At 44.2% G+C, this 68,353-nt stretch overlaps 2 protein-coding genes and 1 long non-coding RNA gene across 3 annotated transcripts; 1 reads left to right on the top strand and 2 right to left on the bottom strand.

Moving 5' to 3' along the window:
* The first annotated feature begins 7,641 nt into the window (after positions 1–7,641).
* LOC120441974 lies at positions 7,642–31,600 on the top strand. Its single transcript, XR_005614427.1, has 3 exons — positions 7,642–7,870; positions 16,466–16,469; positions 31,590–31,600. It is a non-coding gene; the product is annotated as an uncharacterized LOC120441974 (long non-coding RNA).
* Positions 12,908–16,154, bottom strand: LOC116319566 (myelin-associated glycoprotein-like). The gene is made up of 7 exons (XM_031738944.2): positions 16,136–16,154; positions 15,894–15,969; positions 15,408–15,791; positions 14,716–15,021; positions 14,364–14,630; positions 13,422–13,512; positions 12,908–13,277 (listed from the first exon to the last, which is right to left on the bottom strand). Exons 2-7 carry the CDS (start codon positions 15,964–15,966, stop codon positions 13,208–13,210), a joined length of 1,191 nt encoding a protein of 396 aa, XP_031594804.2. The 5' UTR covers positions 15,967–15,969; positions 16,136–16,154; the 3' UTR covers positions 12,908–13,207.
* A 13,794-nt stretch (positions 31,601–45,394) lies between the features above and the next one.
* On the bottom strand, positions 45,395–59,622 carry LOC116319565 (vascular cell adhesion protein 1-like). The gene is made up of 5 exons (XM_039617188.1): positions 59,593–59,622; positions 57,230–57,281; positions 56,662–57,045; positions 45,941–46,246; positions 45,395–45,858 (listed from the first exon to the last, which is right to left on the bottom strand). The coding sequence occupies exons 2-5, from the start codon at positions 57,276–57,278 to the stop codon at positions 45,479–45,481; spliced, it is 1,119 nt and encodes a 372-aa protein (XP_039473122.1). The 5' UTR covers positions 57,279–57,281; positions 59,593–59,622; the 3' UTR covers positions 45,395–45,478.
* Positions 59,623–68,353: the final 8,731 nt, after the last annotated feature.

Genomic DNA, 68,353 nt, shown 5'->3' with positions numbered 1-68,353 from the left:
AAGTTATTGAGAAATTTAAAGCAGGCTTAGGCTACAAAAAGATTTCCCAAGCCTTGAACATGCCACGGAGCACTGTTCAAGCGATCATTCAGAAATGGAAAGAGTATGGCACAACTGTAAACCTACCAAGACAAGGCCGTCCACCTAAACTCACAGGCCGAACAAGGAGAGCGCTGATCAGAAATGCAGCCAAGAGGCCCATGGTGACTCTGGACGAGCTGCAGAGATCTACAGCTCAGGTGGGGGAATCTGTCCATAGGACAACTATTAGTCGTGCACTGCACAAAGTTGGCCTTTATGGAAGAGTGGCAAGAAGAAAGCCATTGTTACAGTTTTTTCTGAATGCTTAAACCCTAACTGTGATTCTTATAGCACAATTTCTAAAACTATTAATACTTATAGCAAAACCACTCACTGAGTTCGCAAAACTAAAAGCACAAACACTGCTTTGCACTCAATTTCCAAATGATCAACACACTCCTAGCAAAACTATACACATTTATGGCCATTATTGACACTATTTTATCAACTGTCTGGCACACTGTCACATGTGAAAACTTTTTTAGATAATTAGTTCACTTTGCAATCAGCCTAAGCACTATAATACAGGTAAGCTCTGTGTGTGGAGTACAATGGAGGGAGCAGGAAGAGTGAGAAGTAGAGGAGGCCGAGGAAGAGGACGTGGAGGTGAAGAAGTAGGATGAAGAGGACGACAAGGACAAGGAGGAGCAAGAGGAGGACAAGGAGGGGGGAGAGGAAGACGAGGAGGGGGGAGAGGAAAGGTAAGAAGAGTAAGAAATAGAATTGCTGATGACATCAGAGCTACAATAGTGGACCATGTAATCAACCGTGGAATGACCCTGAGGGAAGCTGGCCAACGGGTTCAGCCTAACTCGAGCCGCTACACTGTAGCAAGCATCATAAGGACATTTTGAAATCAGAATCGGTTAGTACAGTCACTTTGCACTAAGATTTGTAGCACTGCCATATGCCAATGAGAAACACAACAATACCATAGATGTAAAAATACTGAAATTGTTACTTTACAGAATTGCTAGACGACCAGATGCTGGGGGCAGAGGAAGAATGTTCACTGCAGACCAAGAAACCCATATAGTCAATATGGCGATTGCAAATAATCCAATACTTGGAAATAAACACTTGTGTTTGTTTTGATGTGTGTAAATAAACACCAGTACTTGAAGTTTGGATCCCTCTATGCTTACGGATCTATGACAAAAGTATGAGCTCAAACTGACATAGCCTACCTTGTGCACAGAGAAAGCAAAAGCCAGGTGTGTTTTTTATTCATACCATCAGTGTGTAGTTGGTGCATTGTGTGCTTATTACAGTTTTTCTCAAATGCTAAAACACAAAAGCCAATCCTCTAAACCAAATGACCAGTTGTCTAAACACATTTACTAAATCTAGCCATCATTTACCAATATCATAAACACATGTGACATGAAGACACAATTCACAGAACACAATCCTCGGTTGTCACAAATCTAACCACATCTTTCCTTGCTAAGACACAAGTTGCAAAAGAACTCTGCTCATATTCTCAAATGAAAGCTCATGTGATGCAAAATGCTTGCCACAGTCAGCAATATTTGAACACCATGATCATACCTGCCGTCATTCATTACACACAACGACTCAAAATTGAAGACACTTGTTGCTAATGCTGTGAACACATGTATAAAAGCAAGTTCAGAGTGCAGATTCCAAACAAACACAATGGATGAAGGCAGAGTCAGGGGAAGAGGAATTCGATGCAGAGGAGGGAGAAGAGCTGGCCCTGGAAGAAGAGGAGCAGGCCAACGAGGAAGAGGAGTTCAAATCAGTTGTGACTGTATTGTAACACATGTCAATTGACAACACGTTTCTTTCTTTAGAGTCGAAAGAATGCCACATAGCGGTGGGATGGTTGCCATATTTACAGCCGCACAAGAAACCCTCATTGTGGATATGGTTCGTGGGAACAACCTCATCAGACTCCGGGAGATCAGAGACAAAGTCATTGCCGATAATGTCAACTTTGAGAGCACTGACGATGTCAGCTTGGCCACAATAGACCGAGTTCTCCGGCGCCAAAAGACGCGGATGAAACAGGTCTATAGGGTTCCCTTTGATCGCAACTCTGTGCGACACAAAGACCTACGTTACGAGTATGTGCAAGTAAGTATACATCCATGTTCACAGTACAGTTAGTGGATATACTGTGTTGCTCAGTGGCCTACATTACTTCTGGACAATACTGTGCTACCTGATTGACTGTTGTTCTGAACACCTGTGCACTCTACATTTTCACAGAGGATATTACAGTTGGACGCGATGGCCAGACCTCATGAGTACCTCTTCCTGGATGAGGCTTCAACCTGCAGAAACGAAGGCAAAGAGGCCGTAACATCATTGGCCAAAGAGCCATCACTGAGGTCCCTGGCCAACGGGGGGGTAATATCACCCTTTGTGTGGCCATGGGTTCGGAGGGGCTTGTCCACCGGCATGCTGTCCTTGGGTCTTACAACACCCAACGTCTCCTCACCTTCCTAGAGGAGCTAAAAGACATCCTCCTGGACCGCCAACAACACCATCCTGGGCCCGCACATCACATTTATGTGATCATTTGGGACAATGTCCGCTTCCATAGAACAAACCAAATCAGAGAGTGGTTCACCACCAACAGTGACCACTTTTTAAACGTCTGTCTGCCACCCTACTCCCCTTTCCTGAACCCTATAGAGGAGTTCTTCTCATCATGGAGATGGAAGGTTTATGACAGACAACCATACACAAGATAGAACCTCCCAAGGGCAATGGAGCTGGCCTGTGTTGACATCCCAGCGGAGGCCTTCCAAGGATGGATTCGCCATTCCAGGGCGTCTTTCCCGTGGTGCCTGGCAAGAGACAATATAGCCTGCAATGTGGATGAGGTGATGTGGCCCGATGCAGCTCAGCGACACGATGCTGCACAGTGATTTGGTGTGTGTGTGGTGTGAATAACGTAAATAAAAAAACTTCACACCCTGATCATGTTTTCAAGAGTACTGTTGTGTGCAATAGATTCTGTTTTTGCATTGAGTTGTGTTACAGTAGTGTACGTACATGCAGGATTTTCTATAGATTTATACTCATATTGTCACGCCCGGTGTGGCGGGCGTGTGGAGTTTATAAAGAGGACCCAAAAGGCGGCAGCTCTGGTGCAGGTGAGTCTTTATTACACGCGTGGGTACAAACAACAAAGGCAGGTGAACGAGAACTGAAAACCTAAACTGGGTGAAACTAACAAAACAAACCAGAAACACAGATGCAGGAGGTCCGGGGAAATCACACATGGCGAGACGCAGGGAGAGCGAGGGGAAACAACACAGACGAACCAGCGACGAGGACGAGGTAACACACACTATAAATACACACGCCAGGAATCAGGGAAGGGAAACAGGAGGGAACACACCTGGAAGACATCACAGCTGACGAGGTGGAGGAACGTAAACAGGACACACTGACATAAGGCACAGACCGTCACAATAAAACAGGAAACACATACACACAAAGACACAGACTAGCAAACGCGGACTTAACACAAGGGTAGACGGCAGAACAGAACAACACTAAACCGGAGGAAGAACAGAACCAAAATGACACTAGTAGAAAACACAAAACGCTGGGTCAAAAGGACCCAGGATCGTGACAGTACCCCCGTCAAAGGCTGGCCCCAGACAGCCCAACAAGGAAACAAAACAGCCAGAGAAAAAAAAACACCACAACAAACAACCCGACCAGGGCGGGGGGGGGTCCAGGACGGAGGGCTCGAGGCAAAACCAAAACAGGAGCACAAGAGGGACAAAAAAACCAAAAGCAAAACACGAGCCAGCACCAAAAAACAACAAAAGAAACACACTGGAGCCCAAGGAAACAGAGTCTAAAACAGAAAAGTTCAGGGGCCGGCCAGGGGCCGACCGCACAGGAGTCCAAACAGTTCGGGGCCAACCGTGCGGAAGGCCACGGTGGCGATGTGGACCCAGGTCAGGGGCGGCCGGGGCCGACAACCCAGGAGCCCGGACAGTTCAGGGGCGGCCGTGAGGACGGCAGCGGTGCCGACGTGGGCACAGTTCAGGGGGACGGCCAGGGGGCCGACCGCACCGGAGCCCAGACAGTTCAGGGGGCCGGCCGTGCGGAAGGCAGCGGCGGCCACGTGGAAGCAGTTCAGGGGGCCGGCCGTGCGGAAGGCAGCGGCGGCCACGTGGAAGCAGTTCAGGGGTCGGCCAGGGGCCGACAGCACCGGAGCCCAGGAAGCGGTTCAGGAGGCCGGCCGCGGCGGACGCAGCAGCGCGCCGGCGTGGGCACAGTTCAGGGGCGGCCGTGAGGACGGCAGCGGCGGCGACTCAGGCGGCGGTCCGGGGCGCGCCACGACGGCGGCGATGTCGCCTGGCCAGTGGCCTGGAAAGTGGCCAGTCAGCAGCAGACCCCGACGGGATAGGACCAGGCGACGCCGAAGACTGGAGGCTGGACCAGGCGGCGCTGATGAGGCCGCAGGTGACGGCGTGGAAGCCGGAGACGAAGAGGCCGCAGGTGACGGCGAGGAAGCCGGAGCGAAGAGGCCGCAGGTGACGGCGAGGAAGCCGGAGACGAAGAGGCCGCAGGTGACGGGCGAGGAAGCCGGAGCGAAGAGGCCGCAGGTGACGGCGAGGAAGCCGGAGGCGAAGAGGCCGCAGGTGACGGCGAGGAAGCCGGAGACGAAGAGGCCGCAGGTGACGGCGAGGAAGCCGGAGACGAAGAGGCCGCAGGTGACGGCGTGGAAGCCGGAGGCGAAGAGGCGCAGGTGGTGGCGTGGAAGCCGGAGGCGAAGGCACTGCAGCTGGCGGCGTAGATGGTGAGGCTGCAGCTGGCGTGAATGAAGAGGCGGCAGCTGGCATGGAAGCCAGAGACGGAAGTGCTGCAGGCGGCGGCGTGGAAGCCGGAGGCGGCGGCGCTGCAGGCGGCGGCGTGGAAGCCGGAGGCGGCGGCGCTGCAGGCGGCGGCGTGGAAGCCGAGGCGGCGGCGCTGCAGCTGGCGGCGTAGATGGTGAGGCTGCCGCTGGCGTGGATGGTGAAGCTGCAGCTGGCGGCGGCGTGGAAGCCGGAGACGGAGGCGCTGCAGCTGGCGTGAATGAAGAGGCGGCAGCTGGTGTGGAAGCCAGAGACGGAAGCGCTGCAGGCGGCGGCGTGGAAGCCGGAGGCGGCGGCGTGGAAGCCGGAGGCGGCGGCGCTGCAGCTGGCGGCGTAGATGGTGAGGCTACGCTGGCGTGGATGGTGAAGCTGCAGCTGGCGGCGGCGTGGAAGCCGGAGACGGAGGCGCTGCAGCTGGCGTGAATGAAGAGGCGGCAGCTGGTGTGGAAGCCAGAGACGGAAGCGCTGCAGGCGGCGGCGTGGAAGCCGGAGACGGAGGCGCTGCAGCTGGCGGCGGCGTGGAAGCCGGAGACGGAGGCGCTGCAGCTGGCGGCGGCGTGGAAGCGGAGACGGAGGCGCTGCAGCTGGCGGCGGCGTGGAAGCCGGAGACGGAGGCGCTGCAGCTGGCGGCGGCGTGGAAGCCGGAGACGGAGGCGCTGCAGCTGGCGGCGGCGTGGAAGCCGGAGACGGAGGCGCTGCAGCTGGCGGCGGCGTGGAAGCCGGAGACGGAGGCGCTGCAGGCTGGACGGATCCCTTGGACCCTCCAGCGGCGACAGGAAGCAAAAGGCGGAGCGGTCCCTTGGACCCTCCAGCGGCGACAGGAAGCAAAGGCGGAGCGGTCCCTTGGACCCTCCAGCGACGACAGGAAGCAAAGGCCGGAGCGGTCCTTGGACCCTCCAGCGGCGACAGGAAGCGAAGGCGGAGCGGTCCCTCGGACCTCCAGCGGAAGCCATGACTGAGCCAGCGGTCATGGAGGCCACTAGCTGACACAGAGGTGACTGGCAATGCACCGAGCACTGGTTTTGCCCAGGCAACACTGACACGGAGGAGTTCTCTGAGAGCTGCTTAATCTTCAGGGGTCCAGAAACAGCTGGGGTGAAACCTAGCTTCTGGGAGGCCCTGGAGTGCATTACTCGCTTGAAGCAGCTAAAGCGCAGGAATCTCCCTGGGAGGAACTTAGACCTTCTCCTGCATGAAGTGAGTGTGTGAGACTGGTGACGGAATGAGCGACGGAGCTACGGGGGACACAGGGGCCTGAGCTACAGGCGGCACAGGGGCCTGAGCTACAGGCGGCACAGGGGCCTGGGCTGCAGGTGAAACTGGGAGCACTGGAGACTGGGCTGCAGGTGAAACTGGGAGCACTGGAGACTGGGCAGCTAAGTGAGCTACTGGAGGCTGGGCAGCTAAGTGAGCTACTGGAGGCTGGGCAGCTAAGTGAGCTACTGGAGGCTGGGCAGCTAAGTGAGCTACTGGAGGCTGGGCAGCTAAGTGAGCTACTGGAGGCTGGGCAGCTAAGTGAGCTACTGGAGGCTGGGCAGCTAAGTGAGCTACTGGAGGCTGGGCAGCTAAGTGAGCTACTGGAGGCTGGGCAGCTAAGTGAGCTACTGGAGGCTGGGCAGCTAAGTGAGCTACTGGAGGCTGGGCAGCTAAGTGAGCTACTGGAGGCTGGGCAGCTAAGTGAGCTACTGGAGGCTGGGCAGCTAAGTGAGCTACTGGAGGCTGGGCAGCTAAGTGAGCTACTGGAGGCTGGGCAGCTAAGTGAGCTACTGGAGGCTGGGCAGCTAAGTGAGCTACTGGAGGCTGGGCAGCTAAGTGAGCTACTGGAGGCTGGGCAGCTAAGTGAGCTACTGGAGGCTGGGCAGCTAAGTGAGGCACTGGAGACTTAGCAGCTAAGTGAGGCACTGGAGACTTAGCAGCTAAATGAGGCACTGGAGACTTAGCAGCTAAATGAGGCACTGGAGACTTAGCAGCTAAATGAGGCACTGGAGACTGAGCAGCTAAATGAGGCACTGGAGACTGAGCAGAGTGTGGCACTGGAGACTGAGCAGAGTGTGGCACTGGAGACTGAGCAGCTAAGTGAGGCACTGGAGACTGAGCAGCTAAGTGAGGCACTGGAGACTGAGCAGCTAAGTGAGGCACTGGAGACTGAGCAGAGTGTGGCACTGGAGACTGAGCAGAGTGTGGCACTGGAGACAGAGCTGAGAATGGCTGCGAGGCAGCTAACTGAGCTGAGAATGGCTGCGAGGCTGCTAACTGAGCTGAGAATGGCTGCGAGGCTGCTAACTGAGCTGAGAATGGCTGCGAGGCTGCTAACTGAGCTGAGAATGGCTGCGAGGCTGCTAACTGAGCTGAGAATGGCTGCGGGGCAGCTAACTGAGCTGAGACCTGCAGAGCAGGCGATAAGCTGTTCCTATCATTATCTGCTGCACAGAACACAGCCCCAGAATGAACAGTCAAACAGTCCGAAAGCGGAAAAGAGTCCTCACTCACCACAGCCGGCGAATTAGAAGTCCGAACGTCCGTCCGGCTGTGGGGTGGTGCGCCGGGCGGCGCGATCGGCGTTTTCTCCCGCAGATGGCTCTGACGGGCGGGCAAGTTCACCTCCGACAAGTCGGGCAGCGAGGCAGGGGTGGCTGAGAGAAGGTGAGGTGTGCGCCGGAGAAAAGCCTGCATGGTCGGAGGAAGAGATCCCAAAAGCCAAGGCAGGCCAGAAAAGAGCCGTTGAAGCCGGCTTTCAACAGCACGGCGAAGCTCATACGGAGGGTTCTCCAGCCACTTCCCGAGGAGAATCTCCACATTATAAGCGATGTCATCTTGGAGCTCCTCGGATGGATTGAATGCCGCAGGGTCCATGGTGGCTGGTTCAGTGCTGTCACGCCCGGTGTGGCGGGCGTGTGGAGTTTATAAAGAGGACCCAAAAGGCGGCAGCTCTGGTGCAGGTGAGTCTTTATTACACGCGTGGGTACAAACAACAAAGGCAGGTGAACGAGAACTGAAAAACCTAAACTGGGTGAAACTAACAAAACAAACCAGAAACACAGATGCAGGAGGTCCGGGAAATCACACATGGCGAGACGCAGGGAGAACGAGGGGAAACAACACAGACGAACCAGCGACGAGGACGAGGTAACACACACTATAAATACACACGCCAGGAATCAGGGGAAGGGAAACAGGAGGGGAACACACCTGGAAGACATCACAGCTGACGAGGTGGAGGAACGTAAACAGGACACACTGACATAAGGCACAGACCGTCACAATAAAACAGGAAACACATACACACAAAGACACAGACTAGCAAACGCGGACTTAACACAAGGGTAGACGGCAGAACAGAACAACACTAAACCGGAGGAAGAACAGAACCAAAATGACACTAGTAGAAAACACAAAACGCTGGGTCAAAAGGACCCAGGATCGTGACACATATGAAACTCACAAATCTAAATGCCTAATCCTCTGCAGAGATCTACGACGATCCGTTACTGTATAGTTTCTAAAAATATGCATTGGCAATTATGAAACAAAGAACCTTCTCACAAATTGAGCATTGTGTTTTCAATTGTTTTGCTGTAGTGTGTAATGATGTGTATAGTGTTTACATTTTGAGTTTTGCAGTGGGAAGGTGTGGTTGTGTTTATGTAGCTTTAGAAAAGGGTGTTGTGTTTAGACATTGGGGAACATGGTGGGAACGTTTGTGAAATGTGTTTTAGCATTTGAGTAAAACTGTAATATGATGGCTTGTGTTAACTGTTGGATACGAAAATACCACTTTTACAAAGGTGTGGAGAGTTAAGCAAGGGTTATTCGCTTTTACAAGAAAACTACAATGTTTTGCTGATTGGGTGAAGAGTTTTCTTATTTGTGTGTAGAATTTTGCAAAAATAGCCAATAGTTACAAAAAATGTGCTTAAGCCATAAGAAAAAACTGTAGCAGAAAACCATAAGAAGTCCCGTTTGCAGTTTGCCACAAGCCATGTGGGGGACACAGCAAACATGTGGAAGAAGGTGCTCTGGTCAGATGAGACCAAAATGGAACTTTTTGCCCAAAATGCAAAACGCTATGTGTGGCGGAAAACTAACACTGCACATCACTCTGAACACACCATCCCCACTGTCACATATGGTGGTGGCAGCATCATGCTCTGGGGGTGCTTCTCTTCAGCAGGGACAGGGAAGGTGGTCAGGGTTGATGGGAAGATGGATGGAGCCAAATACAGGGCAATCTTGGAAGAAAACCTCTTGCAGTCTGCAAAAGACTTGAGACTGGGGCGGAGGTTCACCTTCCAGCAGGACAACGACCCTAAACATAAAGCCAGGGCAACAATGGAATGGTTTAAAACAAAACATATCCATGTGTTAGAATGGCCCAGTCAAAGTCCAGATCTAAATCCAATCGAGAATCTGTGGCAAGATCTTAAAACTGCTGTTCACAAACGCTGTCCATCTAATCTGACTGAGCTGGAGCTGTTTTGAAAAGAAGAATGGGCAAGGATTTCAGTCTGTAGATGTGCAAAGCTGGTAGAGACATACCTTAAAAGACTGGCAGCTGCAATTGCAGCAAAAGGTGGTTCTACAAAGTATTGACTCAGGGGGCTGAATAATTACGCACACCACACTTTGCAGTTTTTTATTTGTAAAAAATGTTTGGAATCATGTATGATTTTCGTTCCACTTCTCACGTGTACACCACTTTGTATTGTCTTTGACGTGGAATTCCAATAAAATTGATTCATGTTTGTGGCTGTGATGTGACAAAATGTGGAAAAGTTCAAGGGGGCCGAATACTTTTGCAAGCCACTGTCTGTACATCACAATAAGGAACATAAGCAGCACAAATAATAATAATCACTGTTTACAATGAAAAGCAACATTTTAATGTCCTTATCTCTTAACAACCAAATGTAACTTAATTTGTAAATACTTTGAAAACCTGAAATAGGCTGTTTCTAATAAAACACCCCACTCTCACTCTCTCTCCTCTCTAGATCCCTTGCTCCTTCTCTCTCTCCTTTCGCATCCCTCGCTCTCTGTGTCTAATCTCCATTAACTGTTTATGTGCTCCCCTCCTTGTCTCCTCCTGTTGTCTCCCCAGTCCCAGAGCATTGCTTCCTCCCGGCTCCTGTGTCAAGTTGTGTGAATTAGTCTGTGTTTTTCCTGTTTTCTTTCATTTCATTTCATCTGTGTGTTTCCACTCTTCCTAATTATCCTTGTGTGTATTTATTGTGTCAGTCTCTCTCTGTCAAGTCTACTGCTCATCTCCATCCCATGTTCTCTAGTTTTTCCTTATTCCCTGTGTGGTGCTATAAATTCAGTTTCTCCCAGTTTAGAATATTTATTGGACTTTGGTTTTTCTTATTTTTGCACTCTTGTATTCAGTTTTCGCCTTATTTGTTATTAAGCTTCTCTCTCCCTGTGTCATCTGTGCCTGGGTCCTTTACTCACCACCAGTGTTGGTCAAGTTACTTGAAAAAAATAATCAGTAACTAATTACTGATTACTTCCCCAAAAAGTAATCCCGTTACTTTACTGATTACTTATTTTCAAAAGTAATTACTTAGTTACCTAGTTAGTTACTTTTTAAAAACACGATTTACAACCTGAATAGGTGATAAAGCGATAGATCTTTTAGCACAATTCTACTTTTTCTACATAATCCATCACACAAAATGTAATCAAATGAAAAAGTCTCTTTTTAAAACTTGTTTTATTAGTTTTAATCTTTGAACTTTATGCATCAAGCAAAAATTCAATTATATGCAACATTTTCTGACTGGAAGAAATTTGTTTAACATTTAAACCTATTTTCTGCACATTCCAGCACATAAAATAAAATATTTTTTTGTGTTTACACTCACTCTTTCAAATAGATGCAAGTAAAACACAGCAGAAAATAAATAAAATCAAAGGTCCTGTTGCTCTATTTTCACCTGTAAAGCAGGACTGGGGTAGGCGGAGATTTACCCTGGTGCAGGTGTGCCGCAGCGGTCAGTGGAAGAATCCGCGAGTTTCTCTGTGAATTTCCCATTACGTGGTAGCGCACTCGGTGCTTGCTTGGAAGTTTAGGGGTTTTTTCGCTGTAAAAGAAGTTTTCTTCCACGCACAACGGACACTAATGTTTTGTCACTTTTATGGAATCAAACTCAAAATAAGGTCAGTACTTCCACGCTTTAAATGCTGCACGCTCATACTCTCTCCCGCACTCGATATATTATCCATTGTTGATCTGCACACAGCTGTTGCCACGAACGTCGCACTCGCTTACGTCACTGTCATGAGACATTCTCGTAAAAAAATCACGGTTTCAGTAACGCAGTAATGCAGCATTCCTATGGGAAAGTAACGGTAATCTAATTACCGTTTTTGCAATAGTAATCCCTTACTTTAATCGTTACTTGAAAAAAGTAATCAGATTACAGTAACGCGTTACTGCCCATCTCTGCTCACCACAGACATTAGCAGATCGTTGACTGTGCTATCTGACCAGAATGGACCCAGAAGACTTGATTTTTACAGACTTTGAGAAGTTTCTGAGTCAGCTCTTCATTTTCCATGGACAGTGGCCTGTCCCGTTCCATGTGAAAGAGAAGGAGGAATTTAAGCATAAGATCTGCAGTTTGGTTCAGGCCAAGTCCCAATATGCAGACTTCTTGCTAGCATGGCTAACAGGCCTCCACGCCCACAACGGGACCACCATAGGGACTTTTCTCCAGCTGTAATGCCTCCACTCAGCATTACTCCCTCAACCCGCTGCTCAGCACTTCCGCTTCAATGCCGTGGTTCTTCACGTCTGAGGTTTTGCTGCCCTTTGTGCCAGTGGTTCTGTTGTCCAGTCTGTCACTTCCCTACTCCCGGAGAAAGTGGCGCTCCCAACGCCAGCGTGGAAAAATTATTGCAACACTTTCAGCTACATGGAAGAAAAACAAAAAAAATCTGGTAGCTGTTTAAAAAAAGCCTGATCCTGACAGAAACTCATGATTTATGGATCAGCTGCTTTTTCCTCAACAGCTGGGGGTTCAGGAAAGCCAGCCAAGCCACCTGCGGTCTTCACACTACCACAGTGTTGGTCACAGGTCGTCACGCCATCTGGTCCAGCTCCACCCAAGACTGCTTAGCATGGGGTTCTTTGTCTCTGTTGCCACCAGTCCCCATGCAAGCCACGTCGGCCCCCTGCCAAACCACCTGAGGCATTCCATCACCTTGGTTGGTGAAGCATTCCAGCACTGTACACCAAGATATTTGCTGTCATGGCACACACTTGACCGCCATTACAAGGAAGATCTCACGGGAAGAGACAGAAAACACTTTCAGTGCACGAGACACAACGTCATAGTAAATGAAAGACAGCCTTACAGCGCCTCTGTGTGGCAACAATATGCAATAGCTTTAAGTGACAAAAAGGAGTTTATTAGCCCCGTATTTTGTATGGGTTAAATTTACATAAAGAGAAACCTTCTGAGAATCTGTTACAAATTTTTGAATAAATGTATTTCAACAGAAAACTTTTATCTTCACTGATCTGTCTGTAAATGACTAAAATGCCATCTTGGAATAAAGAAGAGACTGAGTAACATATTTGTTATGAAGTTCACAGATTAGACTGTCACAAAACTCATCACTTATGTAATCAAAAGATTAAATAATTTCATCCATACACTGAAATAAGTAACCAAGCTAATCTGTTCCTCATTTGTCTAAATAAAGTTTTTGTATTTTTATAAAAACACAATCATCTATGACAGTTAATTCAGCAGGAACTGTATTAGTTTTAAAGTAAATTTACTTAGGATTACTAGACACAACAATCAAACCACTGATGGGTGACATGAATGGACACTTTCATGTATTTACTGAACAAGTAATATCTTAAAAGATTAGCACACAAAGAATCAGTACACAGAATCACCAACCACATGATTAAGAAATGTTGTTGTAAAAGGCTGCATGTCTCACAATAATAATAGAAACTGTCTGCAGAATTTCCTCAGTAAGGTTCTGTTTTTAATGTATCAGTTCTTCATCAGTGAAGTAAATCAGCCACAAACAAACACTTTATCATTCATCATATCATATCATATACACAGTAACACCACAATAAGCACAGCGTCATTGTTGTGCAGCAACAGCATGCAAAGATGTTAGTTAACCTAAACAGTAGATTTCACAAATGTTAACATTACTTTGAGTACTATACAGATGTTTCTGTCAGCATGCAGATGTTAACACTGCTGATGTCCAAGATTTTTGTCCTCCTGCTGCAGACACTTTTTGGACTATGATGCAGCTTTATTCACGTAGATGTTTTCTGTCTCTGGTTTGTTGAACTGTCTTGATCTAAACCAGCTGAAGAAAAAAAAATCTTTTGTTGGTTTGTTTTTGTAGATATGAAAAATAAAGATCTATGTAATAGACTCAAAATAAAAGTGAAATTAAGCGAGGTAGCCTGTAAATAGCTATAAATGACTATCATAGAAGCAACTGACTCACCACTCAAATATGACCAGTGTGGTTACAAGTAGTATGATTCCCACAGTCTTCACTACAATGCAGACACCAAACAGTTTTCCTGACTGTTCATCTGCAAGGCAACGAGATTTTAGAGCTACAAAAACATGAAATAAGAGAAAGATGAACATTTCACATTAAACGCACCCCTTTGAGGTGACTCGACTATGATGCTGTCTTTTGGGTGTGTCCTACTTTCTTTTTCCTGCCTTAGATACTGACTAGCCTTGAGGCTTAATTCTTCAGCTGTAGAGTATTGTGACTTGAGATTTAATATCATCACCTACCTACTGTTATTTTGTAAATGGACTGATTCTTATAGCACTTTTCTACTCTCCCACAGTACTCAAAGCACTCTATACTTCATTCCCCCATTCATACAAGCACTTCTAAACACAAGTGCAAACTAATCTACATTCACAGTCCAATGAATGCATCGGACAGCAATTTGGGGTTAGTATCTTGCCCAAGAATACTTGATATGCAGACTGAGGAAGCCAAGGATCGAACCACCAACCATCCAATCAGTAGCTGATATGCTCTACCACCTGAGCCACAGCCACCCCAATTGCGACCAGTTTTTGTGTTTTTTGTATTTGTATTTTTCTTCTTTTTATGATGAAAGTGGCTGTACTGTGTCTTTTGGGTTAATTTAGGATAAAGTTATTTTTTCTTTTTTGAGTTTTTTATCATCCTTACAAAATAAATAATAAAATACTAAAAATATGTTTGGAAAGAGTCCGTATTTTTCTTGTGTCTCTTTTTCAGCAGTTTTATTGTTACTTTCCCTCATCAAGTTACAATTCAACGTTGACATATTGATGCAAAATGCGTTTGATTACCACTTGAAGTTACATATTAATGTTAGTTTTCATGGACATAAAAAAATAAAATATGTGAATATAACACATCAGTAGCCTTTACCTTTTTCTGCAACAATCACGTGAATCTCTGCTGATGTCTGATTACCCAGATCATTAGTGGCCACACAGTAATAAACTCCTCCATCTGTTACATTGAAGCTGTAAATCTCTCCTTCAGATACTTTCACAGCTCCATCTCTGCTCTTCTTGAACCAGGTGAAGTTGCTGACTGGAGGTTTGGCTCTGCTGGAGCAGGTCAGGTTAACCCAGCTGCCTGCTGACACCAAACCTGGTGGGCTGATGGATGCTGAGGTGTCTTTAGGAGCATCTGGAGAAAAAGAAAGAAAATGATATCTCATAAATTATGATTAGTTGGCAGGATTTTAAAAAAAACAAACCTCTGATTGTCTTACATGAAACACTGAGAGTCTCTTCTGTCTCTGCTGTCTTGGTGTCTTTTCCTTGGTTCACAGGATATCTGGCAGAGCAGCTGATCTTCTTTCCATCATGTGTGTCTGACAGAGTGATGGTCTGCTGGATTTTAGTTGTAAAGCTTCCATCTGTGTTTTCCTCTATTTTGTTGTTAAAGTCTTGTGTGAGATTCCAGGTGAGTTGAGGAGGGGAGTGTGGACAGGGAGTGAGAGCTGAGCAGGTTATAGTGACAGACTCCTTCTCCTTCAGATCACCTGGGATTGTAATATTGGGCCTCCAAGGAGAATCTGTGGTTTCAAATCACAAACATATTATCGCTACAGAGCGCATTGCAGTTTATACCAGTGTTTAAAATCTCTAAACCCCTCATCTTATCTTAAATTTACATATAAAGTTATTAATTTAATAAAGATAATGATGATTTTATGAATTTGTCTTGAGTTTTGCACTCAAAAATCTCAATACTAGACATGTCTCAGCATTGACTTTTCTAACTGCCGAAGGTAAAGTCAAAGAAGAACAGAAATAATTCTCCAAACCTAAACATAATGGTTGCATTTAATAATAAAAATATAGAGAGAAAATAGTTAAAGAAGTGTATTCCTGTGACATCTGACCTATTAATTTTCCAATTAGACTGTTATTGTTAATATTAACATTAAAACGTTCTCACCTTTAATTTTTATTTGAAGAGGATCACAAACAGCTGTTGCTCTGAACGGCCAGTTCATAATTCTGAAGTAGTATGTGTTTGTATAATTTGTGGTTAAATTGGAAAACAGAGTGGTGCAGTTTTTCTGTGTCAGGTCTCCTGTAATGTTCATTGGATAGATGTTAACCGTCCCACTGCTGTTGAAGATCTCATTGTTTGGATATGTAAAAATATTGGAGTTCGTTTTAATCCACACTCCAAAGACAGGTGTTGTGGTGTTAAACTGGTCTGTTCCATTTCCACTAAAGTTACATGGGATTTTTAAACAAGATCCACTCAGAGCTTCCATCTCTGTTGGTGCAGTGATGAATAAGTGTGTAAGATCAAGACAACCAGCCAAAGTGCCTGAAAAAAACAGAATATGAATATATCTATATTTGTACATGAAAATGATCTGTATATGCACTGATCTGTCAGACTGTAAATGACTGAAATGAGACGGCTCACTTGGAATTAAGAGGAGACTCAGTAACATGATGTCTGTCATGATGTTCACAGACTGGACTGTCACAAAACTCATCACCTGTATGAAAAAACACAACATCACATAAAGGTTTGATTAAATCAGGAACTTGCATTGTTTTATAGAACAATAAAAAAAATACATGTATTTGAAATCAGATAAATGAAAAAAAATTTAAATTTAATGTGATAGAAAAATTTAGTAAGATGTAAAAATGCTTTCTTACCTAATGATCAGACTGCTACAGAGGAGAGACGACAAAGTAAAAATCAATGTGTGATATTTGCAGAAACCATGCCTCCCCTCACAGGCCAACTTGTTCCTCATTCCCTCATACAAAACACTGCTCATATTTGTCTTTGTCTTTTTTTTTTTTTTAGCTTTCCAGTGTCAGATACACATTTGATGATGAATAACCTCATAAAAACATAAACCTGTAGTACCTGTACAAGCATGCAATAATTTAAAACATTGTCATTTTTGTTTATTCTGAGTTATTTTAGCAAAAGTCGTCATATCTGATGGTAAAATAATGAAATTTAGTGTATTTGTGCAGCCCTGTGACAGACTGGCAACCTGTTCTGTAGTGATTTGAATTCTGGCTCTTTTTAGAGAACTGGCTCTTTAGGCTCAGCTAAATAAAAAGAGCGGAGTCTTTCAGATCCCAAGTGACTCTTCAGGTTGTTTTGTTGCATTAATTAATTTTGTATCAACAGCAATATATAATTATGCACAAAATAAATTACTAATGTAAAAACATTTTTTATTTATATATCTTTATTATATAAATATGCTTTTATTTATTCACTCCACATAAAATGTAAAAAATGAATTATAAAATACAAAAACCAACTATTTATAATTCAATTTCTGCAAAAACTGTCTCAAAGAGGTCTGGGTTGGTTTAGGTCTGGGTTGGTTTAGGCCAGGCAACCCTGGCATGCGTGCCAGCTGGTTTAACTGATGGCACGACACGCAGTGAATTAATCGGAGAAGGGGCATTAAAAAATAAATGGCTGGGCCAGTGGTGCACATCGCATACTAGCTTGCATAGACACATTAGTTGTGCCGCTTCTAAATGCCAGTATCTTATCTAACAGCCCCAACTACCAGATTCAACTTGTAATAGGCTAAAAATAACTTAGCCTACTGGTGAGAGGGACGTTGCTAGTGGGCATTTTTTTCAAGCGATGTTGAAATTTCCACATTCCGACACTTCAAATGCTTCAGGAGCTGTCCGCTCAGCGCAGCATCAGCACCACAGAAATACAGACTCGAGATGACAGAATTCACAATGCGTTTTAGGGACTTTCAGGTGTATGGACCAATGTTTTCTTTTTTAATCAAACCAAAAAGGTTTAATGAGCAGCTGGATTTGCCTCGCATTAACTGGCTGGACACAGAGGACATCGAAATGTAGCTGATAGAAATGAAAACCTCAACTCTGTGGGGGTCAAAATTTGCAGAACTACGAACGCAGCTGGAATCCATAGCTGTGCATGTTCATGGAGCTTACATTTTCACCTGCTAGACATCACTACCTGACAGGTTTAACTGTCTTCAGAACATTGCAGAAGCCTTATTCACAGTATTTGGCTCTACATATCTGTGCGAGCAGATTTTCTCTCACACGAAGAGTGTCCTCAGGTAGCTGTCTGAATGCTGGACACTCGGAGACCTGTGTCTCCGAGTGTCAGTTCTATATAGTCTGTACCTGTTCATATAGAGCGTTATTAGATGGCACACATCATCAGAAAGGTTGCCGACCCCTGGTTTAGGAGGTTGTGGTGGTATACTGCATGATGTTGTAGATACTGCAGCAGCAGCAACAGTTGCAGTAGACACACTGGCACCTTCATTAATATCACACTCAATTGACTGTGTTTTATATTCCGATTGCACTGATGGGTGGACAGTTCTCAGGTGCCTGTGCAGGTTGTTTGTGGATCCGGCTCTATATGATATCCATTTCTTTCAGACTTTACACTCAGCCTTTGTATTGTCAATAAATTGATATGGTTCCAGATGTTGCTTCTTTTCTTGGTGTCACCCATTTTCTTTACTATACCTTACTAATGTGTCATGTTGTCTCTTTTTGGTAAATGGTAAATGGCCTGTATTTGTACTTTTTTAGTCCCTAAGGACCCCAAAGGAACGGAACAAAGACAGGCGCACAAAGAGTCCAAAAACAAAACGTGCACAAAAAACACTGGCGCACAGGGAGCAGTTCATCAATGATTCAGGGGGCTGACCCGGAGGACGGCAACACAGGAGTCCAAAACAGTTCAGTTTGGGAGGCCGACCATGCGAAAAGCAGCGGTGGCAACGAAGGCAAAGAAAATCCGGAGGCCTCCGGATCTTCAACCCCCAGCGGACACAAGGAAGTGCTGGTCGGGCTCTCCAGAACCCCCAGCGGATGAGGCAGGCGGGGGCATGGGAGCCGCAGAGTGCTGGATGGGCTCACCCGAGCTTCCAGGAGGAGCTGATGCAGGGCCAGAGGGTATTGGGACCCCGGCTGAATGTGTAGCTGACCAGGTGGGTGAGTGTGTAGCTGACCAGGAGACTGAACTGCTACAGGGGCCTGACAAGGGGACTGACCAGCTACAGGGGACTGAACAGGGGACTGGACTGAGGGCGACTGAGCTAATGGTTCAGGTGCGAACGGAGCTGCTGATGATAGAGCTAATGGCTGAGCTACAGGTAGCGGGGCTGAAGACTGAGCTACAGGTTGCTGAACAGGAAGACTGAGCTGCAAAGGGCGACTGAGCAGGTGACTGAGGTGCTAAGGGAAACTGAGCAGGTGACTGAGGTGCTAAGAGAGACTGAGCAGGTGACTGAGGTGCTAAGGGAGACTGAGCAGGTGACTGAGCAGCAGACTGAACTAAGAGAGACTGAGCTGCTACGGGGAACTGAACTAGTGGCTGCCGAGCTGCAGAAGACGGAACTATTGGCGGCACACTGAACAGGCAAACGAGCGATGGACTGAACAGGTAATTGAGCTATGGATTGCACAAGTGGCCGAACTAAAGGTTGAGGTGAACACGGATTAGCAGACTGGGCTAATGGCAATATAAGAGGCTGAATAGCAGGCTGAGTTAATGGCTGAAGAGATAGCTGAGGGGAAAATGGAGCTAGTGGCGGAGTAGATGACTGAGCTAGCGGGGAAACTGGAGACTGAGCATGTGGCTGGGCAGCTAACTGAGCTTGTGGCTGGGCAGCTAACTGAACTTGTGGCTGGGAAGCTAACTGAGCTTCAGGCTGGGCAGTTAACTCAAAAAACACAGCCCCGGAATAGCCCCGGAATAAACAGTCCCTAAGTCGGAAAACTCTTGATGATTGTCCCCTTCACTCACCACAGCCGGCAACTCAGAAGTCTCGGGGTCCGGCTGTGGCGATGGGCGTTGGCGGCATGATCGCCGCTTCCCTTTTGATGACGGCTCCAATGGGCTGGGCAGCTCCACGTCCGGCGAGTCGGGCAGGTGAGCAGTAGCAGCTGGGGGATGAAGGTGGAGCTCGTTTAGGATTAAATTCTGTTCGAGCGGGTGGAGCGCACATAGTAGCCAAGGAAGACCGGAAATTAACCGCTGTAGCTTTGTTTCCACAGCGTGATGAAACTCCCTCCCCTCATGTTCAAGCCACAGTTGAAGGAGTTTCTCCACAGAGTAAATAATGTCCTGGTGCAGATTTTCTGATGGGTTGAGTGCCGCTGGGTCCATGTCTGGTAACTAAAGTTAGTAACTAAAGACCAATGTTCCCTCTAAGCTGCACGAGTGCGCAATTGCGCACTGCTGGCATGGTCTCTGCACACAGAAAATCTGCGTTGCGCACACAAAAAAAGATCTAACCTGAATTTAAATTAAAATTAATACTTTAACCATTCTGTTTGGCAGTGTTAGTCAGTAAGTGACTGGCTGCTCCCGTATGGGATTAGAATGATGCCACCTTATCCCATAGTCCAGCCAATAATGCGATTCACATTCGTATATACGCAGCTAATCAATGTCGTTGATAGGCCGTAACAGCGTCCTTATGTGCCGACACCGGTGTTTTAGCTAGCAAATCGGCGTGGCTGGTGTGGAGTGAAGCCCCGTTAATGACAACGTTTACAACCATTGGAGATGTGAGCAGGACAGACGGAACAATTGACGGAAAAAGTGTGGACTTTATACCAGTTTTTAAATTGTGTTGATAGGCCACGTAAAACTGGAGTTATGATAGAAATACATGCAATGGGGTTTTTTTTCCTGAATACTATTGTTGCTTATATTTACTGCGGGACGAAACGGTAAAAACTGCATTTTATAAGGAAAACGCTCAAAAGCACTCTCCGCCTGTGAGCAAAAACAAAAGCAAAAAAAACCCCACTCTTTCCTATTGGTCGAAAAATGTACCATGTCGATCAGTCAAAAAATGATATGGCAACATGGCATTTAGTTGTTTAGGAAGTGGGGAAGTTTTAGGAGTGAGTGTAGTCAATAGTTTTGTTGTGTGTATCAGAACAATGAGGCGACTGCTGAATGTTACAGGTGTTACAGGAGTGCTACATCTCCTGTTGTCAGGCCTGCAGATATCAGGCTTGTGATGTTCTTTATCTCATATTGGACAGAAATTATTTTTTGGATTGGCACAAATATTTTGTGTGGCATCAAATTTGATGAATAACACCTGATTGTTCTGTAAAAAGTTTTAAAAGTTTATTTAAAAAATGCCTTGGCTGCATTTTAACTATATATAACTATATAATTAATTGCCCAACATTGGTCATTATATACTGTATTTTGCAGACAGTGTTACAGGACTCTCTCCCAGACCACAGACTCATACTCATAATCAGAGATGGGCAGTAACGCGTTACTTGTAACGCGTTACTGTAATCTGATTACTTTTTTCAAGTAACGAGTAATGTAAGGGATTACTATTGCAAAAACGGTAATTAGATTACCGTTACTTTCGCGTAGGAACGCTGCGTTACTGCGTTACTAAAACCGTGATTTTTGCGAGAATGTCTCATGACAGTGACGTAAGCGAGTGCGACGTTCGTGACAACAGCTGTGTGCAGATCATAATATATCGAGTGTGGGACAGAGTGTAGCATGCAGCGTTTAAAGCGTGGAAGTACTGACCTTATTTTGAGTTTGATTCCATAAAAAGTGACAAAACATTAGTGTCCGTTGTGCGTGGAAGAAAACTTCTTTTACAGCGAAAAAACCCCTAAACTTCCAAGCAAGCACCGAAGTGTACTACGACGTAATGTGAAATTCACAGAGAAACTCGCGGATTCTTCCACTGACCGCTGCAGCACACCTGCACCAGGGTAAACCTCCGCCTACCCTAGTCCTGCTTTACAGGTGAAAATAGAGCAACAGGACCGCTAGTCTTTGATTTTATTTATTTTCTGCTGTGTTTTACTTGCATCTATTTGAAAGAGTGAGTGTAAACACAAAAAAATATTTTATTTTATGTGCTGGAATGTGCAGAAAATAGGTTTAAATGTTAAACAAATTTCTTCCAGTCAGAGAATGTTGCATATAATTTAATTTTTGCTTGATGCATAAAGTTAAAAGATTAAAACTAATAAAACAAGTTTTAAAAAGAGACTTTTCCATTTGATTACATTTTGTATGATGAATTATGCAGAAAAAGTAGAATTGGGCTGAAAGATCTATCGCTTTATCACCTATTCAGGTTGTAAATCGTGTTTTTAAAAAGTAACTAAGTAACTAAGTAACTAAGTAATTGATTACTTTTGAAAATAAGTAATCAGTAAAGTAACGGGATTACTTTTTGGGGGAAGTAATCAGTAATTAGTAACTGATTACTTTTTTCAAGTAACTTGACCAACACTGCTCATAATACAAGTCAGAGCTTTATAGAAAAAAAGAAAAAAAATTGGAGTTCAAGTTATTTTTACTTCCAATAGAGTTATCATACACACAGGTCATGAACAAGATTTTTTAAAATTTTCATTGTAAGTGGGCTAAAGCAGTTAATTAAAAGTAGTCTAACATAAATGTAAATGCTGTAATTTGGTTATTTTAATAAACCATGTAACTTGGATGGATTCTATGCTGGCGTGACCACAGTGCACACGTCTGCTGTTGCTCACAGTGGTCCAAGGGACCGCTCAGGGAGTTTGTGTGTTTGCTCAAACACATGAAAAATTAGAGGGAACATTGCTAAAGACCAACAATGAGAACATAATTCACAATACAAAGTGACAAAAAATACAGGAAACTCAAAACACTCAGTCAAAAACCCAGGACCCTGACACCTCCCCCCCTCTACTCCTCGCAAAAACAAGGCACAAACAGATATTGAAAAATAATGTGCGGCATAAAGCGAAAAAAGTGAGAGAGAGAGAGTGAGAGAAAGAAAAAAAAACACGGCTCCCAATAAGGAGCCTACTCCCATCGTTCACTTCAAAGAACCAGCTCTAAGCGCCGTTTCATTTGTAACTGACCCATCACTACTGTCCAGGGTAACCCAACCTCTCATGCTATGGTGGATGGGATAGGCTTCAGCTACCATGGATGGATGGTATTTTTGCTGCTGTTACATATAAAAAAGGCTCATTTGAACTGAGCAGCATGGTAGCTGTATGTGTTAGTTTGTTCTTGGGTTTGCAGTTTTTTAGAAAACCATAAGTAATGCAAAAATGTGAAGAACACAAAATATTAAATGATAAGACTGTTACGGCGCTGGCCATAATTTGAATCCCGGTGGCTGATTTTTTGTTTTGTGTCTTTAAGAGTCTGCAGGTCCTTCCTGATTGGAGAGCTGGCGGCTGCTGATTGGTCTCCTGATCAAGTGGCTGTTTTGAAAAACCCTCTCCAGCAGTTGTCCCAGGGCAGAAACTGACACAGGGCTCTAGAGTGCGACCAATTTGGTCGCAAATGCGACCGGCTATCTGTATGGACTTCCCCCCAAAGAAAGTGCACATGTAAAACTGCGGTGTTAAGCGATGCGGTTGAAAAATTTGAGTGCGCCTAACTTTTGTGCCGGTACGCCTAAATTTTTAAAGTTAGGCGTACCGGTGCGCCCATGGCAAAAAGTTAGTCTAGAGCCCTGTGACAGCAGCAGCAGACCCGTCTTTGGCCTCCAAACCCTCCGTGAATTTTGTGTGTGTGCTTTCCTGAGGACTGTTGAGCTTTGTAAATAGATTACTTTTCACGTGTAAATAGGTACTGAAGCTGAAGGGGGGAACCTTATTATTGTCTGTACTATTTTCCCCCGTTTATTCAGTTTGGGAGTTAGGGGTAGCACTTGTCTTTTGTTTGGTCTTGATTAAGCTAGGATTTAGATAGCACCTCCCTTTTTTAAATACGCTTGTTTTGTTTGTTATTTTGGCCTTTGATCACCACGGAGTTAAACTTTCAGTTTAGACACAATAAAACCACCGTTCACTTGTAAATTGGCTTCTGGGTATGGTTTTGGGGACCAGGGCGGGGTCACTTTCCTTCTAAACCTTATGTTTACCCCTAGGTACTCCTGTACCCTTAGACCGGGACATAACATAGAATGGGGGCTGATCCACTCCACTTTATTTATTTATTTTGGTCGTTCCTTTTGTTCGTTGTATTTTGTGGGTTGTCCACAGTCTTTGGTTGGCAGTTTTCTTGTAGTTTGGGAGGTAAACTAGCCACAGTGACTTTTGATGTGGATGATTTTGCACAACAGCCCACCATTGATAAATTGGATCAATGCACAAAGGCAGATTTGTTGTTAGTGGCTAATTTGTTTAATGTTAGTGTTCTCTTAAATGCAAGAAAGGCAGGGATTAAGCAATTTCTGGCAGAGCAGCTGGTGAAAAAAAGGGAGTCATCGCGAGGGTGAAATCTATAATGGTTGATGCTTCTGGAGGTTTGGTGGTGGATGTGGGAGCAGAAGCTGCCGCAACCATACGACAAGCTTCCAGTGGACGGATGACACCAGGGGTGGAAGCTCCTGCACATTCAGGTCCCAAACAGAAGATCTCAAGCTTGCCCTTTGCCAGAAAGAGGTGGAGCTTGAGACTAAGACCAAAGAAGTTGAGCTTATGCATCTATGCATAAGGGCTATGGAGCTGGGTCCTTCCTGGCAACGTAATGCTACTTCTACCCCTGTGAATACAACTTCTGACACATTCTCCTCTGACCAGTTCAATACCAGCAAACAAATTGCCTTAGTGCCACCTTTCAGAGAAAGTGAGGTTGATTCTTACATGCCTTTGAACACATCACAACCACTTTAAAACGGCCCAAAGATGTTTGGAGTTTATTATTGTAATGCACATTGGTGGGGAAAACACAAGAAGTGTGTGCGAGCTTGTCCGTTGATGATAGTCTGAATTATGAAATTGTGAAATCCACTATTTTACGAACTTATGAGTTAGTTCCTGAGGCATATTGGCAAAAGTTTCGGTCATGAGAAAAATCTGCCAACCAAACACATGTAGAGATTCCCAGGGAGAAGTCTCTCCTTTGATAAATGGTTAGCTGCCAGTAAAGAGAAGGATTTTACTCAGCTAAGAGAAGTGGTCCTATTGGAAGGATTCAAAACGTGTCTGCCTGAAAATGTTGTGTATCTCAATGAGCAAAAGGTGGATTCGTTGTCTAAAGCTGCTGTTGTCACAGATGAGTTTGTGTTGACCCATCACGCGACGTTTTCAGCTGTGCACCGTGAATATACTCTAAAGGGTTGTCTAAACCTGCAAGGAGCTTAATGGTTTCTCCTAGGCATCAATCTCATCCTGATCCAGTTCTTATGAACTGTCGAGAATGTTTTTATTGCCATGAAACCGGACATCTCATTGGTAATTGTCCATCGCTTTGGCACAAAGAGCAAGCTCAAAACTTAAAAAAAACAAAAAGTGTTGGTTTTGTTCGGTCTGTCGCTACTCCTAATTTCATAAGTGATGAACCAGGAAATGACGGTCTTCACAACAGTTACCAGCCTTTGATTTCAAAAGGGTTCCTCTCACTGAGAAGGAAAGAGGAAGATCACGTGCCGATTGTAATTTTACACGATACTTGGCCTACCCAGTCTCTCATTTTGGAAAGTGTGTTGCCTTTTTCCAGTGACTCATTTTGTGGGGCTGACACTCTCATGTGGGCAGTGAAAATGAGTGTGTTAAGGGCTCTGCTACACAGAGTTTTCCTGTAGTCACCTCTCGTTTCAGGCCCGCAACAGTTGGGGTGCACTCACTTGCCCATGCACGGTGTTACTATGATTCTGGGGAATGATTTAGCAATCCCTGAGGTAATTGAAAACCCCGTCGATAATTTTTTTTTGTTTCCAATCCTGCTGCTGACAATCTGCCCTCTTTTCTTCCTGCCTGTGTTATCATTCGTATGCACAAGTACAAATACGGTGATGTTGACTTGTCTGACTCTTTCCTGTGTTCTGAAGATAATCCTGAGAAAGCTGAACCGCCTGTGGAAAAAACAGAAAAATGTGTGTCTGATAGCCTGCTACCTGCTGCACCTGTCCTGTCTTTTGAGGTAAAAAAAACCAACTGATTTTGTCCTTGTGCAACAGAATGATCCAACTCTGGCCAAATGTTTACCAGCTGCAAATTCCAGCGATCAGAATTCCAGTGTTTACAGTATTGAAAATGACGTGTTAATTCGTAACTGGAATCCCCCCTCATCTAGAGATCTCGACTGGAATGTATTTCAACACGTAATGGTACCACAAACGTTCCAACCCCAGTTACTCAGCTTATGCATGTCTGCATAAGGGCTATGGAGCTAGATCCTTCCTGGCAACGCAATGCTACTTCTACCCCCGTGAATACAACTTCTGACACATTCTCCTCTGACCAGTTCAATACAAGCAAACCCGACTCAGAAACTCTGAAATACTAGACAATTTAAAATCCCACCTAAAACATTTGGATGACGCTGCCCATGCGATGTGTGCTATCTAATCAAAAATCACCCTTCCCTGCTGTTGACACTCCATTTTGCACCACTGTCCTAGAATATGACATCGATGTAGAGGACCATCCCCCGATCGAATAACACGCTTATCTGTGAAACCTACCAAACGTGTACTTTTTAAGCAAGAAGTTTTCTACTTGCTGGAAAACGGTCTAGCTGTCCCAAGTTCCAGTGCATGGAGTTCCCCGTGTCTCCTTGTGGACAAAACCCCATGATTTTTGAAAAGTAAACAGTGTGACCAAACCTGACTCCTACCCTAGCCCCCAAATGGAAGACTGTGTTGATAGGGTTGGCTCTCAAAAGTCTGTCACCAAACTGGATTTTTTAAAGGGTTATTGGCAAGTTCCACATTCATCAGAAATTTCCACTTTTGTCACTCCTGATCATCTTCTTCAATATACCGTCACTGTCTTAAGCTGTGTCAAAAATTGTGAAGTGTACCTAGATGAAATTGTAGCCTATTCAGACATCTTGGAACACTCACAGAAGAAACAGAAAAGTTCTGTGTCTTCCTGATTGGAGAGCTGGCGGCTGCTGATTGGTCTCCTGATCAAGTGGCAGTTTTTTTTTTTTTTAAAAACCCTCTCCAGCAGTTGTCCCGGGCCAGAAACTTACAGCAGCAGCAGACCCATCGTTGGCCTCCAAACCCTCTGTGACTTTTGTGTGTTCATCTAGGGTTTAGATAGTAACAAATCATATAAGTAACAAATCATACATGACAACATATAGCATACCAGCGTGCAAATACTGTATGAAGAAAAACAAAGAAGCTACAGCATGAGTAGGTTTTGATTTTCAGTTTTATAGAACATCATCAGCTTTCATTTGAAACCAGTTCCTTAATCAAGTGCTGCAACTTCTGTTTATTCAGATTTTTCATGAACACAACAAAATGAAAACAGAGCACATTAAAACTTGCAGGTTGTGGTTTTGAGCTTTGAGGCATTTATTTCAAGATTGCTCCAAAATAATTAACAAGTCTTTCAAGAGCACAAAAGGTATGTTGGTATAGAAATCCTATGTGAACGTGATGACACAAATTTAAACAGCTGAAGTATATGGAGACTAAATTTTGCATTAGTATTTCTGTTTTTAAAAATTTGAAAATTAGTTCCTGGTTCAACTTCTGTTTAATCAAATCAGTTATGACCACAAGGAATCGCGTGAAAGCAGTTGGGTGAAGTTACAACAGAAAAGTGAACTTAAAAAGCGGCAGAATATTGTTCATTTAATTTCACTAAACTGTGAAACAGACACATTTTGTTACAGCACTCGGTCTGGTGACCCAGTGTTTGTGTTTTTGGTTTAAGTTATATTCTTTGAATTACTGTTTTCTGTTTTTATTTATACAAATATTTATAGTTTCTGGTTTCCACGTTTTCTGTTCTGTTTCTGTGCCTCCTCCATGTTCCTAGTGAAGGTTTTAGTTCTGTATTCTTGTTCTCTTTTTTTTGTCTCCGTGTGTATGCTTGTCTTCGATCTCGGTCACTATGTCTTCCTTGTGTTCCACGTCTAGTTACTTTGGTCTCTGTGCTTCATGTTTCCTCTGCTCCAGAGTCTCAAGCTGTGTCCCAAAACTTCGGCTGCATCCTCCGGAGGCCGCATTTGAAGGCCGATTACGTCACAGCCAGGCGATGAAGCCTGTCCCAATTCGTCGACTCCTTCAAATGCGGCCGACAAATGCGGCCTTCATTTCCCAGAAGTTGAAGGATGGGTCGGGTGTGTCCTTCGTGGCCCACCATATCCCAGAATTCATAGCGCGGTCCAGCCAAATTTCAGCTGCCAACAGTGGCAGCCGCTACTAAGTTTTAAAATTAGCCTTATTAATCTTTCTGGGTCACAAAATAAACTTTTAACATATTTTCAGGCGAGAAAGTAGCTGTGTAAACTTCAAATATCTGCTTGGTTTATCAAGACATCAAGACGTGCGCCGACGTTTTCGGAGATGTCTGTTACCCACCCGCTCGATAGCAAGCCGGGGGGGGGGGGTTCAATGGTCACTCCAGCCGGCGAGACCCCCGCTCTTTCGCTACTCAGGTTAAACATGATATATATATATATTGTTTGCCTATTTTCGGTGTTTTATTTGTTCCGGAGTAAATCGGTTTGGCTGAGATCAAAGTTATTAGATTATTAGATTAAATAAAACTTTATTAATTCCCTGGGTGGGTTCCTCCGGGATTTTCACTCAGCTGAATAAACGTCAAACAGAAAACTGATTAAACCGAAGTATGAGACGGTCGATAATTTACGCCAGTGTCCTGTTATATTTTAGATAGCAAGGAGCAGACGGCCGAATTTATTAAACTCCACAGACACAGCGGTGACGCAAATCTGAAGGCTAGACCGTCCCATTTCACAGCCTCGCACTTCCGGCCTTCTCGGTCTTTGAAGGACCCGGCCCACGTAGACCGCGAAGGCCGGGTCCTCCGAAGGATGCAGCCAACGTTTTGGGACACAGCTTCAGTGTCTACTCTGCATCTTTACGAGTGTCATGCTTCCTGTTTTATTTTGATACTTTGTACCTGTCCTATGTACAGTGTAGCTGTGTCCCCAAACCTAGGCCGCATCGTTCGGAGGATCCGGCCTTCGTGGGCCGGGTCCTTCGAAGACCGAGAAGGCCGGAAGTGCTAGGCCGTGAAATGGGACAGTCTAGCCTTCAGATTTGCATCACCGCTGCCTCTGCCCACGGACATCAGGTCGCCCACAAGGACCACATGAGTCGCCCGCGGGTCTGTTCTAAAAATAGGTCACCATAGCCACTTACCAATAAGCTGCATTTATTTTTATTTTTTGTTGCTATTCTTTTTAAATAACACTTGCATTTGTGTCAATTTGAAAGACATATATTTTTTTAAACTGTTTCATATTAGATCAGCTGGTCTCCATGGAAACAGTTGCAGTGAAGAGCAGCAAATGTGAGGAGATGACAAAAACATGGAAAAAAGAAAGAAAAGATATAATTTTCACAGTGAATGGGAGGAAGAGTTCTTTTTTACCACTGTGAAAGATTCATGCGTGTGTCTCATTTGCAGGGCGACTGTGGCAACAGCAAAGCGGCACAACATGGAGAGACATTTCCGAACGTGTCACACAAGCTACCATGCTAACTACCCAAAGGGCTGGACACTGCGAGACACTGCCCGCGAGGTAAAGGCAGGTTTGAGCAAACAACAGTCTTTTTTCACAAGACCGGTAAAGAACTCCCAAAAAGCAACCGAAGCCTCATTTAGAGCTACACATTTCTTGATTAAGAAAAAGAAGGCATTTTCAGACGGGGAGGTTTTCAAAGAAGCAATGATGACAATTGCAAAAACGGTGCTTAAAGACGAGAAATATGAAGAGAAATATGGAGCCAATGTAATCTCCACTCTCTCAGATGTCCAACTGGGGTCAACTACAATTGTTAGAAGAGTGACGGTAAGTGATGGAAGTGACGGGAGAAGCTAAGCGAATTATGCTGTAGGTGACATCAGACGCCGGAGATTTGGCGGAAAAAAGCAAATGGTAGCATAGAATTTAAAAAACGTATTCCAAATACACTAATCAATTGTCATTTAACTAACCATATCTGTCCAACTATCTCCAACACCCTGGAGGACAACGAGTAGAGTTTAGATGCTCTCCAAGAATTCATCGACCGGTGCCGTGTAATGAAGAAGGCCCAGAGCACGTCTTCCCCGGCCAAAGTTGAGACGCCGTCATGCAAAAGATGTCGCCCGGCAGACTCCCCCGGCACAACATCGCCTGCCGGTAAAGACATTGTAGACATCCTGGAGTCAATCGATGAGCGATTGTCCAGTTTTGATGCGAGGCTGTCCCTGGTGGAGATTTTACACCGGGAATTTAAATCTCTGAAGGAATCCCTGGAATGTGACCCAGTTAAACATAGAAAATAAAAAAACTAAAAGAGACCGTTATCAATCTACAAGCCTGTAGCATGAGAGATAATCTTGTGTTTTCTGGTATTCCAGAGTCTTCCAGAGAGGACCCGGAAACGACAGTGAGAAGCTTCATTAAAACCCACCTGAAGCTGCCGGAGTACACGGTGAAAAACATAGGGTTCGATAGAGTGCATCGGATCGGGGCTCCGAAGACAGGAAGTGGGAGACCACGTCCTATTGTGGCCAAATTCAGCCACTTCAAGCAGAAGGAGCAGGTGAAGAGTCACGGCAGAGAGCTGAAAGGAACGGATTTCGGCGTGAACAACCAGTTCCCCAGAGAGATCCTGGAACGACGCAAAGTCCGACGTAGTTTTATCCAGAAAGGCTCCCGGGCTGTCATCGCCGTGGACCGGCTCTACGTGGACGGATGTAGAGCCGCGACCCCGGCACCACTCCGTGGCTGAATTGACCGCACACCAGTTAAGAATCCGCTACACTATTCTCTTCACTCACATTCTCTTGCATTAACTTTTAATTTTGTAATATCAGTTTGCTAATTCAGTATAACGTCACCGTCACTCTCCGTCAATGCCTTAATTTGAATGTTTCCATTTTTATTCCTTCTTTCCACTCTGTCTCTTGTCGCTCACCCTGCTCTTTGGTTTTTTTGCTTCTCTTTTCTATCACTGCGTCATTCACCTGTTTCCCTACCCATCCACAAACAACACCCTCTATTTCTACATGCTCACTCTGCATGATCATGCACACACATGCGTTTAAAGGCAACACATTTACAACAGCCTCACAGAGCACACAGATATAGGACACACACACTCAGACGTGCACACACTTGCTCATGTTAGCTATTATGCACACACATCGTCAGACCTATGGAGCTTCTCACCGTGCATTTTTCTTCTCTTTATTAACAAACAAATGATGTGTTTCCATTTTCCTCACCCGTCTAAGCGAGACACACAGCGTACATCATTTGCCATACACACAGAACTATGGCACACTAAGGTTTATCACATGGAATGTGCACAGAGCTGGCTCCAGAGAAAAAAGGTTAAAAATATTTAACCAACTTAAAAACCTACAGGTAGATGTTGTTTTATTACAAGAGACTCACAGGCTTGTCACAGGTTTGAATGAACTTAAAACACCTGAATTTCCTAATGTGTTTTCAGCCTGTTATAATTCTAGACAAAGAGAAGTAGCAATTTTAATGCATAAAAATATTAATTTCACAATATTCGACACAGATCCAGAGGTCAGATTCCTAATCGTTAAACTATCTATACTTAACCAAAAGCTATGTATTTTAAGTATATATGGTCCAAATGTTGATGACCCCTCATTCTTCCATGGATTTTTAGTGCACTCTCTGAACACCTAGATTGCACACTTTTTCTTGGGGGCGACCTCAACCTGGGACTAAATGAAGAAATGGATAGGCTCAATAAAGCAGGAACTCAGCGCAATTGGCAGTCCACGAATATAATCAAACAGTATGTGAGTGATTTTGGTCTTTGAGATGCATGGCGCTCCCTTCACCCCAACGGTAAGGAATATACTTTCTTTTCATATGTCCATCACTCCTACTCTCGTCTGGATTATCTCCTAGTCAGCAGCTCACTGCTGATTGACATCTCAGACACTGAGATTCACCCTATAACTGTCAGCGATCATGCTCATGTATCTTTAACACAAATACACAAGAATAATACTACACCAAGTAAAAACTGGAGATTTAATACCTCACTACTCAAAGATGAAGAGTTCCTCGAATACTTTAAAAAAGAATGGACTCTATATTTAGGATATAATGACATTCCTGGAACATCAGCATCTGTCCTCTGGGAAGCAGGGAAAGCTGTGATGAGAGGTAAAATAATTTCTTTATCATCACATAAGAAGAAAGAAGAAAACAAAAATGTCATATGAGCGGGCGGAGGGAGGTTTGGGGTCTTCACTCACCCCTGTTCTGTTAACCGTCGGGGCTGGGGGGTGGGAGGAGGTGCTGGTCGTCAGATTGGGGTCTGGGATGCGGGGCCTCCCCGCTACTGCAGATAAGGAGGCAGTCTGCTTTCCTCCACCCCAGAGAGAAGGGTTACATCTCCTGGGTCCGGGTACGGTTTGCCCCTCTGGGGGCAGGAGTACCTGGTTCTGGGATATAATAACAATAATAATGGATTGCATTTATATAGCGCTTTTCTAGGGACCCAAAGTGCTTTACAATTCCACTATTCATTCACTCTCACATTTACACACTGGTGCAGGCAAACCACAGTTGTAGCCACAGCTGCCCTGGGGCAGACTGACAGAAGCGAGGCTGCCATATCGCGCCATTGGTCCCTCTGGCCAACACCAGTATGAGTATGTTTGGGGAGTGTGAATGTGTGTACAGTGTCGAGTATTTGTTTGTGTATAAGCGGGTGGGAATACACGTTTGTGTCTGCGTGCGCCTGTTCGTCTGTGTCTCTATGTCAGCTTGTCAGCTGGGAACATCTCAGGCTCTCCGAGGTATGGAGGCCTATCTCCCCTCACCACACTCCCTGCCAGTGGCTGATGCCCTCAGACGTTGGTGTGTTGGTGGTTCTTGGTGTCTGGGGCTGGGGGCTCATGTATGTACCGGCTCACTCCTGGTGGCTGATTGGTGGGGCCTGGCGCCTGTGGCCCGGCTGGGCCCCTTTCGGGGGGTGAGGTGCCCTCAGGCCTCTGGCCTCTGAGCCTGAGGCTCGGTCCTCTCTGGCACAGCTGGCTGCTCGCAGAGCCTGCGGGCACGTCACTGCAACCCCCTCTGGCCTCTGCTCCGTTGCTGCTGGGTGACCTCTCATTTGGGGCTCTCCTCAGCTCTTCCCAGGAGGGTGGCACGGTTGCCCCTTTGGTGGTCCTCCTTGGGTCCTCGTACTCTGGGGCCTCTGGATGTCTGGGGCCTGGATCTCCTCTATACCTGCTTCATCCCCTGGGGGACGGGGCTATGGCTCCCCACACTCCCTAGCAGATCGTTACATGGAGAAAGCTTTTGAATACAGGCGTGCTGATGCACACAGGTGTACACACATGTGTTCACAGTCACAATCTACACCTTTCTTGGCTGCTACCTCAAAGCACATTGTGCGCTGTCGATCTTGCGTGCCGCACAATAACATTTAATATTTAGTATCTACTGTTATCTGTTAGCTAGTTTATTGTGATGGTGTTGTATTTATTATGTTGATCTTTTTTGTTTGTTTTCTCTTCTGTTTTTTTTTCTTCTCTCGACAGGTGATCCAGGTGTTTTGTTTGTTTTTCTTTTTTTTTCTCTTCCCCCTTTCTCACCATCTCTTCTCCCCTCTATTTTTCTTTCTCTACCTCTCTTTCTTTCATTCTTTCTCTTTGTCCTATCCCCCACTCATGTCTGTCCTGTCTGTAAAAACTGAAAATAAAATAAAATAAATACATGATTATACTTCTCTCTGGCTCTTGACGAAGGCGGTCGCACTTTCTCCCTCTCCCTTCCCTTATCTTTCCTGCTTGGCTTTCTCATGTCTCTATCTAGTCTTCTCTGCTTCTCTCCCTCTACCCTGGAAGAGTCTCACAGTCTGTTCTCTAAAACCTAAAAGAGGAATTATGGATTTGATGAACTGGTCCCTGAATGTAATTGACACCCTCTTCTTGACGAGAAGCCTGGGTTCGGGACCCAGCTGACCATCCACCTGACCCATCCTTCAAATTCAGGGAAATAAAGGACGCATTTGTCGGCCGCATTTGGAGGAGTCTACGAATTGGGACAGCCTTCATCGCCTGGCTGTGACGTAAACGCCCTTCAAATGCGGCCTCCGAAGGATGCGGCCTAGGTTTTGGGACAGACCTTGTGTCTAGTGTTGCTTCCCCTTGTCTTGTTTGGTCTGATATGTCCCAGCTGTGTTCCTACCTGTTTCACAATCCTTGCATTGTTCTGCTTGTGAATATAAGTCCTGTGTTTGTCTCTGTACGTTGTCGTGTCGTTAACCCTCATTGGCATCCTCTTTGCTGTGTGTTTTCCTCTGTGCTCCTTGTAGTTTTCTAGCTCTCTGTTTCCCAGTTTAGTTCGTTAGTTTGCCAGTGTCAGGGTTCCTGGGTCGGTGACCCAGTGTTTTCAGTTTTGTCACGTTTAGGTTATGTTTACATTATGTTGCCACATCAGTGTTCTCACTTCCTGCTTTTCCTATGTCAGCTTGTGTCATTAGTCAGATTATGTTCAGCCCTGTACTCACCCATTTCCAATCATTGTCATCATTCAACCTGTGTATTTAAGCTCCTCGGTTTCACCAGTTCTTTGTCGTGTCATTGATGTTCGTGTGATGTTGTCCTTTCCGTGTGTTCCCTCAGTTCAGTCAGCCATTCAGTTATCCTGCCAGTCAGTGTCAGTTCTCCATCTGTTCATCCATTCCTTATAATAAACCTTCACCAGTCTTCACCTACCTGCGAGTCCTGCGTTTGGGTTCCTTCTTCCTCGCCTCCACACAAAACCTGACAGAATGACACGACCCGTGCCACGAAGACACGATTGGAACCCAGCAGACTCTGACCTCTATGAGCGGCAGGAGGCAGTGCTTTCCCGTTGGGCAGAGGAGCTCAGGGGAAAACAGCGGCTCTTCGCGGAGAGAGAGCACGTCTTCGAGGGGACTCGCCTGGCTCTGGGCAGGCCTTGGAGACGCCGCATTCCCCCACCTGCTGCCTCACCTGCACCGGAGCATTTGCCGCAGAAAGTGGGCGCTTCACGCCGCGCTTCGGCCGCTCCCTCTCTCGCCGCTCCGCTCCTGGCTAACACACCCGCCGTCTCATTCGCCGGACCTCCAACCTCGCCACGGCACAGCGGCTACGCCTCCCACCTCGGCTCAACGGAGGCTACCGCGCCAGAGGCTCATCTTTTTACCCCGGCCCCTTCCTCTTCCCGGAGAAAGCGGCGCACACGCCGCCATAATATGGACCATTTTGAGCAACTCCCGGCGGTGAGTTCCAGTGACTGTTTTCCACATCCTTCATCTAATTATTCACCTAAAACGCACAATGGACTCACTACTGATTCATAGGGAGTTTCCCTCCTAGAGGATGATGTGGCCTGGGAAGAAATTTTCTGCTCTGCTCCCTCTGATCTGGGATTCATTAAGGACAATACCCGCACTTCAACACCCCCGAACACTGTTCCACTAAAGACTGTAAATGGTGATGGCAGAAAGGCCAGCGCAATCTCTGATAAATCTGTTACAGTCCCTGTGTATGCAAACCCTAGGCCTGCTCACTCTAGGACTGTTTTATCTGAGCCTGCTCCTCCGTCCACCTGTCAGCCTGTTTCAGTTTCAGTTTAAACCTTCACCAGTCTTCACCTACCTGCGAGTCCTGCGTTTGGGTTCCTTCTTCCTCGCCTCCACACAAAATCTGACAGCCAGTTTCTTAGTGTTTCGATTTGAGTAAAATTTTTTAATTCTTTGCTTTTGGTTTGTTTTCTGTATTTGTGAAGAATTATTTTCAGCAATAAAGATGCAGTTTTCAATAAATTCCTCTGTTTAAATCCCGCGATTGGGTCCTCATCTTGCCTGCCACAGCAGTAGCCATGACACATTTATAGGTTCCATGTGCATATTTCTTATTACTGTAAAATAACTTCACAACAGTTCTCATTTTTTCTTCACTTCAGTCTAGAGTGCTTTTTAGCCTTCACCCATGTGTTCCATTTCCTGCTTTCCTCCTTGTTCCTGCATCAGAGTTAGAGGATGCTTCAAATCTGCTTCTCTTTTACTTGCTGCCTCTTCAACAACCTTCATGTAATTACATTCGTAAGATGAAAATAAAAATAGAAAGTTCTGGGTAATTTACATTTTAAAAGACCTTCTATCCATCATGTTTTTAAGACCTACTAGATTTTTTTTCTAGATGAAAGTGTTGCAATCAGCATTGTCACTCATTTCTAATACTGTGTGTGGAAAAGGACTGAAAATATGATGGCACTTTCCTTTTTCAGCAGGCAGCACATGTAGCATAATTTAAATTTAGTTTTTCTTACAGTAGCACAAAAAATATAGGGTAATATAAACCAAAAATACAAAAAACAAAATGTTTTCTCCATGATAACGAAAAATAACAGTTTTCAAAATACACTGAACAAAAATATAAATGCAACACTTTTGTGTTTGCTCCCATTTTTCATGAGCTGAACTCAAAGATCTGAACCATTGTCTACATACACAAAGGACCCATTACTATCAAATATTGTTCACAAATCTGTTTAAATCTGTGTTAGTGAGCACTTCTCCTTTGCCGAGATAATCCATCCCACCTCGCAGGTGTGGCATGTCAAGGTGCTCATTAGACAGCATGAATATTGCACAGGTGTGCCTTAGACTGCCCACAATAAAAGGCCACTCTGAAATATGCAGTTTGATCACACAGCACAATGCTACAGATGCCGCAACTTTTAAGGGACGGGGAGCATGCAGATGAGCTTCCCTGAGACGGTTTCTGACAGTTTGTGCAGAAATTCTTTTGTTATGCAAATCAATTTTTGCTGCAGCTGTATGGGTGGCTGGTCTCAGACGATCCTGGAGGTGAACATGCTGAATGTGGAGGTCCTGGGCTGGTGTGGTTACACGTGGTCTGCGGACCACTGCAGACTAATCGAACTCTTTTGTTTTTCTTTGTATTCATAGTCTATAAACTCTCTTTAATTCTACTAAATCTTGATCTAAAACCAACAACCAACCTTTATGTCACACTCACACTTCTAAATAGAGCCCTTTCAGACATCAGGAATCATCACACACACTGCCTTTTCTCTCAAACTTCCACTTGTTCCCTCACTCTACTATGAACCTTTGTACTATTATACTTACTAATTCTTTATTATTTTTGTACAGATCACACCCAATCACTCAAAACCTACTACTCACAGCATTCACACAGCTTGTTTGCAATGGTGATGGAAAGGTTGACAGATAAAGTCGGGCAGGACTCTCCACGGACTATGATGATACCAGATGACAATATGTTCTATAATGATAGTGGGGAGCAGGTATAAGAGAGCCTAGAGAGGTGACGCATGACAGAGGAGGATGCTCGGTATAGGGTGAAATGGAGGCAAATGATCCACTTCGCAACCCCTAAAGGGAGCAGCTTAAAGACGAAGATTTGCACTTTGTGTCTGGGATTAAGTGATGGAGAGAAATTTACTTCTTTGATGGAAATTCATAGAAAGGGATTACACTGGACCATTTGTTATATCATAAGCGCTATAGGTCCCTTTTCCATTAAAATCTTATCCTTTGCAGTGAAGTCATATTTATCACTGGCTTGTGGATTTCCTTACAGAGCTACATTGAACAACAGAAACACAGTGAATTGCATGTATAACTATGCACACTTTGTAGTCCAGCTACTTTGATCACTGCAGGCATCAATCCTCACATCATTAATTAGTGTAAATGCAGTTCTTATAAATTCTCCCTGCTGATGACACTTTCCATCAGGATCAAGGTAAAAAAAGAAAAAAGAGTTAGCGTATCCTTCTTTTTTGTCTATCTCATCTCATCATGCAGAAAAAAACACAAATGTATTTGCCATTTTAATCTGGATGTCATTTTAATATCCAATATCAGAAATATTTTAAATTCTAAAAATATTATTTTAGAAAGCTATCATAGGGTGTCATTCATAGTATTTTAAACTGTTATATTCACAAACTTTCTCACAACAATTTCTTTATTGCAGTAATGACAGGTGTAACAAATGAGGACAATAACTACAGGACATTTAGGGTAGAGGCAAAACAGGGAGTGTTATTTTCTGAACACGCAACCAAATTGACAAAAACAAAATAAAAAATGACTGTGGAGTGTAGGTTCATTATTGAAGATGTGTTAGTTTGTGAATGTGTGTTTGAGTGTGTACATATGTGTGCGAATGGAAAAATATATACATAAGAAACTTTGACAATATCAATATTGGAAGAATAACTATGACAATGAATATTATCATAATAAACAGTATCTAAGATATCTGCAATAATAAGGACCACACATTATCACCATTACCACTACTGCTATAAGATCCTCTTCAGTAACTTCTTCCCGTACTATTTGTTCAGGGTAAAATCATTCCAGCTATTATCAACGATAATAATAATAATAATAATGATAATAATTTTTACGTTTCTACTTTTCCCAACATTATTGTCACGGACCCAGCTCTGGAGGACTCGGGGTCCGTGAGCCGTGTGGACTGTTACTATTGTTATTATTATTATTTGGTGTATGTGTGTGCACTGTTCTGCCGTCTGGGGCTTTGTTCTATGTGGCTATGTATAGGGGTGTGTGTGTGTGTGTGTGTGTGTGTGTGCGCGCGTGGTTGTGGCTGTAGCCAGGAGGCCGAGCTACAGGCACTGTCAGGCCTGTGGATGATGGGCCATGCCCACGGAGGATGCCACACACCTGGAGCGGATCAGCGTCGGCGGAGGGAGCTACTTAAGGGTGTGGTAAAGTCTCCACCGACGTGGGATCATTGCGTGAGACTCCATGGTAGTCTTCCAGTTTAGGTTTAGTCTTTGAGTGCATGCCTGCTATAGTTGAGTGTCCAACTGCTTCTATTGTTTCCTGCAGGAAGAGCGTAGAAAGCCAGAAGAGTAGCGAGCACGGGAAGTGCAGACACACAGGAGCAGAGAGCACAAGACATGGACTTATCGGGAAGAAAGGCACAACACGGGAGTCACGGGAGAACACAGGGATTTATTGTTGCTTGTTTCCTTTCACTGTAAATAAACGCACTGCTGATATTTAGAGCTCCGCGCCTGGGTCCTCCTTATTACTATTAGCGAAAATGAAATTGGTATTAACATTTTTGTGGGAAAGAGTTCTGACAAAGCTATTTATTATTATATGCACAGGCCACATCAGGGACAACAAACCCAGTGAAATATATGAAACAATGTTTAAACTTTAGGGACTGGGGACAAGTTAAAGAGGAAAGGAGCATAAAGTCTATTTCACTCGCCTTAGATGCAGGTGGCAGGGAGCTAGGGATGGTAGACGTCAGTGGGGCTACTGGCTGTGAGAGAGTAGCAGGGACAGGCGCAGGCCCAATGACAGGAGACGCGGGCAGGGAGCAATAGCTGCTGTTGCTATTGTTCAACATGGTATGGGTGGAAATTATACCACTGTTGGCCAAAGACAAAGGAAAAGTAGAGGGGAGCCAGGGTCAAAGAATGAAACACAGGAGTGTGGAGGTGAAAGTAGGGACTCTAAAGGGTCTAACAGAAGCAGCTGGAAGAAGAAGAAGAAGAAGCGACTTAAAAAAAACTATATCAGAAATATTCCACATAAAAAGTCTGGTACATAATGACATCAGCTGTCCTCTCACAAAGACACTTCAGTTATATTTATTGTACTGTGTTATAACTCTGCCCAAGTAATATTTTTCTGTCACCGGTTTGTTGAAGCATCTTGAGCTAAAGTAACTGAAAGAGAAAAAGGGTCGTGTTATGGCCGGTGTGTTGTGGGGTGGACCTAAAAGCAGACTTGCGAGGGACAGAACTGGACTTTAGCAAAAAGTGAGCCATTTATTCAGGCTGGTGGAAAAATACAAAAGCAAATGGCAAAGGCGAAAGAAGCCAAAAACTAAACTGTTACCCATACTGGGTGAACTAGGACTAGACAAAAGAAACATGATGAGACTTGAGAGGCATGAATTCCAGTGACATGAGACAAGAAAAAACAGACCACCTGACAATGAACAAAGGGAGACAGAGGACTGCAATACACAGAAGGGTAATGAGGGAAGTGGAAACACTTAGGGAGCACAGCTGATACAAATGAATATGATGCCACAAGGGAAGCAGAACTAAACACCCTGAACATGGAACACAAGGGTGTCAAAATAAAACAGAGGGATATAGACTGAGACACATGAGCTTGACACAAGGGTTGAGGGAAGGTAGACACGAGAGACAGAGACAGGGAGTGAGGGAACGTGAGAAAGAGGGAAAATGAGACAGAGGGAGATAGGGAATGAGTGAGGACAAGTAAGAGGAGGCGAGGGAGGACGAAAGTGAGAAAGAGAGAGCAAGAGAGCACGAGAGAGGGAGTGAAACTCAGAATGCTGAGTCAAAGGACCCAGCCCATGACAGGTCGTTTAGCCTGCTGTGAACAGTCAACTTGATGAGCGTAGATTTAGGAGTAGAGTACAATCCAGATATTAGGCTCAGAGTCAGCACAGACTCTGGGTGTTCTCCCCATGTACTATAGTGCACCAAACCCATTACTTTAACCGGTCAGTCAGATGGAGCCTGAGGCCCAAGTCAATGCATTGATTAATTAGCTTTGTTCTTTCACATCACAAATTAAAATTATATAAGTCTCATTTGTACCTTATGTACTAAAACTTGACTTCATTTATGCTGTATACTACTGCCTGATAAATTCAGTTTTAGTTGTTCGATGATTTTGCACTCCGTTGATGAAAAATAGTTGCATTTCTGAAAAGTGTTGGTGGTAGGAGAGCATGCTGACATGAAATGTATTCCTTGTACTTAATGGCTTTGCTTCTTGCCTTAGTAAAAATGCTCATAGTTTTGAATTAAACATGCTGTCCCTGTCCCTGTGTGGGTTCTCTGCAGGGTTGTAAGGGTACAACAGGCAGGGGTCAGCAACCTTTAACACCCAAAGAGCCACTTGGACCCGGTTTCTACGCAAAAGAAAACACTGGGAGCCGCAAATACTTTTTGACATCTAAAATGAAGATAACACTGTATATATTGTTTTTTTTACCTTTATGCTTTGAAGTGTGAAGTGAAGTGAACTGAAGTGTGTTGCTTATGAAATCCATAAAGTGCTACAGAGAAAATTACATTTTATTTATGTAATTAACACATTTTAAACTCTTAAAGAAATATAACATAAAGGAAAGACACTCAGTTGAAGGTCTCTTAAATTAATTTAAAAGCTGAACTTAAATGATCCATGTAGCAAAGAAAAACTGTTGTGAGCCGCCACCCGTAGCGGAGCCTTGACCTGAATTTTAAAAAATAATTGGAAAAAAATCACTATGCTACTGAAAAAAAAGAAAGAAAAATAGATATGTGCAAAATTCTGTATAAATATTTATTTTACCTGGTTAATGTGTGTGGCGGGGCGTGGTCTGCAGTGCCGCTGCATGGAAGTCGGACGCACCTGAGGTGCACCCGCAATCACGCCTCACCGCCTTAAAGTCTGTGCTCTCTCTGCTGTTGTGTTGTCGGGCTGTGTGCTGGAAAGCTACAGCCGACTGTATGCGTACAGCAACCGTTTGTGAAAAGTGGTCAATAAAGAGATGCTGAAAAGCATGCTCATGGAAACATCGTCGGGTCTGCCGTGATGTGTTTACAATGGGACTTCTGCTCCTGAACCTCTGCGCACAGCGTCTGCAAATCGGGGCTGTACGAAGTGACTTTCATCTTTACGCAGGACTGTAAGCTGTCGTCTGTGAGGCGTGAGTGGTGTTTGTTTTTAACATAGTTGTCACGGTTCTGGGTCCGTTGGACCCAGTATTTTGAGTTTATTATATTTTGGTTTACTTTTGCATTATGGATTGTTTCTTATGTTTCTCTGGCGCGTTCACGCCGCCGGCGCGGCACCCCACAGCCGGAGTTTAGAATGACAGAGCAGCCGGCTGTGGTGAGTGAAAGGGACACCTTTTCTGCTGCGTCGGATTCAGAGACTGTGTTTTCTGGAGCTATTTTTTGTGTGCCTTCTGAAGTTAACAGTGATTTTTCTGTCTCACCCATGGCCAGTGCGCCACAGACTGCCTTTGTTGAGCCCACATTCAGGGTTAATGACTGTGTTCACACTGTTTCTGAGCCTGGAGTTACTGAGTTTAGCATTATGAGTTTAGAGAATGAAAATGTTTGGGACTCTTTTTCATCTGCACTGGTCAATTCAGGGGAAGCTGTAGACCTCACTGAAACAGCGCTTCCTGACCATATTCCCCCATCCACACCTTCACCACAATTCAATGTGGGGTCTGTAATACAGTTAGCAGTTCAGTCAGCAGGCCAGCTGCCCTCAGTTCAGTCAGCAGGCCAGCTGCCCTCAGTTCAGTCAGCAGGCCAGCTGCCCTCAGTTCAGTCAGCAGGCCAGCTGCCCTCAGTTCAGTCAGCAGGCCAGCTGCCCTCAGTTCTGTTGGCCTCTCCACCACCTATTACGCCTTCACTACAGTCGTCTCCGCTACCTGTAGGTCAGTCTGTAGTCGCTCCGCTGCCTATAGCTCAGCTGCCACTTGTTCATCTGTCTGCTCACTCACTCATTCAGTCACCATCCTCACCGTCTCGTTACGAGCAGGGAACACACTTCACCACGACATCTGCTGGTTCTCTTAAGCTGGTCACCTCAGAGACAGTTGCTCCCTCTTGGGCCTCCCCAGAGGCTGGGTGTCGCTCACCAGCTGACTCTGAACCCCTAGAGGTCAAGACACCAGCGCCAGCAGTTTCACCGGGGAACTCACCAGAGCAGTCTCGGCTCTCAGCACCCCCTGAGAGCTCAAGTGAGTTCACCCGTCCGCCTCCGTCCTCTGCTGAGTGTGTTGGGGAACACATTCAGCCCTCTGAGGTCTGCATCCCACTGTTGCTGCCTGAGTCTAGCCATGGTGCTGCTCAGTTCCAACCAGTGTCCACACCGGCAGAGGTCTGCGTACCTGCTGCCTCAGTGTCTGTTTCCACTGGAGGGCCCGAGGAGCCCGTCCAGTCTCAAGCCACGTTAGCTGGGGGTTTGGAGGAGCCCAACCAGCTTCAAGTGTCGTCAGCTGGGGGTTCGGAGGAGCCCAGCCGGCTTCAAGTGTCGTCAGCTGGGGGTTCGGAGGAGCCCAGCCGGCTTCAAGTGTCGTCAGCTGGGGTTCGGAGGAGCCCAGCCGGCTTCAAGTGTCGTCAGCTGGGGTTCGGAGGAGCCCAGCCGGCTCCAAGTGTCGTCAGCTGGGGGTTCGGAGGAGCCCAGCCGGCTTCAAGTGTCGTCAGCTGGGGGTTCGGAGGAGCCCAGCCGGCTTCAAGTGTCGTCAGCTGGGGGTTCGGAGGAGCCCAGCCGGCTTCAAGTGTCGTCAGCTGGGGGTTCGGAGGAGCCCAGCCAGCCCCAGGTCTCGTCAGCTGGGGGTTCGGAAGAACCCAGCCAGCCCCAGGTCTCGTCAGCTGGGGGTTCAGGTGAACCCAGCCAGCCTCAAGTCCCGTCTGCTGGAGGGCCCGAGTCATCCGTCCAGCCTCAAGCCACGTCTGCTGGAGGGCCCGAGTCGCCCGTCCAGCCTCAAGTTTTGTCAGCTGGGGGTTCGGGAGAACCCAGCCAGCGTCCTGCCTCGTCGGCTGGAGGGCCCGAGTCGTCCGTCCAGCCTCAAGCCACGTCTGCTGGAGGGCCCGAGTCGCCCGTCCAGCCTCAAGTTTTGTCAGCTGGGGGTTCGGGAGAACCCAGCCAGCGTCCTGCCTCGTCGGCTGGAGGGCCTGAAGAGCCCGTCCAGCCTCAGGTTTCGTCAGCTGGAGGGCCCGAGGAGCCCGTCCAGCCCTATGACTCGTCAGCTGGAGGGCCGGAGTCGCCCGTCCAGCCTTATGCCACGTCTGCTGGTGGGTCCGTGGAGCCCACCCAGCACCACACCTCTTTAGCTGAGGGTCCTGGAAGACCCAGACAGCACATCCTTCCGTCGGCTGGTGGTCCGGGGAGGGCTGTTCAGCCGTCACCCGCATCATCATCCACGCCTGCAGCCGCATCATCATCCACGCCTGCAGCCGCATCATCATCCACGCCTGCAGCCGCATCATCATCCACGCCTGCAGCCGTCCCGCTGCCGTCAGGTTCCGCAGCCGTCCCGCTGCCGTCAGGTTCCGCAGCCGTCCCGCTGCCGTCAGGTCCAGCTTCTGCTGTTCCGCCTTCGCCTGGTCCTGCCTCGTCGGACTCGTCCACGCCTGGTCCTGCCTCGTCGGACTCGTCCACGCCTGGTCCTGCCTCGTCGGACTCGTCCACGCCTGGTCCTGCCTCGGCCTCTGTGTCTTCGTCAACGCCTGGTCCGGCTTTTGCTCCGCCATCGGCTGGCCCAGCTCGTCCTGTTCCGCCTCGCCTCTGCCGGCCGCTTTCCAGGCTTCTAAGTTTGCATCATGGCCGTCGAGGACGACCTCCGGACAGGGTTCGTCGCCGCCGCTGGCATCGCGGCCGACCTCCGGATCTGCTCAGTGGCCGCCACTGCCTTCCATGTGGCCGGCCCCCAGAACTGTTTGCCCGTCGCCGCCGTTGCCGTGTGCACGGTCGGCCCCCTGAACTGTTTGCCCGTTGCCGTGTGCATGGCCGGCCCCCTGACCTGTTTTGGCTCCTGTATGGCCGACCTCCGGGTCGACCCCCTGAACTGTTTGTGGACTCTTGTTGAGCTCTTGTTTGGTTTTTGGTTTTGATGTGTTTTCCTGTGTTGTTTGGACGGTTTGGACTCTTGTGCTCCTTGTTTTTTGTTTGGTTTCTGTCCCTCCTTCCTGGACCCCCTCCGCCCGCCCTGGTTTGGTGCTCATGTTTCGTTCTGTTTGTTTGTTTGGGGCTGTCGGGAGCCAGCCCTTGGAGGGGGGGTACTGTCACGGTTCTGGGTCCGTTGGACCCAGTATTTTGAGTTTATTATATTTTGGTTTACTTTTGCATTATGGATTGTTTCTTATGTTTCTCTGGCGCTTTGTGTTTCAGTTATCTTGGTGTTTTGGATTTTCTCATTTTGTGGTGATGGTGGTGATGATGATTACTGTTATTGAGTTCCATGTTTCTGTTTATTGGTATTTAGGATTTGTGTTCTCATGTTTTGTGTGAGTTTAGTTCCATGTGTCATTTTCTGTCTCTCTCAGTGTCAGGTCTGCGTCTTGGTGTTGTGTTCTCATTTCCTGTTTTATTGTGAAGGTCCGCGTCTCATGTGAGTGTGTTCAGTTTACCCTGTCTCGTCTTGTTGATTATTCCCAGCTGTGTTCCCCACCTGTGTGTAATCTCCTTGTGTTTCTCTGTGTGTATTTAAGTCGCGTCTTCTGTGTTTGTAGTTGCTGGTCCGTCTGTGTATCCTCCATGTCCTATTCGTGTGTTCTCCCTGCTGCCACCATCTTGTACCGTCGTCCACCTTGCTTTATGTTCAGGTTCGTGTTCTTGTTCATGCTCTGTGGTTTAGTTGTCCCAGTATAGTTTAGTTCTCCGTTTTGTCGTTTGCCTCTCTATATTTTTGTATCAATAAATCACCTTCACGACTGCCTGCGCTTGGATCCTCTTTTTCCTTTTTTCACACGGCTCTTCCCACTCGCCGTGACAATAGTTCACGGTGGAGAGTAGCTGCTCACATAATGTGGATCCGAAGATCCATAATTCGCCTACCTGGGGTTGAATGTCTCAATAAATTCATGGCGTTTCGGCGGGTATACCGGCTTCCGCGAATGTGACGCTTATTTTGAGCGACGAAAAATAATAAAATATCATTTTACTTTTATATTTCAATATCACAATAATCTTCGAATTTAGAACTGCAAGTTAAAAAAGAACTAAACACAAATAAAATACACTTCAGCTAAACACTTCTAATTTATTTTCCCAAACCATGCGGAGCCGCACTATAAGGACTAAAGAGCCGCATGCGGCTCCGGAGCCGCAGGTTGCCGACCACTGGTCTAAGGGTTAGGTTAATTGCTGATTCTAAATTGGTGTGTATGGTTGTCTGTTGCTCTGTGTTAGCTCTCTGACAAACTGGAAACTGGAATAGGATCCAGCCCCTGTCAAATTTTGCATGTAATACTTACCAAACAAAGATAATCAAGCAGAGTAAGATTAAGAATACAATGATCCCAATGATTATGCCAATAAGTTGAGGCAATGTGACTCCTGATGATCTTCCTGATGTGCCTTTGTCTTTACCTGCAACAGTCACATGAATCTCCGCTGATGTCTGATTACCCAGATCATTAGTGGCCACACAGTAATAAGCTCCTTCATCTGTTACATTGAAGCTGTAAATCTCTCCTTCAGATACTTTCACAGCTCCATCTCTGCTCTTCTTGAACCAGGTGAAGCTGCTGACTGGAGGTTTGGCTCTGCTGGTGCAGGTCAGCTTCACCCAGCTGCCTGCTGACACCAAACCTGATGGACTGATGGATGCTGAGGTGTTTTTAGGAGCATCTGGAGAAAAAGAAAGAAAAGGATATCCCATAAATCATGTTGTCCTATAGGATTCTGCAACAACAAACTCTGATTGTCTTACATGAAACACTGAGAGTCTCTTCTGTCTCTGCTGTCTTGGTGTCTTTTCCTTGGTTCACAGGATATCTGGCAGAGCAGCTGATCTTCTTTCTATCATGTGTGTCTGACAGAGTGATGGTCTGCTGGATTTTAGTTGTAAAGTTTCCATCTGCATTTTCCTCTGTTCTGTTGTGAGAGTCTTGTGTGAGATTCCAGGTGAGTTGAGGAGGGGAGTGTGGACAGGGAGTGAGAGCTGAGCAGGTTATAGTGACAGACTCCTTCTCCTTCAGATCACCTGAGATTGTAATATTGGGCCTCCAAGGAAAATCTGTGGTTTTACATCACAAATACAGTTTATAACAGTGGTCACTGCCAGCATAATGGACAAGTCTTTTTCACACAAACGCAAAGCAAAGGTTGAAGCATCGCCAAATATGCTTCCAAGCAATGTTCCCTCTAATTTTTCATGTGTCTAAGCAAACACACAAACTCCAAGCAACATTAGACGTGTGCACTGTGCTCACGCCAGCATCGAATCTATAAAATTACAGCATTAACATTTATGTTAGACTACTTTTAATTAAGTGCTTTAGCCCACTTACAGTGAAAAAAAAATCTTGTTCATGACCTGTGTAGTATGTTAACACTATTGGAAGTAAAAATAACTTGAACTCCAATTTTGAAAACACTACTGTCTTTTTTTTTTTTTATAAAGCTCTGACTTGTATTATGAGTCTGTGGTCTGGGAGAGAGTCCTGTAACTCTGTCTGCAAAATACAGTATATAATGACCAATGTTGGGCAATTAATTATATAGTTACTTCTTCAAAAAAGTAACTGAGTTATGCAGACAACAAAGTTTTTTGCAGATATTTACGTAAAAATGCAGCTAATGCGGTTTTTTAAATAAACATTTCAAACTATTTACAGAACAATCAGCTGTTCTGCATCAAATTTGATGCCACACAAATTATTTATGCCACTCCAAAAAATAAATTCTTTCCACTATGAGTTAAAGGACAAAATCAAAAACCTGATACCTGCAGGCCTGACAACAGGAGATGTATCATGTAACATGTTGACCTATATTTGCATCAGCCACTAGATGGCACTGGGTTGTCGCGGAGTATGTAATTTACCCGCGAGCAAGAAGCACCAAGAAAAAATAAAAAGAGCAATAAAGTGGAATCAGACCAGAGATCAGTGTGTACGTGTATTTTATAGGAAGCTTAATAGAAAGACAAGGATAGTACATGGTGTCAGAGTAGCGGTTCTCTACGCAATCCCTCGCCGTCAGAAAGCGCAGACATGGAGGCTTACAGCGTTCCCACACCACGCATGGACTGGGACTCTACAAACCTGCCCGAGGCATGGCGGCGCTTCAAGCAGCACGCGGAGCTAATGTTCGCTGGTCCTCTTCGGGGGAAGGAGGAGGCGGACAAATGCATCTACCTTCTTCTATGGATCGGTGAGAAAGGACGGGACATCTACAACACGTGGACGCTCACCGCAGACACCTCCAAAAAGCTACAAACATACTACGATAAGTACACTGATTACATCACACCCAAAGCTAACCCAATCTACGCCAGATATAAGTTCCACGAGAAGATGCAGGGTGAAAATGAGGCGTTTGAACAGTTTATTACATAACTGAAACTGCTTGCTAAAGACTGTGGGTACCCAAATACAGATGAAATGGTAAGGGATCACATCGTATTTGCCACTAACTTGCCACACGTCCGAGAAAAGCTACTCAGCCAAGGCACAGAGCTCACGCTAGAGAAAGCTATAGATATAGCACGGTCACATGAGCTAGCAAAGCAACAGCTAAAATCTATGGGCCACTCCAGGGGCCAGGAAACTGTGCACGCCATCAGCAGGAAACCGCACAGACAAGATAGTCAAACAAGAAGTGTGAAACCGAAAGAATATGCTAATGTATATTCCTGAGTGGTTTCTCTAACAGCAAAAAGCAAAAGTGGAAGTCCCTCATCCCAGTCTTTACCTGATTCAAGGCAGTATTTGCGCAACATGGTTTTTAGGGTTTGATGAAATCGATACTCATCTTTATCCCCCACACTAGTATGTCGGAATCACAGGATGTTTTTTCAGACAAAGGCAGCACAGATTCTAGTAAAAATGAGTGGTAAGCACCTGTATCTCTAAGAATCGTCACTGGCACTTTATCATTTTCCTCACCTGTCAACGAAATAAAACCGTGTGAAACAAATGGTAGAAACTGCGGATCAACGTCAATTTTCGGGTTCTGTTCAGCCTCAACACGCACCTTTTGCGGGGAAGCAGTCTTAATCAAATCCACGCCAGCGGGAGATTTAGTGCCCCTCGCTTTTTTTTTAATGCTGGACACACAACAATCAAATGTCCTGAATCGTGACAATAAAAACATTTGCGACAGTTTGATTTAACAACAAACGCTGATACATTTTTACGCACTGCTTTTGGTGACTTTTTTCGTTTGGAGAAATTTTCCTGAAACGAATTCTGTGCGCAGAACACACTTTTGTGTGTTGTGCAATTAATACTTTTTGACAGTGATTTATTTACAATGAGTGAATTTAGAAACAAAGGAAGGGAGCCAATTATAACTTTGGGGTGAACCTAAGGCCAAAACAACAAACAAAAGGGAGCCTATCTCAGGGATAAATCAAACTTACCCTATTCAAAAGAATTAAACCGAACGACAATGACTTACCTCCCTAACTAACAAAAACAGGAGAAAACTGTAATCAAACAATAAGTCAGTCCACCCCTACATGCTCCTGCATTAAACAAACATTACTAAACAGTGAACACACAGTCTGCCGGTTGGGATGGGCCGAGGATGAATGACTGGCCTGTCCATGGTGGTGTCTTCTTATATGCTGCCTCCTGGTCATTAGCCAATCGGTACGATCTGTCCCCCCTGGATGCACAAATCACAGAGAGGCACCTGCACACTCAGATTTACATATTAGATAAAATTACGACAACAGTCGCAACAGTAACATTTAAAACGTGCAGCTATTGTGCCGGACAACACAGTAATAAAGATATCTGCCTAGCAAAAGGAAAACAATGTGCAAAATGCAAGAAAATGAACCATTTTGCAAGAGCACGCAGGTCAAAACTCCCTTCACAGACAAAAGCCCACCTCAAATCAGTGCACACTGTTAGAGAAAACATTGAAGTGACAACTGAGGACACAGATGAGGAGCAAAGCTGTTTTTACATTGATAGCATCACCATAGAAAATGAAGGAAGAAATGATGAGCAAGCATATGGAGACATACAGCTTGGTTTCCCCCCACAGACAGTGAGGTTTAAAGTTGACACTGGGGCACAAGTGAACACAATCCTAGTCAACATTTTCCAGACGCTCTTGCCACATGCGACACTGAAGCCTGTCACACACCACAGATTACGGAGGAAAATGCCAGTTAAAATGCGAACACAAAAACAAAACCCGCACGTTGGAATTCCATGTTGTTAGCACAAGCGCCCCACCTGTATTAGCAATGAAAGCTTGCCGTGACCTAAACCCGGTCAGAATTGTGATGGCAGTGACGGAGGAAAAAAACAAGACAACCAACAGTTCGCAGGCGATACTAGACGAGTATGCTGACGTATTGAAAGGGATAGGAGAATTTCCTGGCAAATGCAGTTTCCTTTTTTTTTTTTTTTTTTTTTTTTTTTTAAACAACATATAAGAGCACAAATAACCCAAAATAATCAAATAATCAAAAATAAACAAACGGGTGTACCATCTAGTGTGTATACACACACTATACTTAGTCATACATACACATACCTACATACATATGTATTCGCCTATACACTCATACATAGTGACATATACATATATACACATAACCATTCAGAAATATGGCATACATAATTACAGAGATTCAAACAAAATCGGGTCTCCTTGACAAAATGTAATGTTTCCATTTATCCCAAATATCATTAAATATGTCATATTGGAGTCTATTAATGAAAGTAATTCTTTCCATTTTAAACATCCCATAAACAATCTCATACCAATCATTAAGTGATGGAATTTTCACACTAAGCCATTTCTTGGTAATAGTCTTACGGGCAGCCATTAAAATATAATTGAATGATGTTCAGCAAAGCTTGCCGTGACCTAAACCCGGTCAGAATTGTGATGGCAGTGACGGAGGAAAAAAACAAGACAACCAACAGTTCGCAGGCGATACTAGACGAGTATGCTGACGTATTGAAAGGGATAGGAGAATTTCCTGGCAAATGCAGTTTCCATGTAAACCCAGACGTCGCACCCACAGGCAGTCGACCTCGTCGGATTCCCATCGCTCTGCGAGCTCGACTCAAAGACGAGCTCGACAACATGGAAAGGAATCAAATCATATGCAAGGTTACAGATGCGGACTGGGTGAATGCACTTGTTGTTGTGGAAAAACCCAAGACAGGCAGACTCAGAGTGTGTCTGGACCCCAGACCCCTCAACAAGGCTATACAAAGACCCCATTACCCTCTACCCACCTTGGCGGATGTCACCACAAAACTTGCTGGGGCCAAGTATTTCAGTGTTTTAGACATCAGATCAGGCTACTGGGCCATTAAGCTAAGCCACGAATCATCTCTGTTAACCACATTTAATACGGTGTTTGGCAGGTACTGCTTCCTCAGGCTGCCATTCAGCATAATCTCAGCCCAGGATGAGTTCCAGCGACACGTGGATGAGACCTACGAAGGCCTGAGGGGCGTAGCAGCCATTGCAGACAACGGGTTGGTCTTCAAAGGAACCAAACAGGAACAAGATGACAGCTTGAGGGCCATGCTGCAGCGCAGCAGGGAGCGGGGTATAAGACTGAACCCAGACAAATGCACCATCTGCATCAAAGAGGTCAGTTATGTCGGTCACACATTGTCACACAAAGGACTAAAACCAGATCCACAAAAAGTAAAAGCAGTCCAAGACATGACACCCCCACAGAACAGGGCAGAACTGGAAACAGTGCTGGGGATGGTTAATTATTTAGCAAGATTTGCCGCACACCTGTCAGAGATAAACGCGCCACTCCGCCAGCTGTTAAAGCAGGACAATGAGTTTTTATGGGACAAGAACCATGACAGATCCTTTCAACAAATGAAGGAGCTGATCACTAGAGAACCAGGCCCAGTTCTCTCCTTCTTCAACCCTAAGAAAGCGCTACGACTCCAGGTCGACGCATCCAAAAGTGGCCTCAGTGCTGTGATGCTGCAGGACGGCAAGCCAATCGCCTACGCATCCAAGTCACTTAACAGCACCGAGCAGAACTATGCCCAAATAGAAAAGGAGCTGTATGCTGTTCTTGTTGGCTGCAAGCGGTTCCACAAGTACAGTTACGGTCGACACGTGACCATTGAATCGGACCACAAGCCACTACAGTCCATACTCAAAAAACCACTAGCATCAGCACCACCACGGCTACAGAGGATGATACTACAGCTGGAAAAATACAACATCAACATCATTCACAAGCCAGGGAAAGACATCCCAGTAGCCAACACGCTCTCCCGGAAATCCATAGAGTTCCACGATAAATCACTATGTGACGGGATGGATGCGCAGATTCACACAGTCCTCAGCAACATGCCTGTCAGTGATCAGAGACTCTCAGAGATAAGAAACGAAACAAGCCAGGACCCCCAGCTCAACACTCTGAGGAGGACCACATTGAGTGGATGGCCGGATAAAAGGTCCCAATGTCCGCCTGACATCCAGGATTTTTGGAACCACAGAGATGAGATCTCACTGATAGATGGGATCATGTTTAAAGGAGAGAAAATGATCATCCCTAAAAGGCTCAGAAAGGACATGATAGATCGGATTCATTCCAGCCATATGGGCATCGAAAAGACTAAAAACAGAGCCAGAGACCTTCTGTTTTGGCCAGGCATGGGAAAGCAGATTGAGGAAGCAGTTGGAGCCTGCAGCACATGCCAGGAGAGACGAACTGCTAACCCCAAGGAACCCCTGCTGTCACATGCAATACCAGAAAGACCGTGGCAGGTTATAGCCACCGATCTGTTTACTTGGAATTCGGAAGACTATATCATTATCGTAGATTACTACAGTAGATTCTTACAGTTGAAAAGACTGCACAGCTGCACTGCAGAAGCAGTGATCCGCAAACTAAAGTCAGCCATGGCCAGGCATGGTATTCCAGAGTCAGTGATTAGTGACAACGGCCCGTGCTATGCTTCAAGTAAGTTCCAACAGTTCGCAAAGACATGGAGTTTCACCCACACCACTACTAGCCCCCATTATACACAGAGCATAGGCCTAGCCGAAAAGACTGTCCAGACAGCAAAAAAACTACTAGATAAGGCCAAAGCTGAACATAAGGACCCTTACTTGAGCCTACTGGAATACCAGAACACCCCCGTGGACAACTTAAAGTCACCTGCACAACTACTCATGAGCCGGAGACTCCGCTCCATCCTCCCTGCAACACCAAAACAGCTGGAACCACAAGTAGCTTGCCAGCAAACAGTGCGTGAGAGGAGAGGAGAGGAGAGAAGCACCACGAAAAAATAAAAAGAGTAATAAAGTGGAATCGGAGCAGAGATCAGTGTGTACGTGTATTTTATAGGAAGCTTGGTAGAAAGCCAAGGATAGTACATATCACTCCTGTAACACCTGTAACATTCAGCAGTTGTTGTGACACACACAACAAGACTATTGACTACACTACACACTAACTACACAAGACAACACACTAACTTTAAACTTTAGACAAAACGTCGCAAATCTCAAAACACCGACATCACTCCTAAAACTTCCCCCCTTCCTAAACAACTAAATGCTATGTTGCCATATCATTTTTTAATTGGTCGACATGGTACATTTTCTTAGGAAAGGGTGGGGGTTTTTGTGGATTTTGTCTTTGCTCACAGGCGGAAAGTGCTTTCGATTGCTTTCCTTATAAAATGCCGTTTTTACCATTTCTTCCTGCAGTAAATATAAACAACGATAGTATTCAGGAAAAAAAACAAACATTGCATGTATTTTTTATCATAACTCTGGTTTTACGTGGCCTAGCAACTCAATGTTTAAAGTCTACACTTTTTGCTGCTCACATCTCCAATGGTTGTACACGTTGTCATTAATGTGGCTTCACTCCACATCAGCCACGCCGCTTTGCTAGCTAAAACAGCGGTGTCAGCACATAAGGGCGCTGTCATAGCTTGTCAACGACGTTGATTAGCTGCGTATATACGAATGTGGATTGCATCATTGGCTGGAGCAGTCAGTCACCGGTCACTTACTTACTCACACTGCAAAACAGAATGAATTGTTAACTTATTTATTTTAATTTCAATTCAGGCTAGATTTTTTTTTTGTGTGCAACTCAGATGTTCTGTGCGCAGAGACCGTGCCAGTAGTCCGCGATCGCGCACGTGCGCAGCTTAGAGGGAACATTGCTTCCAAGCCAACTTCATTCCAAGCCAAAGACTAGAACATATGATGAAGCATATCCTGCCTTTGACTTCACCTGCACGCAGCTGTCGTGCCAAGGTAGGTATCCCCGACAAAATTTGTTTTCCCTGCGTCGGGAGCACACACTGGGCTCTCCAAATCACGGACAAACAGTATCCCACATTATTGATTTTTAGTTCACAAACACATCTTATAACGACTAACTAAGAGCTTTTAGCTCTTTATACAGTAAAGTTACTGGAGAAAAAAAATAATTATCAGTCAAAATGTCCTTCGTTTTTTAAAATAATCCCATCCGATACCATGTGAGAACAATAAATATATAATTTTCTGTTGTAACCCTCAAACTGAATGGTAATGGACACTCATTTTTCACCTTTTTCACAAAATTAAAACATTACCACTTCCTCGTCTAATTGTCTGTAATGGGGGCAAAGTATACTGGGAAGAAATTTTGTTGGTAATACCTACCTTGGCACAACACTGATCCTGCCACAATTTGTTCCCCCGGTTCAAATCACGGACAAACAGTATCCCACAGATGTTTGTTTTTAAACCCATTTTGCACAGAGAGACATTTTTTTATTTTTGAAAAATGTATTGATAGCAGTGTTAAATATTCTTAGACAGTAGAAAAAACAAAACAAAGAAAACACTATACATAAAATTACACCATGAAGATGGGTTTTTTTTCTGTTATTTAAAAGAGGTAGCGGTTTATTTTATTGCAACCTATTACTTTTATTTTTTTTAAATGTTTACAAAAGGTTTGAGATGTGGAATAAACTGCAATGGAGTTTGAAAACAAATTCCATGAAAACAATGCCATGGGGTGAAGACTAAAACAAAGGGGGGACTAGCAAAAAAAGTTTGGGAACCACTGGTTTATACAGAGATAATACAGTCAAGAAAGAGATGGAGATCAGTGACAACAATGTATTAAAAAAACAACATATGGTATTTTCGTCCTTCCTGATCTCTTAGTTTTTGCATATTTGTCTCACTTAAAACTTTTAGATAAAATCTCAACAAAGATAACCTGAGTATATGTGCACTTCTTAAATGTGTGAAAAGGCAACTGTGAAAACTGAGTATGATTACTGCTCAAACAGCATCACAAAATAGAGTGGGTAAAAATGACATTAATGGGAGAAAGGAGAAAACCACTGCTGAGCAAACAGAACGCAAAGGCTTGACTCACATTTGCCAAAAAGGATCTTGATAATCCTAGAAACTATTGGGAAAATATTCTGTGGACTGACCAGACAAAACTTTTTAAAAAATGTTTAAACCTGTTACAACTGGTGTAAAACTAACAAAGCATTTATTCAAGAGAACACTATACCAGTAATCAAATATGGTGGTGGTTATGTGACAGTCTGAGGCTGCTTTAGGATGATTTTCCCTAATTTAATGGAACCATGAACTCTGATCTGTACCAGAAAACTCTCTAGCCAATTGTTTGTGCCCTGAAGCACAACTCACTGGGGTTATACAGCAGGACAAACATCCAAAACACACCAGCAAGTCCACCTCAGAAGTGCTAAAAAGAAAAATACCTGAATGAAGGTTTTGGAGTCAAAGTAAGGTTTACATCCAAAATAAAATATAATGCTTTGATTTTAAGCAGACCATTCATTTTTAAAAACTGTGGCTGAATTAAAACAATTTTGCAAAGAAGAGGGGACCAATATTACTCCAAAGCAATGTGAATGACTCATTACCAGCTATCAAAAGCTCTTCAGAAGAGTTCTTGCTGTCAAGGCTTTGTTTTTTTCACACAGGGTCAGGTAGGTTTGGATAACATTTTCCCTTAATAAATAAAATGACCATTCAAAAAACTGCATGTTTTTTATTCACTCAGGTTATCTTTGTCTATTCATAAAACATTATTTAATTTCAAACGTGCAGAACAGACTAATATGGAAACGCTTTTTTTGTTTGTTTGTTTTAATCACTAACAAACATTTTTCTTGTAAAAAAGGGGGGCCTGGCAAAAAAAGTTTGGGAACCACTGTAATAACAACATGTGCCAGAACATAATAGTGCAAAGGTAACAGGACAAAACTGTGTTCAGACACTCAATTAACTGATTCTTGTATAGCACTGTTCTGCTCTCCCTGATTACTCAAAGTACTCTATATAACATGCCACATTCACCAAATCGCACGCTTGCTCTACACTGAGTGCTGCCTAACTACAGCCACACACATTCTTCGTGACATGCAGACTGGAGGAGCCAGGGATCGAACCACTAACTTCCCGATCAATAGGTGACCTGCTCTACCCTACCTGAGCTACAGCCACCCAGTGGTAAACCTGAGTAAACCCTCACTAGGTTTTGGATAAAGTGTACACTTACAAACCTGTCAAACCTGCATTTGAAACGTTGGCTGACATAGTAGTATAGTATTGCAACATGGCATTTGGGTCTTCTAACTAAAAAAGGAAAATAGGAACATAAATAGTGCCATCATTGCCAGACCTGCCCCACATCTAGTTGACATACACCCTGCCATGACACCAGTTAGTCAGAAGTGCCAGCTCTAGCCAGATCCGGGCCAGACTTGTTTTCTATGGGGCTGGGCCACATAAACCAAACCACAATCGGGCCAGATATGGCATGCCATCACATAGACAGTGCCATCTATGCCAGGCCTGGCCCATATCTGGATGGCATACCACTTACCATGCCAGAAGTCAGGCAGCAGTGCCAGCTTAATACCAGATCAGGGCCAGATCTGTCTGCTATGTGGGTTGTGAAGTGTCCATGAAAACCAGACAATATAAACATAAAAACTCATAAATATGCATCTAAATAGTGAGTTTTTCTTTTTCAGGATACCGTCTCTTGTATTTTTAATTTTCTGTTTTCTTGCAGTTTTGCTGGAGTTTTTTGTTTTTAAGGGCCTTGCACCAGCAGATTAGGATCTTCTGAACATGGTGGTATTGAACTCCGGGAGGTTTGTGTAATATTTGGTAAATATATCTTTGTTTGTTAACAGTGTGCCGTACAGTTTGTATTTTTGTATTTTATATTTTGTAAATACAACATTTATTTTTAATTTTGACTGATTCCAATTTTACCGTTCACAATAAAGAACCCAGGAGATACTTAGAAGAAGAACTTATTGTCCTGAGCCGTCTTAATTTTCCAGATTTCTAGCTAATCACAGAATACTTAAACATGCTGATTTCTGTTATATTTGACCATTTGACAAAAGCTGCAGCCGATTATACTTTATTGTTTATAAAAATGAAATGAAACTCTCTTACCTCTAATTGTTATTTGAAGAGGATCACAAATAGCTGTCGCTCTGTAGGGCCAGTTCATAATTCTGAAGTAGTATGTGTTTGTATAAGCTGTGGTTAAATTGGAAAACAGAGTGGTGCAGTTTTTCTCCTTCAGGTTTCCTGTAATATTCATTGGATAGATGTTAACTGTCCCACTGCTGTTGAAGATCTCATTGTTTGGATATGTAAAAACATTGGAATGATTTTTAATCCACACTCCAAAGACAGATCTTGTGCTGTCAAACTTTTCTGGTCCAGTCTCACTAAAGTTACATGGGATTTGTAAACAAGATCCACTTAGAGCTTCCATCTCTGTTGGTGCAGTGATGAACAGGTTTGTAGGATCAGGACAAGCAGCCAAAGTGCCTGAAAAAGCAGAATATCATCAAAATATAGAAATGTAGATAAAGAGAAAATTCATAATGAAAAATCTGACTTTAAGAGTCATGGGTTTCTTTCAACATTTTCAGAATAAACTGTGTGACTTTGTAAAGTATCTCTATCTGCACTGATCTGTCAGACTGTAAATGACTGAAATGAGACGGCTCACTTGGAATAAAGAGGAGACTCAGTAACATGATGTCTGTCATAAAACCCATCACCTGGAAAAATATGAAGAAAAAAATCATTACACAAATAAGAAATAACAACAGGAACATGCCTCATTTTGTAAAGCAATCAAAAAACAAAAACATTAAATAAAGCCTTTTTTTCATTACAAGACACAAAATTAGTAACCTGTATGAATGTTTTCTTACCAAATGATCAGACACAAAGGAGAGACAACAAAGTAAAAGTCACTGTGTGACTTCTGCAGAAACAGCGAGTGAAACACTTCTGTGTTTAGATGGTGTAATGTCAAAGCAAACAGACCTGTGATTGGATTTCTGTCTTTCTTTATTCAGTCAGTCTGCTTTTAATGTTCCCATCATGCACTCTGCTGTCGTTTTAAAAGCTGCAACTCCCACCTGCCTCTAGATTCATCTGTTCTGAACCCTCCACTCACATGAAAATATATTCCTCATTCTCTCAGTAGTTCCCTTGTACGTTAGGCAGCTTATGTACTCTCCTTTGGCATTGTCTGTTCTGCTTTGTTCTTATCAGTTCTGATATGCGTTTTCTGAGACCGGTGGCTATTTTGGTCTTTCTGTCCATGTTTGTGTGGTTTTTTTAATTTAGAAATTAGGACTCTGCATTTTTATTTTTATTTAAAAACATATATATAAAATTTTCAATCCCACTTTTGAATCTTACTGTTGTTTCACAGACTTGCTGTCTTAAGACCATACAAAAGTCTCACCTTCCGGTCAGAAGAAGTCAGCTTAAATATAATGGAAATGCCGAAGATGACACTGTTTGAAAGGAATAGTATTTTCTTTTGTTTTGTCTTTTCAGAAACAAAATAATTGCAATAGAGCCAATTACCCAAAAACAGTATCAACTTGGTGTACACTGTACCTCCCCCCCCCCAAAAAAAATAAAACAGAGGACAAAGTGGCACTTCAAAAAATAATTCTGTAACAGAGGGGAAAAAATTCGCCCTTTACAATTTCACGATTTTTGATGGGACTAATGACTCTCTCCCCTTTTTATTGTTATGCAAGAGACTGGCGAGATGTGTGTGTAGTGGAGAGTGCTTGTGGTCAAAAATAAAGCTTAAAGCCATGCTGGCTGTTCACTGTGTGGGTCCAGTCATTTCACAGTGTACAGGTAGAAATTGTATTGATGCACTTTAGCAGGCCCAACGCAAAATAAAATCCTAAAAAACTAAGTATAACAACCAAATAATTTTAATTCTACTTAACTAACCTACTCTGAGCTAATAATGATTTTACTCTGATCCTTTGGAGGAGAAAGGTTGGAGAGGATAAAGCAATCACCCAACAGGAAACAACATCCCTTGGGCATTCAGTGGAAGTATGATGCAAATTAGTGATGGGATTTCCGGCTCTTTTTAGAGAACCGGCTCTTTTGGCTCAGCTCACTAAAAAGAGTCGGCTCCGAACCGGCACTTCAGGTTGTTTTGTTACTTTAATTAATTTATTATTAACAATAATATAAAATTATGCACAAAAGGAATTACTAATGTAAAAAAAAAAAAGTGGTTTTATTTATATATGTTTATATATAAATATATGCGGTGGCCCCTAGAGACAAAGCAGTACAAACTCCAAAAAGCACGTACAAATTCCAAAGCATGTGCAAACTCCAAAACACATTTCTAGGGTTAACTGACCTTCCAAAACAGAGCTACCTAGATCACTTACATTACACAACTGAAAGCATATGTGTATTGTTTGTGTATTTACACACAAGCACTCATATATATTCAAATAATAATAAAAAAAAAACGTTCATTTACCTGTTAGCCACTAGGTAACAAAAGCTCAACACTGCGCCTAGCATTCTGGAGCACTTCTGTTGTGTTTTGTACGTGTTTTGGAGTTTTTACGTGCTTCTGAGTTTTTACGTGTTTTGGAGTTTGTACGTGCTTCAGGGTTTATACGTGCTTCGGAGTTTGTATGTGCTATGGAATTTTTATGTGTTTTGGAGTTTGTACGTGCTTCAGGGTTTGTACGTGTTTTGAAGTTTGTATATGATTTGTCTCTAGGGGCCACTGTAAATATACTTTTATTTATTCACTCCACATAAAATGTAATAAATAAATCATATAATACAAAAACCAACTATTCACATTTCAACTTTTAACTATTTAAATTTTCAGCTTTTTCCTTTTAAACAAATTTAAAGTGAAACAACACAAAACACTGCAAACCACAACACAATTAAATATAAATTAAAATATGAAAACAAAAAGAAGATGCACATTCTCTGTCATATGGACCTGCATGAATCAACTTTCTGAATCCTTTATCATCTGCAACTGAAAATAGTTGTGGACCGTTACTATACCTTTCTAATGTGACGTTGTTGTCCCTGGCTCTCTTTCTCTCTCTTTCCCTCCTCTCTGTTCCTGTGCTACTGCGAGTGTAACTACCGCCCCTCCCCCCTCTGCCCAGCGCAAAGCACACGATTGAGAAGGAAAAGCCAAAAATATACAAAACAAATTAGCAAGTTCACAGTTTGAACAGTGGTTGATCTCTTTGGTGTCTCTGCTGGAATTTTTAGGTTTGAATGTCTGAAATCGAATCTTCAGAATTTCTCACTGAAGATCTCACAGAAGACAAAAAGGAAGAACCCCATATGCATTCTTCATGTTCATTTTATACTTACACACCCTTTCTTCCCCCTCTCTTACTGGAAGCCGGATGTCATTTACTGCGATGACATATGGACTCATCCATGGTGACATCCAGTCACTTTGTTAACATCAAATCCCCTGATGTCCAATAGTACTCTGGCATAAGCACTTGTGGCCCAACTGGTCAATGTAATTTTTTTTCTTTCTAGATTGGATTGAATTACCAAGGCTGTGGGCATGCTTAAAGGACCACTGTGTAGCGGCCCTACAAGCACTGACAGCATTCCAGTTATTTATTTATTTATTATAATTTCATTACTGACACTAATGGACTGCTGAGTAAAATCTCTTAAAGCACCTGGCCCCTCCCTTATCTTCCCTGTGCACATTATCCTTGTAGAGTGTTTAGTTTGGATGAAGTTTTTAATAAAGAAAGAAAAGTGGAAAAAGTGGATCTGTAAAGCTAAGACAGAAGAATAAACCCCAAATACACCAAAATGTGCAAAATTAACCAAAATGTTAGCTGTTGGGTCTGCTGCAGCTGCACCATCAACAACTTAACTTCACAGTCACAGGAAGCTGCTGTTCCTTTGTGGGGCAGCAGTGGAAAGTGTAATTAACATGGCAAGGAAATAGTTGGAGGACATCATTAGAAAGTGAGCAATTCAAGTGAAACGAAGCGCTATTTTGATCATGTTCCACTGCTAGCAATTAAAGTGTAGCTCTGAAATTGTGACACGGTGTATTGCAGGGAAACTAAGCAAACGTAATATTAATTGAAAAATATACAACAAATACTTTTTTTAAAAAAAACAAAGTATTCGCTAAAGATGTAATATATAAACATACAGAGATGGACAGTTGTATTTATCTAAGAAATTTTAGAAAATGCAGCAGGTCTAATTCAATTCAAGCAATTCAAAATGTCTCTTGGTGTCTTTTTCTAGTAACTGCTTACACAGTTATAGGATCACCATGATCAGCTTGCTTGCAGCGAACTGCCTCTGGATAATTGATATTCTTAGTGCGCATAGCAGTCTTATGTTCCCCAACTCTGTCCCCAGCATCCACCCAGTGTTGGGTTTGATTTTTATTTGGGATTAATAGAATCTTTAGTTTAGTTCTTACTGATTAAATAAATACTTAGAAACCTTCAGATTTATCAGTATAAAGGAATGTCTGGGGTAGCTATAGACACAATAACTGGCGCATTGTATCTCTCATGGCCACCTCTTTGGTGCTTGCTTTAATAAAATAATAACTGAAGAAAGAAGTGTTTTACTGGTGATTCCTCAAGATGGATAAACAAACATGTTTTCACCAGCTAGTACCTGACCTTGAACAAATAACAAAGGTAGTGATGAGCAGTCAGACTGCAGCCTCTGTTTCTACTTGTCCGTGTTCCTAAAGTAGAATCACCTTGGCGATCGCTTTAAAGTCTATTTGTGTTGGTTTTCATCTTTTCTTGGTGCTGTCGGCTCCATCTTCATACCTAAATACTAAAAAGATGTTGTGTGAATAGAGATCTGTGTTGTTGTGTAGGACTGTACCCTATAAGTTTCTATTGTTAAATAGTAATAAATAATAAATGAGACAATGCTTTTTAGGTCATTTCACAGAGAAATGCAAAAGTAATGTAAGGATTAGTGTAACTAATTACTTTCTCCTGGGAGTAATTTACTAACATACTGCATTACTTTTAGTAAAAGTGTTCTAAATAAGCGTCCTGGATTGGATGCATGATAATGTAGTCATGAGTTTTTATTCACCTGCTGCTGTTCAGGATATGTGTGATGATGAGGCTGACGTCCTGAGTTCTTTTTGTGATTTCAACAAACAGCCAAAAATAATTTCTGCTCTTGTTTTTGGATATTAATTACCTCCACCAAGGCGCATGCCGTTTTTTCTGAAAGGTTTTGAGTAAATTATGACAAATGGGATTCGCATAAACTTTGGCTTACATGATGACTGATTCATTGGACAAAAGCTGACAAAAAGCCTGGTAACTTAGAAGCTATGATTCTTAAAGTTATAGGGTGTATTGTCAGCATGTAGAAAGTACCTGTGGAATATTATTTTGTTATCTACTAAGAATATACTAGGATGCAGCTTTCTTTCTCTATTATCTTATATTGTCCAAATACAATTTACTAGCATCTGAACATGCAAATCTGTGGTGTGGCTTTACATTTCCTGACCTCAGATATTAACTAATTAATATTTGGAACTATTAAGCTCAGCTGTCAAGATCAGCTGATGTTACCGAACAACAAACTGTGTTAGTGTCATGGCCTGGGTCTAGGGACCCAGGGCTCATGTATTTTTGTATATATGTTTATTTTTCTGTGTACTGTTTTGTCTCCCCACCTCTGCATTTTGGGTCCTCCTGTTCCCCCAACTCCACGGTGTTAGGGCGAAGTTTATGATGATTTATGATTTATTTTTGGTGCTGAGAGGACCACAGTGATAGAAATATACATTTAAATCCCTGCTTTGGTGCAAGTGGCTCAACTGATAATTGACTCATTAAATTAAAGCAGAAACATTTACAGTTTTTTCTGATTGCTTAAGCACATTTTTTGTAACTATTGGCTATTTTTGCAAAACTCTACACACAAATAAGAAAACCTGTCACCCAATTATCAAAACATTGTAGTTCTCTTGCAAAAGCGAACACAGCTAGATTAACTCTTCACACCTTCGTAAAAATGGTGTTTTCGTATCAGACAGTACACACAAGCCATCATCTACTAAGCACACAATGCGCCAACTACACACTGATGGTATGAATACAAAACACATCTGACTTTTGCTTTCTCTGTGCACAAGGTAGGCCATGTCAGTTTGAGCTCATACTTTTGTCATAGATCCGTAAGCATAGAGGGATCCAAACTTCTGGTACTGGTGTTTATTCACACACATCAAAACAAACACAAGTGTTTATTTCCAAGTATAGGACTATTTGCAATCACCATATTGACTATATGGGTTCCTTGGTCTGCAGTGAACATTCTTCCTCTGCCCCCAGCATCTGGTCGTCTAGCAATTCTGTAAAGTAACAATTTCAGTATTTTTACATCTATGGTATTTTTGTGTTTCTCATTAGCATATGGCAGTGCTACAAGTCTTAGTGCAAAGTGACTGTACTAACCGATTCTGATTTCGAAATGTCCTTATGATGCTTGCTACAGTGTAGCAGCTCGAGTTAGGCTGAACCCGTTGGCCAGCTTCCCTCAGGGTCACTCCATAGTTGATTACATGGTCCACTATTGTAGCTCTGATGTCATCAGCAATTCTATTTCTTACTCTTCTTACCCTTCCTCTCCCCCCTCCTCGTCCTCCTTCCCCCCCTCCTCATCCTCCTCTTGCTCCTCCTTGTCCTTGTTGTCCTCTTCGTCCTACTTCTTCACCTCCACGTCCTGTTCCTCGGCCTCCTCTACTTCTCACTCTTCCTGCTCCCTCCACTGTACTCCACACACAGAGCTTACCTGTATTATAGTGCTTAGGCTGATTGCAAAGTGAACTAATTATCTAAAAAAGTTTTCACATGTGAAAGTGTGCCAGACAGTTGGCAAAATAGCATAAATAATGGCCATAAATGTGTATAGTTTTGCTAGGAGTGTGTTGGAAATTTGGTAATTGAGTGTAAGCAGTGAATTGTGCCTACAGTTTTGCAAAGTGTGTGTTACAAAATGGCAAACTGAGTGCAAAGCAGTGTTTGTGCTTTTAGTTTTTCAAACTCAGTGAGTGGTTTTGCTATAAGTATTAATAGTTTTAGAAATTGTGCTATAAGAATCACAGTTAGGGTTTAAGCATTCAGAAAAAACTGTAAGCACATTGAGGAAGCTGGTCACCAGGAAGCTGCAGGTAAAGTTCCTGCAACCTGTGTTAGTACAGGCACGCAGTCATGTGGTCTGCCATTCTGTGTATTAGTACCTCTTGGAAACACCAAATATTCCATAATTTCTTCTTCTGTTTTCTGGTTTAATTTGTTGAATACATTTCATTTGGAGATGGCTAATTTGTTAGGAGTTGCTCTGATGTCCCTTTTTGGATTTTTAGCGCCACCTTCAGGCTCCAACATGCTTTGCTTCTGTTTTTTCTTCAGTCTTTAAACTGACCACAAAACTGAAACAGAGCACATGTGTATGATTGACTAAAAAACAGGAATTGTATTTAGATATGTTTACATTCAGTTAGTGAGACTCAGTGAGCCTCCCAGAATACAATGTACTAAAGAAAAAACCCTGCTCCCCCTCTTGGTATTCACTCTTTAATGCTATTTACAGAAACTTCTATAACATATCTATTTGATGTTTAGACTTTAATAAAATTGCTACTGATTTGTATTTGATCTATAAATCAATAGATACCATACCTTGAGCGCTGACAAAGTGATGAAAATATCAGATAGACCAGGGGTGGCCAACTCCAGGCCTCGAGAGCCGGCATCCTGCAGGTTTTAGACCTGACCCTGGGTCAACACACCTGAATCAAATGATTAATCATTACCAGGCCTCTGGAGAACTTCAAGACATGTTGAGGAGGTTGTTTAGCCATTTGAATCTGAAGACTGTCACATTACCTGACGATATTTACTTTCAGTGGATTTTAACTTTCCTCCTTGTTTTTTCCCCCCCCCCATTCCACCTTCTGTCTTTCTTTCAGGCAACTTCCCAGCTACTCTTTCTAGATGCTCTCCCTAACATAGTAGGCTAGAACCAGGTCATTCTCTCCAAACTTTGAAATATGAATTTCAGGCCCTGTCAGAGTAAAGGGCTGCTTAGGAATTGGAAACTGATGTCACAAAGTTACTCCTGAAGTAAAACTTAATAAGCATGTTACCTCAGGTTGCAGTACAACCCCTGAGATTTCTACAATCAGTCAGAGAGCTGAAATTTTTACTTAGTGTTGTCTGATGAACATGTGACACACTCTATAATAATAATGATTTGTTTTGTGTCTCAGCGGATTATCAGGAGGAGAAGAGTCCAACAGAGCCACAGAGGAACATTTTCAACCATTTGCGCTCAGCTAGGCCACTACAGAAGAAAACATTAATTTAATACAGGTCAAAAATGTTACTTTTACACTATTATTGGAACTGTGTGCACTTCACCGGCTGCTGTTTTGTTTTATTGTGGTCCCTGTTAGTACTGAAGTTAACAGAAGTCAATATAAAAAGATCAGATTTTAACACGACACTAAAACAAAAATGTTAATGATCAAGATTCTTATTAAACTGACAATTAATCAAACCATAAATAATTTTCCAGTGAAAAATGTTTGATTTATAATAAAGATAAAGATGACCTTTATTAGTCCCACAGGTGGGAAATTTGTTTTGTTACAGCAAAAGTGCAAAGTTATGTAGCAGAAATTAGAAACACTGGAAGGCAATAAAATAAAATACTTTATACAATAGAATAAAAATAGAATAATATATACAATAGAATAAAATAGAATACAAATACTATATACAACTGAGTAAGAAAATACAAAAGTACAACTTTGTCAGAGAAAGAATTTCACACATAGCAGTCTTATTGCAGGGTTTGATCAGCTGCAGAAGTCTTTGTTGTGGAGTCTGACAGCAGTTGGGAGGAAAGACCTGCGAAATCTCTCCGTCCCACACCGTGGGTGCCGCAGTCTCCCACTGAAGGAGCTGCTCAGTGCTGTCACAGTCTCCTGCATGGGGTGGGAGATGTTGTCCAACAGGGATGACAGCTTAGCCGCCATTCTCCTGTCACTCACCACCTCCACTGGGTCCAGAGGGCATCCTAGAACAGAGCTGGCCCTTCTGATCAGCCTGTTCAGTCTCTTCCTGTCCCCAGCAGAGATGCTGCCGCCCCAGCAGACCACTCCATAAAAGATGGCTGAGGCCACCACAGAGTCATAGAAGGTCTTCAGGAGTGGGCCCTCCACTCCAAACGACTTGAGTCTCCGCAGCAGGTACAGTCTGCTCTGCCCTTTCCTGTAGAGGGCGTCTGAGTTATGAGTCCAGTCCAGTTTGTTGTTCAGATGAACACCAAGGTACCTGTAGCTGTCCACAGCCTCAATGTCCATACCTTGGATGTTCAGTGGTTGCAGTGGAGGATGTTTGTGCCTGCGGAAGTCTACCACCAGCTCCTTGGTTTTACTGGCATTGATCTGGAGGTAGTTCAGTTGGCACCAGTCCAGAAAGTCTTGAATCAGTTCTCTGTACTCCTTGTCGTCCCCATCAGCGATGAGGCCGACTATTGCAGAGTCATCAGAGAACTTCTGCAGGAAGCACTGGGTGGAGTTGTGGGAGAAGTCTGCAGTGTAGATGGTGAAGAGGAACGGAGCCAGAACCGTTCCTGTGGGGCCCCGTACTGCAGGCGACCCTGTCCGACACACAGCCCTGAGTCCTCACATACTGTGGTCGGTCGGTGAGGTAGTCCAGAATCCAGGTAGTGCGGTGATGGTCCACTCCAGATTTCTCCAGCTTGTCCTTCAGAACCGAGGGAAGAATGGTGTTGAAGGCACTGGAGAAATCAAAGAACATGATTCTCACAGTGCTCCCAGCGGTCTCCAGGTGAGAGAGGGAACGATGTAGGAGGTGAATGACGGCATCATCCGCTCCAATACCAGGCTGGTAGGCAAACTGAAGTGGGTCCAGTGATGAGCTCACCAGGCGCCGAAGCTGAACCAGGACCAACCGCTCCAGGGTCTTCATCAGGTGGGATGTCAGAGCCACCGGCTTGTAGCTGTTGAGGTCCTTGGGGCGTGAAGTCTTTGGCACTGGTACAACACAGGAGGTTTTCCAGAGCTGTGGGACTCTTCCCAGCCTCAGGCTCAGGTTGAAGAGGTGCTCCATCACCCCACACAGTTGGTCCGCGCAGGACCTGACGACCCTTGAGCTGATGCCATCTGGACCCGCTGCCTTCTTGCCATTAATCCTCCTCAGTTCCCTCCTAACCTGGGTGGTTGAGAGAGACAGGTTGGAGCCTTGTGATGAGTGTGTATTGGATGCTGTTGTTGGGGGTGGGGAGGTGTGAGCAGGGTGAATAGAGGAGGTGTGAAGTGTCTGAGGTGTCAGAGGTGGAACAGCAGCAGTGGGGGTGGGTGAGTCTGCAGCCGAGGTTGGAGACTGCCTCATGGCTGAATCAAATCTGTTGAAGAAATGATTCAGTTCATTTGCCCACCTCACATCCCTCCCAGGCAGAGAGTTTTGATGTTTGTGGCCTGAGATGGTTCTGAAGCCTCTCCAGACTTCACCAACGTTGTTTTGCTGAAGCTGGTTCTCCATCTTCTGCCTGTAGCTGTCCTTCCCATTCCTTATCAGTCCCCTCAACTCTCTCTGCACCCTTTTCAACTCCTCTTTGTCTCTGGATTTGAAGGCCCTCCTCTTCTGCTTGAGGACAGCTTTAATTTTTGGGGTAATCCAAGGTTTGTTGTTGGAGAAACACCATACAGTCCTGGTTGGTACGGTGTTATCCACACAGAAATTAATATAGTCAGTAATGCATGTAGTAAGGCTGTCAATATCCTCTCCGTGGTCGTCACAGATCACCTCTCACACAGTCGACTCAAAACAGTCCTTAAGAGCCTCCTCGCTCTCCTCCGACCATCTCTGTACTGTGTGGGTGGCTGGTGGCTCCCTGCGCACTAAGGGCTCATACACAGGGACAAGGTGCACCAGGTTATGATCAGATCTGCCCAGGGGAGGGAGAGGTGATGAACTGTATGCCTCTTCAGGATTGGCATACAGTAAGTCTCTGGTTGGGCAGGTCACATACTGGGTGAAGGTGGGCAGTGTGGAGTCCAGTGAGGCATGATTGAAGTCCCCTGATATTATGAGAAGGGCCCTCGGAGATTGTGTTTGCAGTCTGCTGACCACAGAGTGGAGAGAGTCACAGGCTGCATCCGTGCTGGCTGAGGGGGGGACATACGCTGTTATCGCGATAACATGCGAGAATTCCCGGGGCAGGTAGTACAGACGCATGCTAACGGCTAACAGCTCAATGTCTCTGCTGCAGAGTTGTTCTTTCACAGTGATGTGCCCGGGGTTACACCATCTGTCATTCACAAACACTGTCAGTCCCCCTCCTTTCCTCTTACCGCTCTCCATGCCAATGCCATTGTAATTACTATTATCAGTGCACTTTTCATATTTTCATAGTAGAGTTACATTCTTGCTCCATTAGAGCAAGTCAGGAATGAAACAGTTTGATTCCAGTTCTAACTGGTTTATTAATGTTGTACCAGTAGCTGCTGAAGCTGCTGATGCCAGATAGTCTCTAATTTTGGTTCAACAGACTCCCGACTCCACTGTCTTGGACTTCAGCTGGTGGCATTAGTTCTTGACCTGCTTTTAACGTCCACAACAAGCTTTAGCGTCACTCTAAGCAGAGGGTACAGAAGGTGAAGAGACAAACTCTTCAAACTCACAGAGCAGAACAACAACTAATGTCACAAACCCTTTTAATGAAAGGTTTCTAGGATGGCTGT

Source organism: Oreochromis aureus, linkage group 9, assembly GCF_013358895.1.
Source record: "Oreochromis aureus strain Israel breed Guangdong linkage group 9, ZZ_aureus, whole genome shotgun sequence".
Classification (NCBI taxonomy): Eukaryota; Metazoa; Chordata; class Actinopteri; order Cichliformes; family Cichlidae; genus Oreochromis; species Oreochromis aureus.
This window is presented reverse-complemented; position numbering and strand designations above follow the sequence as displayed.

What these genes read in the sequence shown, in the direction of transcription:
- LOC116319565 (XM_039617188.1), bottom strand. Translation starts at nt 57,278, where the DNA reads ATGGGTTTTATGACAGACATCATGTTACTGAGTCTCCTCTTTATTCCA. An exon ending in TCTTCAAATAACAATTAGAG is followed by an intron (nt 46,247 to 56,661) that starts GTAAGAGAGTTT and finishes GTAAAACCACAG; the next exon opens with ATTTTCCTTGGAGGCCCAAT. An exon ending in AGAGACTCTCAGTGTTTCAT is followed by an intron (nt 45,859 to 45,940) that starts GTAAGACAATCA and finishes CTTTTTCTCCAG; the next exon opens with ATGCTCCTAAAAACACCTCA.
- LOC116319566 (XM_031738944.2), bottom strand. Translation starts at nt 15,966, where the DNA reads ATGAGTTTTGTGACAGTCCAGTCTGTGAACATCATGACAGACATCATG. An exon ending in GAGTCTCCTCTTAATTCCAA is followed by an intron (nt 15,792 to 15,893) that starts GTGAGCCGTCTC and finishes TGTTTTTTTCAG; the next exon opens with GCACTTTGGCTGGTTGTCTT. An exon ending in TCTTCAAATAAAAATTAAAG is followed by an intron (nt 15,022 to 15,407) that starts GTGAGAACGTTT and finishes TTGAAACCACAG; the next exon opens with ATTCTCCTTGGAGGCCCAAT.